This window comes from Leptodactylus fuscus, chromosome 8 (genome assembly GCF_031893055.1).
Source record: "Leptodactylus fuscus isolate aLepFus1 chromosome 8, aLepFus1.hap2, whole genome shotgun sequence".
NCBI classification, from domain to species: Eukaryota; Metazoa; Chordata; class Amphibia; order Anura; family Leptodactylidae; genus Leptodactylus; species Leptodactylus fuscus.
The window spans coordinates 61994552-62066640 of record NC_134272.1 but is presented as its reverse complement, the minus strand read 5'-3'; the positions used below and the strand labels follow the sequence as shown (position 1 = coordinate 62066640).

General features: G+C 42.7%; 1 protein-coding gene across 1 annotated transcript; it reads right to left on the bottom strand.

The window, feature by feature from the left end:
• Positions 1-11775: 11775 nt before the first annotated feature.
• UBE2E3 (ubiquitin conjugating enzyme E2 E3) lies at positions 11776-59913 on the bottom strand. The gene is made up of 6 exons (XM_075283829.1): positions 59788-59913; positions 58185-58410; positions 53104-53154; positions 19012-19144; positions 16741-16888; positions 11776-12382 (listed from the first exon to the last, which is right to left on the bottom strand). Exons 2-6 carry the CDS (start codon positions 58376-58378, stop codon positions 12285-12287), a joined length of 624 nt encoding a protein of 207 aa, XP_075139930.1. The 5' UTR covers positions 58379-58410; positions 59788-59913; the 3' UTR covers positions 11776-12284.
• Between the last annotated feature and the right edge of the window lie 12176 nt (positions 59914-72089).

Below are 72089 nucleotides of genomic sequence, written 5' to 3'. Positions count from 1 at the left end.
TGGACTTTAAAGAGCTGATCTGCGAGGGTCCAGTGTTGAACCCCTTATCTTTAACTGAGGATAGTTCATCTATTAAAGGAGTGTTTTGTGACTTCTTAATTGTAGATGGTCCAGTGTTATGGAAACTCTGCGTAAACAATGGGAGGAATAAGTTCACATAGCAGGCAAACAAAGCAGCATTTCTAAAGGAATATATTCAGGAAAAGTCTTCTATTTACATAAGGCCTCATTCACATCTGCATCAGTAATCCGTTCGGGGGAGTCTGCATTGGGACCCCCCGAACGGACTACTGAACACATTGGCAAGCGGTGTGCAGTGAAAGCATACGGACCCCATAGACTATAATGGGGTCCGTGTGCTTTCCGCACAGCCTCCGTACAGAACATGCAGACAGAAAAGAACTTGATGATCTATTTTCCTGTCCATATGACTTGTGCGGAGACCGTGCAGAAAGCACATAGGCCCCATTATAGTCTATGGGGTCCATGTGGTTTCACTGTACAACGCTTTCCAATGCATTCAGTAGTGCGTTCGGGAGGGTTCCCATGCAGACTCCCCTGAACGGATTACCGACAGATGTGAATGAGGCCTTAGCTACCAGTATAGATAGGATCCTTGAGATGGGGCAACTCCTTTAAGGCTTAGGCCCCATGGCAGAAATGCATTTTGGTTTTTCCTGTAGTGCTTTTCACAAAAAGTCAAAAGAGGTTTCTCCGGTAGATTTCTGCTTCAATTATACCCATAGGGAAACTACCAGCATTCCCGTAGGTATAATTAACATGCTGCAATTTCCAAAAACGCAACCATGTGCTGTTAGTGATTTTCATGGACACACAGGCTGTGATGGGCGTCCATGGTCTGCAAAACAGGCCGAAATAAAGTGAGTCTGTTCCATTTCCATGGACAGTTCGTCAATGGAAATGAAACTTACATTTGCATGAGCCCTTTAAAATCAATTGGTGTGCTGGCACTCAGTTATTAACACTTTATCACACGTCTGCTGAAAGAGAAGACATGAATAAGCTACCCTGGTTTGGATCTGCTCATATTTTCTAGTTTGTTTTTTTAAAAAAAATATTTTATATTTGTGCTCCCCTTAATATTTTATATCATCACTAAAATGAGAATTTATGAAAGCTGGTACTTTCTATGCCATTCTTAATAAATTTCTTCACTGTTGTGGGATATGCCAACATTCTTAAAGGGCTTCTCCACTTAATAATTTTGGAACATATCAGGAGGCTCCAGAACTGCAATGTATGCTAGTCAGGGACAGATGTAGACTTCAGATGCTACATGGTAAGGGGGCGTTTCACTTGCGCCCGTGTCTGCCCGCCGGGTCTCCGTCCTATTTCCCGGGGAAACATTTGAATGTATTTTTAAAGCAAACCGCCGATGTCCGTATGCAACCTCTCCATGTTGAAACAGGTTTTTATTTTTTGCACGGACACAAAATCCTGCATGTCTGACTTTGTGTCCTTGCCATAAAAAACTGTTTCCCCTGGTCAGGCTGCATACGGAAACCGGCGGTTTGCTTTAAAAACCCATTCAAATTAATGGGTTTTAAAACTGACTGTCGGGAAGCCGTCCTCTATGCAGTTTTCCCAGGGAATACACCAATAAGTATTAGGACACCTGTGGTAGAATAGAAAAACAACATTTATTCCTATCCAGTAAGTTGGTAGAACCAGCAGATGCTTCCTTACGGATGGTATTGATGAACACAATACTTCCAGATGCCTGGTGAAACTCCTGGTGTATGTGAGCCATCGGTTGGGTGCGGTTTCTCTGGCCAGCACTCGTCGGCCTCTATCTCCCAGTTTGGGGCACATTCCAACAATCACTGTTCACCTTCCACTTCGTTATCACATAGGCCACTATCGATTTTGGGTAATTCAGTTCGCTTGCTATGTCCCTTAAGGATCGACTATTTCTGTAGTACCCATTTTTCGAAATTGGACAACTCTGAACGTCGTGGCATCTTGCATGTGACTAATGCCAATGCAGTTTCCTATTTAACGGCAGAAGGCGTGACGTACATCACAACCGCAGATATCTTCGTTTGCATGGTGTCCAAATACTTATTGGTAGACAGTGTAAGACGGAGACCCGGCAGATGAACAAGTGTGAGTGCCCCCTAAGGGATATTCATAGACCTAACAGGTGGTGCTAGCCTAATATCATTTCTGGAATACCTGGGAATATGAACAGCTTTTATAAATAGGTGTAACATATAAAAACATCTATAATTATCGGATATGTTTAATAATAATAAAGAATATAATTATCAGAAATCTGTTTTTCCTGGTACATAATGCTTGAAGTCTATTTATATAATGTAATTTTATTTAACACTAGACTAATTTCAGATAAGTCAAGTCTATTTATTGCAACCCTAGGGCAAGTCTCCCCTCTGTCAATCCTTTTGACTTGTTCCTGGCATCCATCACTTTTAACCCAATGCAAACACACAAGCCAATTTGCTATATGGAATGTCTCAGCAGACGTCTGGAAGTGAAATCATGACATCTGTGTTTCGGAATTGCTTTAATGATTATTGACCAGGAAAAGTCATGTTAAAACTATTGACGACGCGGATGTTACTGCAAAAAATCTGTCATGTTGCTGCTGGATGAAAACCAGTCAAACATTCCATACTAGATGAAGAGGAATAGCTGTCATTATGGCAAACACAATGTAAAGTGCAAGGTAACAATGTACAGAGGAATAATACGCTGGTTGTAAAAGGGAAAACCTATATAATTCTTGGTGCCGCATCGAGAACATTTACAGAGGGAAGCGACAAGAAAAATGAGCTGCGAGTATACGTAGTTATAAATAAGTACACACAGAATAGCGCACAGGATCAAGAGTTACTTGTTGACCTTCCTTCCCGCAAGAATACATTTATCAAACCGATGCTGGTTACTCAAAGGGCTTGAGCAACAACAGAATTCTTCTATTTTTAATTTATATGAAAATGGATCGTAGAAAAAAATCACAATAATATGTACAAATAGATTAAATAATATATTAATAATATTAAATAATCATTTAATCCAGATGGAATTGAATCAATTTTTCTAGGTTTTTTTTAAAATTTTGATGGTAGTCAAAAATTGAGACCCCCTGTGCAATGGCGGGGTCTTCCTAAGTTTCCTATCAGCATATAAGACCTTGCCAATAATCATTTTCTATCCATGTCCCAGTATAAGGCGTTCTACTGCATTACCAACATCCAATAAGACTGGTGCTTGAGGCAATTCTATAAGAGATGGAGCAATGTATCAGTATATGTTTTACACGTGGAGGAGGATTTGTGAAGGGAATTATGTATAGATCAAGATACTGTATCAGTAGTAACTGAGGGACCGGAGAGACCAGGAGTAACATGTTATACCACCAGTTATCCAAAAATGAATTACAATTCCTCTTCCATTTGCTTAGAATGTATCACCAGAAAATTATCTAATGTGCAAACCAGGTTTTGGTGTTTTGATAATTCTTAATCTATCTATACTTAAAAATGTATTTAACCCTGCAATCTTTACCATGGCCACTAAGACAAATAATGGAGAGATACTTGCCAGTTCTGTATTGGTTTTCTTAGAGGTCACCTTATTTACATCTTCGGTTTCATAGTATAGAGGTTATCATGTCTGCTTTACATGCAGAAGATCCTGGGTTCAATCCGGGGCAACACAGTGATTAGCACTGCAGCCTTGCAGCACTGGAGTCCTGGGTTTGAATCCTGCCAAGCTTCACTGCTTCTGTCTGACCATGGCTGTCAGCCATTTATGAAGGAGCCAAGAATTAAAGTCAGGCTGTGGAAAAAGAGGATTCAGAGTCGGTGGTCTGGCCTACTGGCCACAACCCTGTTTACATCACAGCCAAGATTACAATAGCAGACAACACCTCTATAGATAACACCACAGGTACATCGTTTTGACTACTGGTAATAGATAATGTCGCAGTTTATCCACTCCCCTTCTCTGCACAGAGCAAATCTAGAAAACTCTCCCATAGATGTCAGTCTTCTCCAGTCTATCACTGCCCATGGTTATGAAACTGCTGTGAAGCCATTCCACAGAGAGAAGCCTAGTTATTGGTGATACAAATACTAGTCAAGTAGGTGGTAACACTACATGACATACAGCACACAGATACCACCCCCAAAGAGAAACCAGTATTACCGCCACTTAGGTTAGTATTCACTAATTAACATCAACACTAACAGGGCTTATATCTTTAGAACAGCTTAACAGCTCTGGATAAATGAAACACCAAAATGCTAAGGGTACAGCACCAATGATGTAGGTATCCCCCCACCCCAGAACGGCTGACTGATCCTCTTTAAGCTGAGGCTCCACATTGCAGAAATACAGCTTTTTTTGTTGCAGATTTTGATTAGGTGTCTTGAGCAAAAGCCAAGTGTGGCTACAAAAAGAATAGTAAATATATAGGAATTTTTATACTTCTTCCTTCTGCTTAATCCACTCCTGGCTTTGACTCATAAACTGCAGCAAAATCTTTTTCCCCCAAACTTGTTGGGGGAAGATTTTAGAGCCTGCCTGCCGAGACGAAGATAGTTCACTGTTAGGGTTGAGCGATCGTGTTCAGAAAAAATCGGATTCCGATCGGCGATCGAGAAAATTTCACGATCGCGATCGGAATTCCAAACACGATCTTTTTAGGTGGGATCGAGATCGGTAGTATTTCCCACAATGCCTTCACACTGAGTATATAGCGTATACTCGGTGTGAAGGCTCCGCTGCGGTTCCATAGGAATGAATGGAAGCAGCCGGCACACAGCCTTAACCCCCTGCGCGCCGGCTGCCTCCATTCATTCTAATGGGAGACTAAAGTAGCATCTCTAGTAGCTACTTACCTCCAGAGATGGCTGCTCCGCTGCTCTTCGCCTCACTGCCGCTCCAGCTGCAGTCTTCTTCGCCTCGCTGCCCCCTCCCTGCCAGGTTAGGAGAGTGTGGGCGGGTACAGGGCGGGGAGACGTGACGTCTCCCCTCCCAGTACCCGCCCACACTCTCCTAACCTGGCAGGGAGGGGGCAGTGAAGGGAGAAGACTGCAGCTGGAGCGGCAGTGAGGCGAAGAACAGCGGAGCAGCCATCTCTGGAGGTAAGTGGACACCAGGGGGGACTAAGTAGCCAGAGGATTAAAAAAAAATCCTCTGGCTACTTAGTGATTCACTACACAGCCTGGATTCTAACAATTCTTAGATTCCATACTGTATAGTGAATAGGATTGCTTTTAAAATCCGATCTCCGATTAATAAAAAAAATCCCATTGACTTGCATTGGGATCAAGATTGGGTTCAAATGAAAAATGATTGGAAATCGGATATTAAAATCGATCCTGAAAAGTCAGGATCAGCTCAAGCCTATTCACTGTCCTATTGAAGTTACAATACCCCCCCCATATCATTAGGAGACCTGCTGTTTTCGGCTTCAGTTGTACAGCACAGATTTCCTGTTCTGCTCACAATACAATGGGGGTTGTCCAGCTGCACAATTTTCTTAAAAAAAAAAAAAAAAATCAATTTTCTACATTAATGGGGGGAGGGGGAGATCCGTAAGGTTAGTTTTCCTTTTTATTAGTGTTGGTATCCTGGCCTCAAGAAATGATGCCCTGACACAGACATGTGATAACTTGCAGCAGTGACTTCCATAGTGCTGACAGGTCATTGCTGCAGCTGGAATATGTTCCTATTAAGAGGTCATTGCTGGAGGCCAGGATATGTACACCAATGGGGGTGCGAGTAATGTCAGGTCAAGACTCCATGTGGGAAATGTGTAAGATATGATTTCTCTTATGACTGTGTAGCAGAGGACGGCGCTTCCCGTTTAGCCATTTCCACTTGCTTTCTGGTCTAAATGCAGGAGAAAGTGGTTAAAGGTGAGCGGAAAACCGTATTATGCTAAAGCTGCAAGTGTGGCGTTAGATAGAGCAAGGTCTTCATGGGAAAAAGCAGGTATTAGTATTTTGTTTCCCTTTTTGTGGTATTGCATTTAGTAGTGTCAGTAATAGAAAACTAAGCTTAGCTTTACCCATGTATTTAATTTTCCAAAACTGTCTTGAAGATACTGAAATACAACGCCTCTGTGTCTTATTCTAGGGTTAATATCTCCCTAATAAATCTTTAATAATAATAAAAAAAACACAGCAAAACATAACACTTTACAGTGACCAGGGTAGTGGAGTCAATAGGCCAAACTACCATCTCAGAATCTTATGTTTCCACTGACTACGACTATTGCGCAGACGCTTTCATAAATGGCGTACAGCCGTGGTAAGACAGAGGAGCTCTGTAGCTTCTAATTTGGGCAAAAAGCCAGTTCCTGAATTCCTAGGCACATGTAACAAACTATGTATTGAATTAGACAATATTAAAGGGGTTTTCTGGGCAAAAAATGTTTGTTTTTTTTTTAAACATGGCTGTTAGTGCTACTAAACGCACCCATATACCTTTAGTATGTTTTGAATAATTTTTGGGTGTCGCTGAGAGCTCCTGGCATCTCCTGCATTTGTTTACTTGGTTAAGCTTCCTGCTGTGTAACTTCCTCACTAACCCCTCTCAGCTTAATCCCCTCTCTGTACAACCTCTCCCTGTCTCTCTAGCTATCCCACCCTTTCCTAACTACTCAGCCCAACCCCTGACCCATATTATATACTTACCCTCCACACTTCTTCCTGTGAGACAGCCCCTCCTCCTCCTGTACTGATTCAGTCTGTGCAGGCTCCTCTCCTCCAGCGATGATCCACCTCTACTGCGCATGTGTGGTGGTGGGGGAGGGAGTGGTGCTCCTGGGATTGGTAGGCCTCTCCAGTGTACCAAGTGCTTTATATGCATAGGACTAAGTGTTCTTCTACAAAAGTGACAAACATAATATAGGGATGTTATTTATCATCATACTAAGCTCTGTCACACAATGGAGCCAGCTGAATGCTTGGGGGAAGTAGCAGACGCCCCTTTAAAATTTTATTCCGAAGCTGATTTGTTGTCTTTTTTCTGAGTCAGTTTATGGTGGAGTCTGAATCCACAACCCTGCATAAAACAAGGTGACTTTCTGAAAGTCCTTCTAAACAATTGAGCATTTGAAGGGTCACATTAAACAGGAAGGAAGACAGAACAATCATATGGAGCCAGCCTGGATAATTTCATGTACAATGTATTTAATAAAATAAATACAATACAGCGAGGGTAAAGTCTTCATGCCTTCTTATACAGATACATCAACTGCACCACGCTTTAGAGAGATCATCCTTGTAAAAACAATCTTATTCTTAGAGTAAACAGCTTGCAGGTTTTATGTGTACCGTCAGATCTTTGTATAACACAACCAAACCTCTTTCTATCCATCAAGATGTCTTATGTTATTTAATCTTTCATGTATAGTAAATCCTGTAATGGAGAGTTAAAGGGAGTCTTTTGGGAGCCACCTAAACCAACAGTGCTGTGTAGGGGTGTCTAATAGAAGTAGAAATATACCTTTGATGAAGGAGTGCAAAGAAAATCTAATTTTTCATGAATATGGAGAAAGCGAGAAACACCCTCCACCCCCCCACAAGTTCACTGGAGGCGGGTCTGATTTGCCTACAAGTAGCCACGATGTAGGCAGCGCCCAAAAATGTCAACCAAACCTAAAATAACAATATTGGGAAGCGATTTCAGAGAAGAGCCAGAGAACTTGCTACTATCTGTAGGTAGATCAGGCTCCTCCCTCATTGCACTTAGAGACTCATTTGCATATAATTAAAAAAAAAGGTTCTCTCTGCTGGGGATATTATCACTCCTTAAGGAGAGAGCGCCTTTACAGGCGTATGGAAACGGCGCTGTCTACATCTGCGATTCTGTTCCGTTTGGAATAGATTGACTGGTTTGGCTAAACCTCGCATCATCGCAATAGGCTTGTTGAAAAAGTCATGCATGATGTTTAAGGGGGCTGCCCCTAGAGGGCAGCAAGTAGAGCCACTGTTTTCCTATTTACATCTTGGAAAACAGATTTGCATATTTTTCCCATAATCCCCCAGTGGAGTGAAAATGGCTTTGTAAGTCTCCATAAGCCTGTAAGGGTGCATTCACACTACGTATACGGCAGCTTATTCTGAACGTAAAACACATTCAGAATAAGCGGCGTATAAAGCAGTTCCCATTCATTTCTATGGGAGCCGGCATACGAGCGCTCCCCATAGAAATGAATGGGCTGCTTTTTTTCACTACGAGCGCTCCCATTGAAGTGAATGGGAAGTGCCCGCGTGTACGGCTAGCTCTGCTCATGCCGAGCCGTACACGCAGCGCTTCCCATTCACTTCAGTGGGACTGCTCGTAGTGAAAAAAGCAGCCCATTCATTTCTATGGGGAGCGCTCGTATGCCGGCTCCCATAGAAATGAATGGGAACTGCTTTATACACCGCTTATTCTGAACGTGATTTATGTTCAGAATAAGCTGCCGTATACGTAGTGTGAATGCACCCTAAAGGCGCTCTCTCCTTAAGGAGTGATATTATCCCTATAGCTTAATAGCCATAATATGGTATGAGAAGATTACAAATAAAGCAGTGCATTTACAAAGTTAGTCCATAACCTGTATATGCTTTATAACGCAGCTTCACTTTTCGTTACATATTGGTAACATTGCTTTTATGACATTGTTAGATTAAGACACAATATATGGTGTAATATAAGCGGTTTGTACAGAGCTGAACCTCTAGTTTCCACCATAGTTTCCAGTTTCATTCTGACAAGGGAAAAGGAAGCTGATCAACTCAATTCAATGCCGTTTTTAGGAATGAAACAAAGGCAACATGGGTCAGAATGTTCTATTCCAATGGCGCCAAGTTAGCATTCCATTCCCCTATTCACATGAAATATAGGAAGAGAAAAAAATGGAATGTGAATAAGCCTTAAGAGTAAGTTCACACTGAACCACAAAATCGCCTCCAATTTCTGCCTCTCATTCAATTCAATGAGAGGAAGCTAATGGAAAAGTAGCATGCTGCTCATTTTTCTGGGGGGGTTCTGCCCAAAGCTCCCATTGAAATGAAAGGGAGGCAAATTCTGGAGTAGTGTGTTCAAGCAGATTTTTTTTTTCTGTCAGACCAAATTCCTCTGTGTGAATATACCCCAAGGCTTGTGAGTTGGACTCCCTAGTTAATCAATGATTGGGGTTCCATGGATTAAGACCAAGACAAATTCTACCGCCAAGATGACAAGTGACAGCATCATGGATTTCCATAGTAGACAATCCACATCAGACCTATGCATGCCACACACTAGCCAAATTTGACTTGTTTTCCCCTCAGCCAAGATTCTCATGTGGCTGCCAATGCAAAGACTGAAAACCGTCTTATAAACAGTCATTTGTGTCCTTTAGGACAGGGCTATACATGGATGTGTGTAGTGTGACAGTAAGCCTCAGACAAGCCACTTCACCAGAACCATCTGTATTTGCAGTATGGCAACAAGTCACAAATAGCCAAATTGAAGATATAGTACATGTTAGTTGCCAAGTTAGTCTTATCTACGCCAGACTGAAGAGATCCAAATAGATCGAAACAGCTGTCCTCAGCTGAGAGACTGACTTGGTAAAATCCCACATCATTGCAGCAAAGGCCTCTGGGAAGGTTGTGCATGATGTTAAAGGGAGTGCCCCCTAGTGGGCTGCATGACTGAGGCACTGTCTTCCTATTTACATCATGGGAGACAGATTTGCATACTCTTCCCATGATCCCTCACAGTGGAGCGCATATGGCTTAATAAGACTCCACACACCTACTTGGTGGTCTCTCTCTAAGGAGTGACTATATCCCCTTAACCCAATGGAAGTCTGTAGTTAAAAAATATGCAACTTGTGACCAAAAATCCAAGGGTTGAATTTTTTCATGGTGGTAACAAGACCCAAGTGAGAATTGTTCGGAACAATGTGACGTTTCTCCATTTAACTCTAGCCTAAGCTTGTAATATACAGTCTGCATCCTGAAAACCTCTAGGACACCGCACTACTCATTCAAAGGAAACTTTGGATGTTTTAGGCACAAGGTTGAAAAATAATTCTTGGTGTAATCCTTAGAGTCTACACCAAGAACTTAATTTACTGTACAGCATTATATCAAATACACACCAACCTTCTCTTACCATACAGGTACTCAAATTATTATATTGTGTAGTGGTCCTGTGGTCAGATGCATGTCATAGACTGACATACTGGTCTGTGGAACGGTGTATAGAAAAACAGGGCCTGGTAATACTTGTTCTATTAAGGTCTCTAGGTCACAGAGATATACATCAGTAATGCCTGGTGCTGAAAAAGAGACATGCAGAGCAAGTACACAATCTTTGTTACCATGTACTTTGTCTTCCAAATCTCCATACTTAGAACACAGTGCCCCATAGTCTCTACCAATGGAAGAGCCGTCATATCACTTTAAAGCTAACCTGTCAGGTGATTTATGCCGCCATAGTGAGAGCAGAATTTCAGAGAAGGATAGATGCTGAGCTCTGTCATATATAGGTTTACACCATTTGGAGCAGGATTTCCAGATAAAACACAAGGTATATCCTGACAGGACTCCTAGGAGAGAGTGAGAGTCCTGCCTATGCCCTGTGACTGACAGCTCGATCTGTATTAGAGTGTATACAGAAGGCGGTCACTCACTCTCTGTGGGTGGGCTAAACCGGGCTCTCTCAGTCTCTCGTAAGGTCCATTCACACAAAGTTTTTGGGCATTGATTTTGCTGCTAAATCTGTGCTAAACGCCTCCCTATAGAGTTCTATGGGTTCCACATGCAGATTTTTTCCGCTAGCGGGAAAAAAATAAATAAAAAAAAGCTTCCTTCAGGAGGAATCCACCTGCAAAAACCAACGCAGTCAACAGGAGGTGGAAAATCCACGTTGCGGATTTGAGTGCATAATTGGCAAAAACCGCTAGCAGTTTTTTCAAGGTCCATACACTGTGCTAGAGGGAACCCCCCCCCCCCCCCCAAAAAAAAAAAAAAAAAAAAAAGCCTCAAAAAAGAGCTTTAAAAAAAACATTTCGTAATTCCTGAAGCAGATTTTTTTTTCTCGCAAAAAAACTGTGTGTGAATGGACCCTAAGGCCCCGTTCACACGGAGAGCAGATTGGCGGATTTTGGTCCTGAAAGTGACGCGGGAAGCCACATCACAATTGGGCCGACTGTCACGGCTTCCCCCTCCGGAGTAGGCTCAAATGAATGGGCCTGGTCCAGAGGGTGCTGCCACAAGGCTGACGGTGGGCTGAATCAGCCACGGAATCCGTCTGAAGAAAATGCAGCTCGCTTCTTTTTTCCGTAAGCAGCAACATGCCACTCAAGAAAAAAAAGTAAGCTGGCGGTCTACATAGACCTCCATAGTGAGGGGGCGGATTATGACGTGAAATCAGCGCCATAATCCGCCCCCCTCTTGCCCAGTGTGAACGAGCCCTAAGGAGTCCTATCAAGGTTTACTCTTGTGCAATAATATAAACCTTATACGCTTTGTCTCACATCCAGATAAGGCAACAAAGTCCCCTGATAGATCAGTTACGAACCTTTCCCTTTGCCATTGATGATCTTGAGACACTCCCCTCCACTATATAACCATCCAAATATATACATTTATCAATTCTTTAACAAAAAAGCAAGAATAAGTAACGCGTCTATAAACATAACCATAAACTGCATCGCAAATCAACATGATCAAAAAGCGGATTACTCGGCGCTGCGTCACTCAATATTACATGTGGAAGCAAAGAAACTACACCTTAGGGAACATGTTTATTGTGTTCGGGGTAATACATTGGGTGCTCTCTGAGCTACAAAGGGATAAAGGAAATCCTTTCAGTACAAACTGACAAAGGTAAAACAGTATTCACAACAGCGTGTACCACATCATTGGAAATATTTCTGGGTTTAATACAAATGACATCTTCTAGTAATCTACAGCTAACTTTAATAACGTCGTCATACAGATAATGAATTAGGCTAAAATGCACTATAATATTTGGTTTGGAACGGTATCCTTAGTACATCACAAAATACATTTTGATATCCCAAAGAAGCAAGACTTGCAAGTAGGCATTTTAACATGACTAATCTACAGCTACAAAGTTCTACTCTTGATAGCATTTACCTTTCTGGGGCAGTATAACCATATAGGATAAAAGCAGAGAGTAGAATCAGTTTAACATATACACAGAAGTCCGTATTGTAAAGGCTATAAAGATTCCTTGCACATTGTACAGATGCCTTGTGCTTCTTCACGCTGTACACTTTATGTAGCGTATCTCTTGGTCCACTGCCTGGCTATCCTGTCATGCTCTGCTCTGTTGGTCAAATACTGAGTGGCTATGCTTCCAACCAAGGGATCAGCTGTGGAGGAGATAAAAAAATATATTCAATAAAAATACATTTGACAGCAAATATAGTATTCCTCTTGCATGGATAGCATTTTCATCATCCTGAAGTTACACAATTACATTGTGGTTTATAAAGGTGACATTTACAACTTGTTATCCACATAACTATGTAGTTCTTTCTTGCAGTCATGTTTATTTCAACCTCTGGAAAAATGAAACAGTGACCGTACAAGTCTTACATAGACAAAACTTGCATTTGATGTCCTTGTCCAAAACACCTTCAAGATACTAATGTTTAAGCTGTACCCCTATTAGTGTAAAAGCAGTGCTGCGCACGCACGAGTAGTGCACAATGGTACTCCTGCTCCAATATGCCAGGTCCTTACTAACTTTTGGGACATCGTTGTTGCAGCAGTGAGTATAGTCACTGGCTATATTGAGTCACCATCATAGCCAGAGATTGGTGGTGACGTGTCCATGTTGGCATGTTAACACCGTAGCAAAGTGAAAGGGACTGGTAGGAGAACGTGGTTAAACAGTAGTAGCAGGGGACGTTTAGGACTTGTTTCCAAATCAGCTCAGGGGTGCTTAAAGGGGTTGTCCCACGTCGCATACTTACCCATCTTCGTTCCTCTAAAATCTTCTGTCTTCCGGCTTTGTCTCGTCATTGGTGGGCAGGGTCACATATGCAAAGCCAAGCGGCGAGATGCCGCCGGCCCTGCGTGCGCGTTCATACACCAGTCTACCCTTCACAATGCGAATACAGACCCGACACCCTGCGGGTCTGTATTAGCATTGTGAAGGCTAGACTGGTGTATGAGCTTGCACGCAGGGCCGGCGGCATCTCGCCGCTTGGCTTTGCATATGTGACTCCGGAGCGGAACAGCATCGCTTCTGCCGCTGCTGGCTTCATGCAGGGCAGAAGCATAGCGATGTGCCTGTGCCGGCGTCTAACAGTCCCCAGCATCCGCTGTAATAGGCGGAGTTAGATGCCGGCATAGGTGAAGTCAGCAACATCGCTATGTGCCTGCCCTGCATGAAGCAAGCAGCGGCAGAAGCGATGCTGTTATTCCGTTCCTCCGCGCCGCTGCTGGCTTCATGCAGGGCAGGCACATAGCGATGTTGCTGACTTCACCTGTCCCCCAAAGGGTAAACTACCCCCCCCTCCAGGCTTGCTCCCTGCACTTAGCCCCTCCTCCCTCCCCCTTCAGAGCAGCAGATACATCACTTGACTCAGGAGCAGCTAGGTCAGGGCTGTGGCCACAAAAAAATGAATAAAGTAAGATAGTGGCCAAACAAAGGAGTTTTGCTGAAGCAATGTATTTAGGAAAAGTCTTACATCCACATTAACAAGCAGTATAGATAGGATCCTTGTGACGGGACAACCCCTTTAAACTGGTGAAAGTATAAGGAGTAGAGATGCGCGAGTAGTATTCGATCAAATACCTCCCCTGCATAGTTATTGGTGTAGTCGGTCGAATACCACGCGGTAAATGCAGTAAAAATTTGATGCCCCTCCCACCTTCCCTGGCGCTTTTTTACACCAATAACTATGCAGGGGAGGTATCCGATCGAATACTACTCACTCATCTCTAATAAGGAGTATGACCACATGGGACATGAATTCAGAGGAATAAACATTTTGCAATGAATCCGCCATGAATCCTTGGATGCAGATTTGTTGTACATTATTCACTGTGAAAATCCACAAAATAAATTGTAATATTGTAAAATGGATATTAAAGACGACCTTTCATGCCGTTTTATATACCGATACAAAGCCGACAGTGCGCTGAATTCATTGCACTGTCATCTTTCACATGATGTGCCCCGGGGCTGGAGATATCAGTGCCGCTACAGATATCTCCTCACTATCAGAAGGGCGTTCCTGACAGTCTATCTGGGCTGTGAGGAACGCCCTCTTGATAGTGCTGTCCGTAGCTCTATACTGTCAGAGGGGGCGTTACTTACTGCCCAGCCATGACACTAAGCTGTGAGGAACGCGCCCTCCTCCCCCACTGTTGACTTTCTAGCGGTATATAAAAGGTCCTCTTTAAGGGGTTGTCCACTTTCCAACCAATATGGAGAGACCCATGTTATGGTTTTGTATAATAAAAAGTTATACAATTTTCCAATATAATATGCATGTTGATTCCTTCCGGTTTTCTAGATTTCTGCTTGCTGTCACTGATTCAGCTTACTTCAAGTGGATAGAAATCAGTTCATGGTCATGTGATGGACACACTGGTGCACGGCTCGTTACGGTCACAGCATAATAATTAGAAATCTGTGTATTCATTACATGACCATGGACTGTACATCACATGACCACTGGGAGTAAGCATAAGGAATGACAGCAAGCAGAGATCTGGAAAACCGAGGAACTGATACAGAAAAGTATATTGGAAAATTGTATAGTAAAAAGTTGTACAATCAATAACATTGGTCTCAATGTTAATCAGAATGTGGACAAGAATTGTCTTTCATGGTCAAATTCTATTCAGTTTCCATTTTGATTATTTTCCACAGCAGAAGGATAACATTTCAGAAATCTTCATTAACTTGTGAGTGCCTGATCTTCTGAGGTGGGAAATCTGAGGTGTATACATCCGGAGTAGACATACCCTAACTGCTAGTCAGTAGTTGTTGAGCTCTTTCCATTGCCGTCCGTCCATAATAAGACAGATTCCCTAATTTGGACAATCTTAATAAGCCCTTGTATGTCCCCAGAGTGGTTGAACAAGGTTTCTGTGTCTAGTATTACATGTACTTGTGATGGACTGATGAGGGGGAAACACTAGTAATGACTGTACAAGACATTAAACTTGTCACGTTTCTTGGAAAAGTCTCCGATCTGCAGAGAGATCTTTTCCGAATCCTACTTGTCACACAAGGATCTCCCCAAATGTATTTTACTGATGTAAGAAATTGTCCTCCACATGCACTTGGCAGCATGGTTATTTTAATAGACACATTACTTTGCATTAAACCTTCGCCATCTGTTCTGCCCTGAAATTACAAATGTAAGAACATAATTTACAGCACGCACGGCGATATGCAATTCAGATTTGTAAGAGGACTCAATGAAGCAAAGCTGCAGCTTCAGAAGAGATCACGACTGAAGGCATTCTTGTCTTGTGTAACATTGTAAAAAAACAAATACCCCATTTGTATCAATCAATGAATACATTGGATTTAACGTTTCAAGCGTCTATTGATTCATGCTCAAATTTCAGACTCTCAATGTTATATTTCAATATATCCTTATGGGAGTATAGCCCTTTCTTTTTGTAGTCTATAAGGAAGGACTTTAGTTAGGGCTTTGACCAATCACATTCACTGTTACTCAGCAGTGACGTGGCGGGTTGGGCAGAGCTCACCATCTGGGGAAAGTTGATTAGGACTTGGTGAAATGAGACTTACATGTATAAAAAACTAAATAAATAAAAACATTTTAAATTTAAAAAAATAAACTTAATGGCTGCTTTTGGTGATCCCCACCAATAAATGTAATAAAAAAAATTGTTGCATCTCAAAAGGTATCAATAAGCTACACCTCACCCTAAACCCCCCTTCCCCCCCCAAAACCCTTAAAGTTTCGTTAATTTTTCCTATTTTCTACTGTACTCATCCACAATATATGATAGGACTTATTTTATGTTCTCGTTTAATTGAACATTTTACCTGGATTACATTTAATGGTTGATTTTAGGACACTCCCGTTTTACAGGCCACACCCCCTAGTTAGGTCACATATCTTACTCACATATCAGAAGTCCTGCTCGGATAGCATATGGTTAGAGATATAACCATTAGTGAGGCAGGATCGTCTCGATGTAAAATAATAAAAAAAAAATAAAAAAAAAATTGATGCATGCAAGTTCCTAACGATTAATTAAGCCGACTTTTGATTAATTGTCCAACCCTAACAGTTAACAGGTAATTTTTTTTATTGTACAATAGAACTATGCAAAAACTAAATACAAAATCCAATGACAGAATTGTTTTTCTTCCATTTACCCCCAGTTTTTGAAAAAGGTTTCTCAATACATTATATGGCACAATCAATGGTGCCATTAAGACACATACCTCGTCCTGCAAAAAATAAACCCCCATGTGGCTATGCTGATTACAGATATAAAAATGTTCTGACATTTAGGGGGGGGGGGAAAGTGTCCAGAGGGGGTTAATATTCATGAGTAGCTAAACTAAGATCACAGAGCACCCCCTGCCCAAATAACTGGGACTGAAAGAGGTGTTGAGCAGGGTGCCGTAACCATGGACAGAAGACCTGTGACCGCTTTCATTTTCCAGCATTGGATAGAAGTATTATTGGAGCACTTTTTGCCCCACGTGCATTTACCGACTTACCAGGGTTGCAGTCTGTCAAGAGGGAACAAATAGATAGCAAAACTTTTGATATAGTCAATGCTGGACTCCAGTTGTCTTTCAGAATATCCAAGCAGATTACTCCTTGGCTGTTGATATTACAGTGATAGATTCTGGTTCTGAATGTGACCTAAAATAAAAGTAAAATAATGATGCGTTAAACGTATATCTAGTGCTGTTGTATGAAAGGGAACGAAGAAAAAAAATCCCATCAATATTTGGAGTGACTGCTCTTTGGAGGGGAAGTCCTGGAAGTGATGATACGGCCCCCACAGAGCCCCGATCTCATTATCACCCAGTCTGTCTGGGATTACATGAAGAGACAGAAGGATTGGAGCGAACCATTTGCCTCATCATCCCTCGCCTTTACAGAGGGATACATCTGGTCATAACTATAAGTATTTTGTTAACTAAACATTGAAGGGGTTGTCTTATCATACGTCTTAAGAGATCAGCTGATGGGACTCAACTGGACCCAGCGCAGTCAGGTTCCAGCTTCAAAATCTCGAGGCTAGGTTCACATCTGCATCTGAGTCTTCGTAGGAGAATCTAGACTCTTCTTGGAGAGAAAAGTCCGGCACAGAAACCTGAAGGACGCCCAGCGGACCCCAATATAGTCTGTTTTAGCAGCCAGGCTCTCAGTTGTTTGGTTCCCTTGGTGGACCTAAACGACTGAGTTCCCTGTACCAGTGTGAACTTAGCCTAAGTTGGCAACTTATTTCATACTCCAACCCCACCAAAAATTGTTCTTGACTGCATAGCCATCATGCCCACCACTCTCTAGAATTTCTAGATTTGCTCCTGAAATTTACCACAATTATTCTTATTCATATACACCAAAGTATGTGGTGATCCCAAACTAAGAGGGGGTGTAAAAAATTTTGGGGATGTTTATCCATTTGAATGGAAGCCATGTAACACAATTTTTCCACAAACTTGATCGCGTGTGGTTTCAGAAGCCAGATCTATGGCTGGAACAGAGACAGAACCGCCACATGTGGACTTCTCCTAAAAGCAATAAAGCAAGTCCAATAAAACTATAGTAATATACATAAGCTGCCAAGACCAGATACTTCACTAGAAAGTCAATGCTTAATACTATTACGGCGTCTCGTATTGAGCTGTTGGAAAAATCCTGAGCCAATATATGTTAAAGAAAAAAAAATAACCCTTGGCATCTTGCACTATAAGGCGTCTATCTCACTTGTCTGGTCTCCTTTCTGACATCACAATGTAAAGTTTTAGAAATGGACACTAGTAAAATAATCTATTGGATAAGATTACATTTCATTTTTAATTTTAACATTACCTAATCCCCATTTTTTTCTAATAAAAAATAAAAAAAAGATACTTTTCATGAGCCATTACAATTTAATAGACTATGGCTGAACTCGCTTCAAGATCCCATATATATAGCAGTAATACATTTTAGGGAGTAAATGGCATTTTATTTCTGGCTGTACCGGATTTAAAACGGCGGCTCTTGTCTCACAATTTTATATTTGTCTCCTCTGAGTCAGATTTAGTAATGCTGTCTATAGTCATATTACAGTCTCACGCCTTCACGTTACTGATCCGCTGGGATATGCAGAAGTCTACACTAGTCTGAAACCTCCGGCCGGTCATCGCAGGCGACAGCCAAGTTTGTGAAATGACTATCTCGAATAAAAGCAACACAAGTGATATGGAGTAGCCTCGTGCTCCAAACAGAACAATTAAAGGAAGGGGCAGCCAAAATGGTGTCACAGTGGAGAACCTGAAAACAACCCCCAGATCAGCTCCTTTTCATAAAAATCAGTACAATTCCTCCCCCCACTAGTATTACTTGCCTGTCAGATGGGACCAGGAAGTAGAGACCAGCAGGACTCACTAAGCACTGGAATATCAGCAGTACAGGCTGGTAAGGTCACTTTAAGAGGGGCTTAGTTTAATATTTTTAACCCACTTTGTCCCTTTTCTAAACATTTGCATCCCCCTATGAAACTATCTCAAAAGCGCAAGTGGACTCTCTGCTGGTGGGATAATACTCTGTGGCCAGTCTCTCTCTGCGCTGGTGAACCCCTCAAGCACCGACAGGCTGAGTGGGCATTTCCTGTGTGCTGAATCGGGACCAGGAAGTAGAGACCTATTGGGACCGGTAAGCATCATATTGGCAGTGGTTGGCAAGGCAAGTACCACTTAATTTTTTTAAGCCATTAGAGACCTCTGCGGAACATTTTTAGCCTCCTTGAAAACTTTGGAGATTTCATTTACCTTTGGTGGCTTGAATGGATAATCGGATGAAAAAGTGATATCCAAAAAAAATACTCCTCCTTCGTATACGGATCCTGGTGGTCCTAGAATAGTCGACCTCCATTCATAGATGTTGTCTCCCTTTGGGCCAGCACTAGAAGCAGGAAAAATAAAAGGGTATTTAATTTCACTAAACACAAAAGAGCAATGGTTAACAGTAGAAATGGTTATATGGTTACTGTATGACAAAATAGGGTATAGGTAGTACAGACAAAAACCGGTACACTTTTACAATCGTCAAACACCAGGCCAAGAAACAGATTTTGGAAAGCTGCCAACTCCTTTAAGGGTACCCTGTTTTGTTAAAAGGGTCCCCTGATAATAAGCTGATCATAGAGTGTCCCACAAGCAAGGACCTGTAGAAGTTAGCTGTACTCTACAGTAGAACCTAGTATTCAATTCCCTGCAGCACTACCTGTGGATATGCCATAAACCCTGCTTAGATGGAGGTTCAAACTTTCGAGAATGGGGCCTCCAACCGGTGTCTCAATGCTGCAATGAGAAGAGAAATTTCCATTCACTTTCATGAGACATCCAAGAAAGGCAAGTCTCCCAGTGGATATGTTAGAAATATTCCAGATGGGAATACCCATTAATATCAAAGAGCTGTCCATATAATGTAGGGAAGTGCCAGGTCCTCCAAAGAGACAGAACTTACTTAGCATCTCTCAATTCTAAACAACAGCTCCTGCCCCCAAATAAGTGACTTTCTTTACAATATCCAGATACACTGCTTAAAAGTATTAAGAAGCAGACCCCCAAAAAGAGAAGAAGATCTAACCTATAGACAGAACTTCTTTATTATAAATATATGAACTTTCTTCTGACAAATCCGTTATATTGCTAGTTTGTAGGCGGGTGTATGGGGAATATGTTTCTAATACACTTTAAAGCTTCTTTGTTACTACAGGAAAGTAAAATAAAGTCAAATTTCATTCTTATTATAGTCAGCAGCCCCTACACTATATGCACCACTATACTGTACAGTGAACTGCCTGTCTATGGCTTCTAGCTCCTAAGCGTTCCAGTGCTCAATACAGTCCTGGCTCGTGACATCACAGCATATTCGTCATCATCTACTGCATGCCAACATAGATGTAGGTTACTAAGAGTTAGGGGACTGATGAAAAAGTATGACTGCAGAATCGGTCTATATAGGGTTAACATCTGCATCTCCCAGGAGTGTACTGCAGTCCCCAAGCACCAGTTATGTGACTTCTAGGACTGCTATAGCACTACTATAGATGTTGGAGGGTCCCAATATATATATATGTATATATACACACACACACACACACACATATCCATATACACACACAGATACATGCATATAAAAGCACACACGCGGTACCTCTAGTGCCACCTGTTGAGAAGTGGCCATTCCTAGAATTTAAAGGCCCCAAACTGAAAGGTAATCCATATCACACCTGTGGGGGTCTGATGTTTGGACCCCGTATCGATCAGCTTTTCTAGCAGCCTCCAGGCTCCTATTACTAGAAAGGTTTGGTGATGTGCTGCGCTCCCTGTCCACAAGTGGCTTCTAGAACAGCTCATCTGTGTCTGGTCTGGTCTCAAGACCCCATACCGTAAGCCATGCCTGTTTGGCTTACATCCTCATTTTGCTGTAAGGCCTGTTAAAGGACTGGACATGGACTTCTAGACCAGCGACTTTGCAGGGTGCACTAACAGCACTTTTTTTTTTTGACTGTTTGCATATCCTTTTCCTGGGAGAACACTGCATACGATTCTTGATACTCTAAAGAGAAACCGTCCCAGCAGATCTTTATTAGTAGAAACCCCATCTCTATAATATCAGAGACCTACTGAATCCTACATATAAACCCAATGGTGAAAGCCTCTTCGCTCAGTATTCGGAGGACCACAGACTCTCCACACTAATAATTAGAGGCAGAATAGAAAAAAATAAAACGGACAGACTACAAAGACACCAGTCCTCTGAATCCGGAGACTACAAGGGGTTGCCTGTCTCATGTAAATAAAGCAGAAAGCAACTTTGTCATAGACGGGAAGAAATCGGAAATTTATGTCCCTTGCCCGCTAAAGTGCCATAGAAAGCAACGAAAGAAATAAGGCTATAGTAAAGAGAGCGGCACATTTACCAGCAACGTAGGGCGGACGCCTAGTCTGAAGAGTCTTGTATGTAAATATGAAGTCCTAAAAGGTATAAACCCATCCAGATTATTATTAAAGGGGGAGGGGGGAGAGATGTTTAATGATCTCCCATTGATTAGACCCAGCACTTCTTTTTTAGGCAACTGCCATGGTAAACAGTATCAGGGGATGATATCACTCCTTTAGGAGTGTGCACCTTTACAGGCATATAGAGACTTACAAGACTTTTTCGCTCCATTGGGGGATTATAGGAAACCGTATGCATATTAACCCCTAGTCGCCAAATCACAGACACCCATCTGTAAATGACATGTGAATGTTGGACACTTTTAAACTGGACTAATGCCCCATCCAAGATATTTCTGACTATAAGGGGGGTTATCTAGGCGCACGTTACAGTATGTCAGAACTACAGATATACCGTACTTGGACCTGAATATATTACACTAATGACCTATACACAATAGAGGCCATCAGTGTCAGGCCCTGGTTCATCCATCAGCTGGCGCGGCTGCCGGAAGCTATACATGAAGTATACGGCACAAAGCCACCCTTCTCCTATTCAAATGAGTGAATGGGAGCGGGGTTGCAGTTAGAGGCGCCACTGCTACATTGTACAGAACTTCTGGAGGCTGCATCAGCTGATCAGGTCAGGGCTTAGGTGTCGGACCCTGACCGATCTAATAATATGGCCTATCCTTTGTATAGGTCCTCAATGCCCAATATGTTTAGATCTTGGACAACCTCTTTCATTATAAACCAACTACAGCTGCAGTAACCAGGCACAGCCACTACACAGTGTGAGGTGCTGTGCTTCCAGCTGGTAAACCGTGCAGACGCCCTCTCAATTAGCTGTTCGGTGGGTGTCCTTCGTCGTTCCCCACAATATCTTATTTGTGATTTTAGTCCAAGTTTCTGAAAAGCCCTGTGATGTAAATTAGCAAGTTATAACTTTTTTTAAAGTCACCAGATGACCCCTTTAATAACCAGTCAGCCAAGAGAGAGACATCCTGACTAATGGGGATACATGGACCAAATCCATCAGCTATATATGTACTATTGCTGTATTAGGATCGGGCCACACATAGAGGGGCTGCTGCGGGTATCAGAAGACCCTTTTGTCAGTATTCAAACTCTGTACTGCAAAAGATGGAAGATCATATTGAACCAACAGCGAGAAATGGACCTAACCCGCAGGACCGAACACTTTGCACTGTGGTTTTCCAGCCGTATGTGGATTAGCATTACCTGTTACTGTATATTGTACATTATAGTGGATTAGTCACTGGTGGAGACCTGCTTGGATACAGCTACGTGTGGCCCCAACCGTACTCAGGATTTTTCCAAAATAGCAGCAAGCAGAAGAAAAAAGAAATCTGCTGAATATACATAAGTAGAGTCTGAGTATTATAGACCCTAATCGGGCACTGTATACCCTGTAATACGCACAGTACAGGCAGGAACCCAGTGTAGCTGCTCTTATAAGAAAAGCATGAAGTGGTATTCACCATTAATGATTTCTGAGTCCTTCTGCTGCCATCTAAAGAATGTCTGAAATATTTCATCAAGTACCTGCACAGCGCAGCCACAGAAATCATTATTATCTTCTGATGGTCAAATATAGTAGTAATGTATCAGACAAGTGTTCCCGGAAATCAAAGAATCTCCATCTGTTTCTTCATCCTATTGTGCACTAGAGAATCATTCTGGATTTAACCATTTCTTTACACTCCATACTCGATGTACATGACTGCAATACATATGGTTTTATATACGCACCATCTGCTGCCGTCATGTGCTTGGGCAGGGGGTGCAAAGACTACTGGAAGGTATTAGGAGCCGGATTAGGAAACTCTTACACCACTCGATGAGGACTCTAAGGCTGAGTTCACACAGGGTTTTTTGGACCTGATTTTGACGTGGAGGCCGCCTCATTATCCAGTCCAAAACACGGCTAGCCGCGACTGGATGCCGATGTAGTGCACTGGCATCCAGTTGCGGCATTGCGCTGCAGATAAGGACCAAATGAATGGGCCTAGGCAGGAGGAGGCAGTGTTGCGCCGTGGACGCTGCAGCGGATTCCACGTCAAGATAGGGCAGCTCGCTTATTTTTTCCGCGAGCGCCAAAAAAAACGCTAGTGGAAAAAAGAGGTGAACGGCTCCCAATGAAGTCAATGGGAAGCGTTTTCTGGAGTTGGATTCTGAGGCGGATTCCACGTCAAAATCCGGTCCAAAAAAACCTTGCGTGAATTTAAGGTTAAAGTGGTGAGTGCTCACCATTCTTACACTTCTTATGGGACACCTTGATGATTGGGAATCCTAAGGGTAAGTTCACACGGGGTTTTTTGGACTGGAACCTGAGGCGGAGGCCGGCTCATCTCCCTCCCTGGCAGCTACAACATGTTTAACATTAAAAATGGAGTGTCTACCCATATCAAGATATATTAAAGAACTGTAATACCATTTAGGATTTATTTAAAGAAAAAAAAAACCCCACACAATAACACTTGAAGGGAGCACAATTGGGAACACTCCATAAAAATCATGGTGAGATTAGGATTACATGACTAATTATATAACCTTGCACACAGGAATACGTTCTATACTTTATATGGTCTTATAGATTTAATATTATAAATTGTATAATACAGTAGAACGTAATATAAATGGAACCAATAGAACGGGAACCAATGCAAATGAGTAAATACTGACCCCCCCCATAATAGAGACTTGAGAATAACTTGATGAATACAGGCCAATGACAGGGTGGATTAACCCGCTGGTCATTGATGGGAGGTTATTTATTTAGTGTCTGCTCAGTTTAAGCAGATCTGCTGGGAGAAAGCACATATCATATGCGAGATATTATTTCCTGTAATGTGTTTATTTTCACGGCTAGAGGTACATTATGTCTAATAAATCATAGTAAGGGCTTCTAGTACAGGCTGAACCGATGACATTTACCCGAGCTTAGATAGATTAAAGTCACGTGTCAGCCATTTATATAACGCTCAGATTGTAATGCGGTTATCATAGCTACATTAAGGCCGTACCGCAGAGTAGATACAGAAAGTAACATCTATTGTCCTATCAAAACTTTACCCCGACATGGCGACATCACTGTGCAAGGTCTATACAGACCAATTTAACAGGATCCACATGAATAAAGTAAAGTTGGATTTCGTGTGCCAGTATTCTGCAGATGTTGCAGTTTCTTTCTCTTCTCTCCCCAGTATATCTGACCCGGCAGAATACATTAGACTGGATACACAGAGACCAGACCGTGACAGTATTCAGCAAACCAAGAACTAAGTAGATAAAGAAGATGTAACGTGCACAGAGTGGTTCAGTGACTATAGACAAAGAATCAGCTTCCATACAGAGCGGCTTAAAGAGGTATTCTGGCAATCCACTGGATCCACCATGATCTGCCGCTCCATTTAGAGAACTCTCCAGCGCCGCCTCTATCTTCTTCTGGAACGGCCTCTCCCTCTGTCTTCTTCCGTCCTGGGTTTCAATTGTCTAGGCCTCGGGCAGAGCTGACTGCGCATGCCCCGGCCACAAGAAAACGGCCGACTACACCAGCATACTGTGTAAGTGGCCACAAGAAAATGGCCAAGACGGAGGAAGACATAAGGAGAGGGCTTTCCAGAAGAAGATGGAGGCGGTGCTGGATCGTTCTCTCGCAGCATTGGGGACGCCCCAGTACGGTTTGAGCGCCAGGGACCGCCCCTAGTGCTGAGAGAGAACTCATTTGCATACTTATATTCCGAATGGCAGCGCAGAGAAGACAGTTAAAGGTAGGAGAAGAATAGCCTTTCTTAAGGCTATTCCTACGTGTCAGTCAGAAAAAAAGGGTATCCAATGATAGGATCCCTTTAAATGTTTTGGCATGTCAGAAGATGTAGGAGAATCCCTGTAAGTATTGCAGGTAGATCTAGACGGACAGCTTCAGTCACGACATCTCCTTCAGAGGAGCACACAAAAGGATATGTGTGTTATCGCTGTGCAGGAAGGTGACAAACCCACAACACACGGCACAGGGTTATTATAAAAAGGTGTACGTTTTAATAGCCCTTGAAATAAAACCTGAGGTTACGTCACAACAGACTGTATGAAACCAGAGACGACAACTCGCCAGAGTGAGAAGAAACAAATACTATCATTACCTCGGAGTTAATATAGTCCCTGGAGGAAGCTGTACAGAAGGTAACACACACGGATTACACTACAATGTATAACACTGCGGGATTGTATAGGTCAATTCACTCTCTAAAAAAATTGAATGGCAGGGGCGCCACTTTTTCTCTGGCTTGAACACCCCTTTAATAAGCATAGGGAATACTGAAACGTTAAAACAAAAAGTAGTATTGTAATGAAGACATTTGGCCGAGCTATAAACAGACCAGAGGAAGCCCCATGGGGCTTAGGCCAATTGCCCCATTTCAGGGGAAAAAATTCCTTCCCGACTCCAATCTGGAAGTACAAAAACCTTGGATCATAAAGTGATGACATATCTTAAGAGATCAGGAAACCCCATTAAAATATCAATGCAAATAGTGGCCACACGGTGGCTCAGTGGTTAGCACTGCAGCCTTGCAGTGCTGGAGTCCTGGTGTTCAAATCCTGTCATGGGTAAAAACCCATCTGCAAGGAGTTTGTATGTTCTCCCTGCGTTTGCATGGATTTCCATCCCATATTCCAAAGACATACTGATCGGGAAAAATGTACATTGTGAGATCTATGTGGGGATCACAATCTACATTAGAAAAAAAAAAAAATTCAATGCAATTTATCTACATTTTTCAAGTGAGCGGCATCTCCATGCACTTACTGGGTGTGTTAATGGGATTTTCCAGCCCCAAATGGATTCATACTTGTGAACTATCCCCAGAATAAGTCATCGGTATGATCTGCGGGGGTTTGACACCCATACCCCATACAGATTAGCTGTTGTAGTAGTCTCTGGCTTCCGGAAACTACTCATGGCTGGGCAGTGCTGCTCCTATTAAAGCCCTGTCCGCAGTCTAGTGGGGTTTTCAGAGAAATGCACTGTTGTCTACTAGCAACTTTCGGGACCTGCTGATCTTTGTGGGTTCTTGCTGCTGGACCGTCACAGATCACATACTATGGATAGGATCAGTATGAATAAGAAGACTTTGGTCAGGAAAACCACCTTTAAGTCCCCAGGCAGTAAACCCCAGTGAGCACTATGCATTGTTGGAAATACTGTCATTTTAAAAAACTTTTACCTTTTATTTTTTCGCCCCTGATAACCCATGTAACCCTATAGATACTCAATTACTTGTTTCAACTCGCAAAATACAGTATCATGAATTTAGCTGTAATGTGTCCAATTTGTAAGACATCCGGGCACGGACTCTTCCTCCGCAAGCTACAAATCCACATTATACTTATTTTATTGTTCTAGTAAGTATGTTATAAAACCGCTTTCCAGCAAGTAACATGCTCTGGCAAACACAACATTACAAAATAATCGAAAACTAAATTCATGTTCATTGACCATATCAGTTTATTACCACAATATAACACAGAATCATTCTTTCTACAATGTAACATTTTCCTATGGGCGGGTGGGGGAGGTGCAAACTTAAAATTCAGCATTTAAATGGCACTAGAAGTTTCCACTACACATTTGTTTAAAGGTTAAATGTGGTTAAATGTATTTATTCCCACCTCCCCATAAAGGCAACAAAAACCACATCACAGCTTCAATAGGAGGCTACAATGCCGAAGACACGGCCTCCTTATTATACGAGTACTAGGAGGACGTCAGGACTGGAGTATGGGAACTCATGGTCAGAGGAAATATGGCTGCACAGCTCATTGGAGCCACAAGAAAAGATCCATTTCTGGTGCTCTGGACTGAAACCCATCCAAGAAATAGATGATAATAAAGTCGAGCAGAAATGGGGGTTCATTTCCTGATCTGTTCTCCTGTGGGCTGGTAGTTGTTAGAGGGGATAGGGACAGCATATGGGATGGGCCTTAAAGAGGACCATTCACCTCCTGGGGCACATGTGGTGTAATACACCACTAGAAAGCAGACAGGCTTTCCCGTTCTGTGCCCCCGGTGAAGAGCCATTGGTGCCTGTGCCGTTGCTCTTCACTGTCAGAAGGGCGTTTCTGACAGTCAGGAACGCCCCTCCTCACAGTAGCCTCTATTGCGCTGTACTGTGAGAGGGGGCGTTCCTTAGCACCAAGTGATGATGCTGAGCGGTGAGGAAGGTCATTCCCCCCCCCCCCCCCCATATTTGAGTACTATCAGTAGTGGAGGCGTTCCTCACCCCTCAGCGCACTGTCGGCTTGATAGGGATGCACTACACCGCATGTGCCCGAGGAAATGAAAAGTCCTCTAAACTTTCGGACACTTGATTTTCTGGCAGTATATGTGTCATTAATAAATTTTGTCATACACTTTAACAAATGTTGTCTCCTTTCGGTGACATCCTGCGGTTTTTCACTCTTCCCCTTGCTTGTGTATGTTACCGTGTATGAGAGGGTCACTTCAAACGGTTATATCTTGGACATTATAAAACATACAAACTTGCGATTGGTGTCATATTAAAGCGCAGATTCTCTTCTACCAGTATAAGGTTACAGTACTAGTTAAATTATTTCCAGAGATATAACTGGTTGAATACACAGTCATGATATTTATATGCAGCGGTATGATATACTTGATATAAAAATTCCAATCCTGACAGTTTGAACAAGTCATATCTCTGGAGATATCACAGAAACATTCCTGCAGCCTTAGAAATTCCCCTTTCATATGACACCAAATGCAAATTTGTACATTTTATAATGTCTGAGATAAAGCAGTTTAAAGTGTCCCTCCCCCGCCCTCATTTTCTCTACAACTTACACGGTAACATACAGTAAGAGGCAGGAAAAGGTCTCATTACAGAAACAAGGGAAAGAGTGAAAAAATTTACAGGATTTCACAGAAAGGAGCCAAGATTTGTTTAATAAAGTACATTACAAACTTTAAGACATGACACAAATAATGGCAATCAAAATGGCAAAATCAAAAGTTGTTGGAAAGTTTAGTTACATTATCTATTGTCCTAAAGCAGACAGGGCAAAGAGAGTATTTGCTTCCCCAGCCAGTGGTCTTGCAGACTGTCACAAGACTGAGGAATAGGGGGAGAGTAAGATGGCTGAGCTTCTTGGTCACAGACTTTATTATCAAATTCTTAGTTTTAATTGCAATATGAAATATAAGAGGAACAAGAGAAAGCTTTGGGATATTTTTTATTTTGAACTTTAGCTAGAATGACCCTAAATCCATTTTTGTACATTTCCAAATCCTTTTCTATCCAGTCCATTTGCAATGTGTTTCCAGTTTGATAACCTAATGCAATAAGGTAGATGTCTAAGGGAACCTTGGTAAACATCCAAACTCATTGGGGCAGACGGTCGCAAAGAAAAGAAACGACGATCTGCCATGAGGCATGACTTCTCCGTGAGCGTTGGCTTTCCTAGTAATCCCATCCTATTGTACTAGCTATACAATGAACTGACAACGTGCTCCACTTGTCTGCACTACACCTTCCCTTCATTTCTTGCATGGTACATTATACAACGTTAGAAAGGTCTAATGCAAGAAACCTGTTTGTGATCCAAAAATGTAAAGATGTTCTCAGCGGAGGAATAAATGTCTTGCTGAATGTCACACAAATAATGTGCTTGGTTTATCAGCATACAACCTCCCCGAGGCTGCGGTGCCTCAATGAACTACTGTCACTACCAGATGATGGCATGGAGCCATCTGCACTGCTCACTAACACACCATGTCCACCCATCTGACATCTGGAGGAGGTGTGCACCAAACAAACTAGATCATAAATGACATAGAAGCCATACTCCTAAGAAACCAACACAAGGTGCAACCCTGGCTAAATGGTCCAGGGACACTCAGATCATGTGACCCAGAGTCAGAGTCGCAGAGACTTGTGGTTTCCTGCAGTGCTGTGAAATTGCAAGAAGCTGCATGAGGGGGACCAGAATGTGTGTGTGTGTGTATATATATTGAAGCTTGCTCATATGGTGCAGTGAATACACTAAAAAGGTTTTATTCCTCACATAAATCCTTTTATTTTAAGTACAGTCCTATGACAAAGTTTGGGCACCCCTATTAATCTTAATCATTTTTTGTTCTAAATATTTTGGTGTTTGCAACAGCCATTTCAGTTTGATATATCTAATAACTGATGGACACAGTAATATTTCAGGATTGAAATGAGGTTTATTGTACTAACAGAAAATGTGCAATATGCATTAAACCAAAATTTGACCGGTGCAAAAGTATGGGCACCCTTATCATTTTATTGATTTGAATTCCCCTAACTACTTTTTACTGACTTACTGAAGCACAAAATTGGTTTTGTAACCTCAGTGAGCTTTGAACTTCATAGCCAGATGTATCCAATCATAAGAAAAGGTATTTAAGGTGGCCAATTGCAAGTTGATCTCCTATTTGAATCTCCTCTGAAGAGTGGCATCATGGGCTACTCAAAACAACGCTCAAATGATCTGAAAACAAAGATTGTTCAACATAGTTGTTCAGGGGAAGGATACAAAAAGCTGTCTCAGAGATTTAACCTGTCAGTTTCCACTGTGAGGAACATAGTAAGGAAATGGAAGACCACAGGGACAGTTCTTGTTAAGCCCAGAAGTGGCAGGCCAAGAAAAATATCAGAAAGGCAGAGAAGAAGAATGGTGAGAACAGTCAAGGACAATCCACAGACCACCTCCAAAGAGCTGCAGCATCATCTTGCTGCAGATGGTGTCACTGTGCATCGGTCAACTATACAGCGCACTTTGCACAAATAGAAGCTGTATGGGAGAGTGATGAGAAAGAAGCCGTTTCTGCACGTACGCCACAAATAGAGTTGCCTGAGGTATGAAAAAGCACATTTGGACAAGGCAGCTTCATTTTGGAAACAAAAATTGAGTTGTTTGGTTATAAAAAAAGGCGTTATGCATGGCGTCCAAAAAGAAACAGCATTCCAAGAAAAACACATGCTACCCACTGTAAAATTTGGTGGAGGTTCCATCATGCTTTGGGGCTGTGTGGCCAATGCCGGCATCGGGAATCTGTTAAAGTTGAGAGTCGCATGGATTCCACTCAGTATCAGCAGATTCTTGAGAATAATGTTCAAGAATCAGTGACGAAGTTGAAGTTACGCCGGGGATGGATATTTCAGCAAGACAATGATCCAAAACACCGCTCCAAATCCTCAGGCATTCATGCAGAGGAACAATTACAATGTTCTGGAATGGCCATCCCAGTCCCCAGACCTGAATATCATTGAACATCTGTGGGATGATTTGAAGCGGGCTGTCCATGCTCGGCGACCATCTAACTTAACTGAACTTGAATTGTTTGTCCAAAATACCTTTATCCAGGATCCAGGAACTGATTAAAAGCTACAGGAAGCGACTAGAGGCTGTTATCTTTGCAAAAGGAGGATGTACTAAATATTAATGTCACTTTTCTGTTGAGGTGCCCATACTTTTGCACCGGTCAAATTTTGGTTTAATGCATATTGCACATTTTCTGTTAGTACAATAAACCTCATTTCAATCCTGAAATATTACTGTGTCCATCAGTTATTAGATATATCAAACTGAAATGGCTGTTATAAACACCAAAATATTTAGAACTAAAAATGATTAAGATTAATAGGGGTGCCCAAACTTTTTCATAGGACTGTATATGTCTAGTTTTATATATCAGATTACAGTTGTGTATGGCGCACCATCACCATTTCTGCCAATTATGTGATGCCAACTGGCTAGGTTTTGCAGAAGCAACAGGTAAGGGCGCTCTTATCTGTCTAAGGAAAAGAGCAACAGGGTGATGCATGCAGTGACAGTTGCTTTCTTCCATCAAGTTTTTTTTTTTTTTTTTTTACATTTCTAGGGTCCACTAATCCCATGACAGATGAGAGCACTCTTACATTTAGTTCCTACAAAACCTTCCCGAACCATCGAAAAATCCTGCACTAGAAGCAAGAGCCATTAAAGGGAGTCTGTTACCAAAGAGAAGCATATTAACCCAGTAACACAGATCAAGGTAATGCTCCAAATTGCTAAACCCCGCACTACTCTAATACCCTTGTGTGAACACAAGAACACAGGGCCAGGCGAGATTTCAGCAGGGTTTGGGAGTATTAGAACAAATGGAACAATGGAGCCGTCCTGACCGCTCCAAACTACTCACTTCCATTCTCTGAACGAAGGAAACGGGTTTTCATGTTCTATCTGTGTTGCTGGTTTAATATGCTTCAGACACACTATAATAATGGTAATGTTACAGTACTTTAACAGGTTAAATTTATCATCTACCTAACCCCTCCCCCCCTCCCCAACCTGACCAGTTGATTGGTGTACAATATATTGTAAAATCAGCCTTCACTACAGATACATTTCTTCAACCATCACTAGATAAAAACCCAACCAGGGTGCTGAAAGGTTTCTTAAAGGAATTCTAACATTAGAATCCCTTTTTGCCTCATCAGTCAGCCCTGCTGGCTGAAGACAGTGGCGTCGCTGGAGAGTCTTCAGTGAGCACAAGGGAACACCCCTTTGCTTTCTGAAGACTCATTTGCATAAGGAAGAAATAAGAAATTTCTCAGGAATGGCGGCACGGATCAGAATAACAAAGGTAGGAGAAGAATATCCTTTCTAAAGGTTATTCCGACGTGGTATTTGTTGAAAAAGGGATTCTAATGATAGAATCCATTAAAGTGATCTATTAACAGCCCTGCGTTTATTTTAAGTCACAGCCTAGATCCGTGATAGCGAACCTATGGCACGGGTGCCAGAGGTGGCACTCAGAGCCCTCTCTTTGGGCACCCTTCCGTGGAACAGATTATACTGTGTGGGAACCACCGTGGAGCAGATTGTATTGTGTGGGGGCCACTGTGCAGCAGACTGTACTGTGTAGGGGCCACTGTGGAGCAGATTGTACTGTGTGGGGGCCACTGTGAATCAGATTGTACTGTGTGGGGGGGTCACTGTGAAGCAGATTGTACTGTGTGGGGGTCACTGTGAAGCAGATTGTACTGTGTGGGGGTCACTGTGAAGCAGATTGTACTGTGTGGGGGTCACTGTGAAGCAGATTGTACTGTGTGGGGGTCACTGTGAAGCAGACTGTACTGTGTGGGGGTCACTGTGAAGCAGATTGTACTGTGTTGGGGCCACTGTGCAGCAGATTGTACTGTGTGGAGATCACTGTGAAGCAGATTGTACTGTGTAGGGGCCACTGTGGAGCAGATTGTACTGTGTGGGGGTCACTGTGAAGCAGATTGTACTGTGTAGGGGCCACTGTGGAGCAGATTGTACTGTGTGGGGGTCACAGTGGAGCAGAAAGCTCTATAAAGCCCCATTCGTATGACCATATTTTGCAGGTCTGTAATTGTGTGCAATTGTGGATCCGCACAATATTAAGGTTAAATTGCCATATTAGCACTTTGTGATAAATTAGTGGGTTTTGGGTTGCAGTTTGGGTCACTCACCCGTATAAGGTTTGCCATCACTGACCTAGATGTCTCATGCAAATTCTTAGCCATTAAAAAATGTTAAAACTGGAGAAAAAAGTAACTTGACTCCCATGATGTCTGGCTTATAAAATTTACTCACTCCATTAAAACGGTGCTTATTGAATTGTCTATTTGCATTTCGTCGCGAAGCGCGGCTTCCCTCTAATTAGACTATATTATGTTTTCTATTATTTGATTTTCCAAATCCAGGGAAAGTTGCCATATCGCAGCAGGACGTCTCTTGAAAATAATAAAAGACTCTTGGGGCATCAAACCACTCCGAGGATTAAAAGTGTACAGTAAAGAAGAAAAAAAAAAAAAAAAATCATCAATTTCTGCCGCGCATTTACATTTCGCTATTAGTATTGGGTTTAGAAATAATCAGAGATAATACCACCGCCGAGAAAAAGTGATTCCTAATGACCTTGACATAGACATTCTGTGAAGTGATTAAGTAACTCATTAAGATGAATGATACAGACATTACGGATATTACCATGTAAAATATGGGCTCGTTCCTACCCTGGAATAATCCACAAACCATTCCAGATAAAACAAGTTTTCCTTTTGAGTTATTTAAAGCCACAACGAAACTGTGTGTTTCTATTACACGAAAAAATCACAAAGGATTAGCAATGTTAATGCTTCGCTGCCGACTTTAAGCAATTTCTCCAAAATAAAATATATCAATCATTTCCCTGCTATTCACTAAGAGTTTTATAGCCTTCATATCTGAAACACTCAAAGTTAATCCCCATTATTATGACAAAGCTTCTATCTTGAGAAATCCTCTAATTAAAATTAACCAGGCGCTTGCTTGGGATGATCTGCGCTTCTGATGTACCGCACATGTTATAGCAGCCAATGGGGACCAATTTACCTGACGGCTTCTACAGGCATAGGTACGAAGGATGTTTGCTGCGTACTGACAGGTCGGAACGGCCAGCACTGTTTTTACGGGAGGCATGTGCGGTCAAAAAGGGGGTTGTAGAGTTGGGGGGGGGGAGGGGGAGGGGGGGGGACCTAATAAGGCCCTGAGCGGATTGGTGGATTATGGTCCTGAGAGTGACGCGAGAAGCTGCGTCACAATAGGCCCAAAATGCGCCAGCCACGACTGTCGCGGCTTCTGACAGTCATGGCTTTCCCCTCCGGAGTAGGCTCAAATGCATGGGCCTAGTCCAGAAGGTGCTGCTGAGAGGCAGACGCCGGGGCTAAATCAGCCGCAGAGTCCGCCTGAAGAAAGGGCAACACGTTTCCTCTCACGGAAAAAAGTAAGCTAGCGGTCTACATAGACCTCCATTGTGAGGGTGCAGATTATGACGTGGATTCAGTGCCAAAATCCACCCCCTCTTGCCCCGTGTGAACGAGCCCTAAAATGTACAAATATATGGATGGCTTGTAACGGACATGGAGGCACCCTCTATATCTAGAGGGTAAAAAAAGGTTTGGGGGCTTCTTTACAGTAAGAGGGTTGAGATTATGGAGCTCACTGTCACAAGATGTGGTGATGTCTGATAATTTACAGTTCAAGAGGGGCCTGGATGCCATTCATGAAAGTAAAAATATCACAGGTTATAAGAGCTAGCCATATGGGTCAGGATGCTGATCCAAGGACTGTGTGGCGGCTACACAGTAAACACCATCTACCTGTAGAACTCCAAATGGGATCCATGACTTAAGGTTAAGCCAAAAGGTTTGACTCCAACCAATACCTATATACCCTAAGCTTTATAAAAGGTGTTTCCTATACCACTCTGGGCCTGTGATATCATTTGGTTCATGTGACCGCTATGGTGTATTTTTATTTTTTTTTGGCCTGATTTCTGTTCCTTACCTCATACTCTACCTTGAACTACATTGATGATTGTACTCCGCCATCTTTGATCCTTGTCCTGACCTGTATTATGGCTTAGCTCAGAGCATTATTCATGACCCAGAGGCTCCAAAACTGAAAATTGTACTGAAAGATGCCAAGTCTGATGTACTTGTTGGGGGTGATGAAAGGTGCTCTTTAGGTCAGAGCTGGATGTAACACGCGAGTCCAGAGGGAATTTTTTAAGTCTGGTACTTCATAATTGTGGGGTCAAAAAGTTGCAAAATGCAACTTCTAACTTAGAGTCAAATTTTTGCAATATTTAACAGCTTTTTCTCTGCTCACTCCAAAAGTGGGTGGCAAAGTTGGCATGGGTATACCAGTGTGCCTAATATAGTCTTAATTCATCAAATGCAACACTTAAAAAGATAAAAAATACACACACACACACACACACACACACACACACACACACACACACGTGTGTCACTCATTCCACTTGGGGGTATCAGGTATCATAGTCTGGCTTTTCCCAAAAAGTGATGTACCAGAAGATAAAAAAAAACAAAACATAAACCTACCACCCATGCACACACACTATATCACCCACATAAAAGGTTTGTGATGAGATTATATTTTATTTCCATATTTCATGATTGAAAAAGCTCTAGACAAATACATATACTAAATGTATAGCCCCAAATTTTACAATAATTGTATATTTCATACAGTTCTATTTTTTGGAGGTATCCTGTACTGAAAATGGTATCTAGCAGCTGGTATACAGATGAGGCAGAATCCATATAATTTCTGGGGACTTGTACTACTATACCGTTTTATTATTCCAGCCAGCCCTGATCATAAATGATCGCAGATTTTAATCCACTTCTGTAAACTCTTCTCACTTTCTCTGCTTGAGTGACATGCAAAAACCAGTACTTCAATTAAAGATCTGGGAAAGTGCCAGGGGGAGAGACGGGCCTTCCATGTCACACTGCTAGACACTATACACGGCTATTTTGGCAGCCAAGTCTGAACCTGATAATGGAGTGATGTTAATTTAAAGAGAACCTGGCATACATAAAATCTGTTCTACAATCTAATAAAGCTATAGCCTTTAACATACAAAAGGCAAAAGATTAAAAGCTGTCAAATTATATTGACAAGTTACTTATCAAAACACATTACCGAGATGCCGGATTTTTATTTCCCAGCTTTTCCACCACCAGTCAATCACGGGAGAACATGAGGTTATCAGCACATATGTGTACAGGAACGGCAACAGATGACACCATCTTACTGTGTTCCAAAGCTAAAGACTCTAGGGACTGCTCTGGCACTCACCTAAGACAAGCAATATATCATTATACAATAAGTATACAGCAATGATGTAACACATGGATACACACAACATCCCTGCATCAGACCATACAGGTTGGCCAGCTCAGCTTCTTTTTGGAGCCTTAAAGGAAAACAGAACAAGCACTGGAAGAACATGGAATACGAGATCTCAATGCTGCAGGAGCCAAACTGCGGAGCCACCAAGTCAGAAGAACATTTACAAGTTTACTTGGAGCTCTAGGAAGGGGAACTCCATGAGTCAGTCTCATTTGTGTTCTTTTACTTGCTGCCTATAATAATGACTAGACATTGGAGGAGACTGTTGACTCAGGCTTCAGTGACACACTCGCTCTCCATGAGTCAATGGGGATAAATCTGGGTCACTTATTCCCTTCCTATAAGAAGTCATTACATAGACATGTACAAGGTAGGGGAACACCTACACCATCCATAGTGGTCAGCCAATTGTTATTCATAAGGTAAGGAATGGATCTATAAAATAAGGCTGCCTTCAGATCTGCGCCAGAGTCCCCATTGGAGACTATCGAAATGTCTGCTGAAAAATTGGCGGAGGAAAAAGTCCTGCATGGTAGATTTTCTGCTCTGATAGGTTTCAGTTTAAAAAAAAACCAACCAGACAAAATTATAGTAATTATGGTTTGTTGGACTGTTCGTTACTGCTGTTTTAGTGCTCCACCTCCCCGTTGAGGGACCCGTGCAACGTAGACACTACACCAGGGTAAAAGTAGTGTAAAGAGATTCTTGAATCAAAAAAAAAAAAAGTAGTGTAAAGAGATTGCTGGGAAGTCATTCAGAAGACTTCACACATGCTATAGAGTTTCCCCAGCCAGAATAGGCCCTTATCCCCAGAAGTTACATGGTAGATGAGGTTGGATAAAGACAACAGTCCATCAAGTCCAACCTATAACCCTACAATCCCCTACAGTATTGATCCAGGGGAAGGCAAAAAACCCCATGAGAAGGGTGTTTAAGAACTGGATGTTCAGACAAGAAGGCGAGATTCCTAGTTTTTAGGATCAGAACTAAAATTCTACTACAACCCTATTATTTTGGATACCCCTCTTCACAAGAACTCTGTTCTGCAGAGCGTACATTCATTTTTAATACGGAGAGGGAAATCGGTCAATGACGGACCCAAAATAAGGTGCCCCATCTGCTTTGAGAAGATATTCAACAAACCCAACCCTTCTATCAATCCTCCCCTGAATCCGTTAGAGTATAGTTGGCATTCCCCAATATCCTTAAAATAAAAAGTAGTTAGATAATACGGCATTATAATATATAATACTACAGTTACTGCTGATGACCAGACAGATCTCTGTCACACAGTCATAATGAAGCTGCTGTTCAGCCTTTGCGACCCTCTAACTATTATTTCTCTTCTTATTTAGGAGAATAGTAAAAGGAAGGCCGAGCAGGTGCTGGCGGAGATGAAAATGCTAAATTAAACCAAAATATTCCAGATAGTAATAGATCAGAAGCAGAGAGGAGACCAGACTAAGACTGTATGTAAAAGAGGTGCACAACTAGATCAGGTGGGACGCATTGTACTAAAAATACACAGGACACTACGCCCTTCAGTGACCACCGAAGAAATCATTTTCTAAATAACAACAAAAAAGCTGAGTTGGTGAAGTTGAAAAGAGCAGCAAATATATATATATATGATCTCCACATTTGTCAGTGAATATGGTCTCTATAATAACAGCGGTGCGGGAAATGAACAATGATATTGATTGTGCAGTACTTGCCTTAGGGAAGCAACGCAAGCAAGAAATAACCAACGTGGCCCTGACCAGAAGAGGCTTACCATGAAAAATGGAAGAGCCGGCATCTGCTGCTGCTTAATAATATCACCTTTCTCAGCTTCCCGAAAATAAAGGTCTTGTGTTAAGCGGAAGGATTTTTTTGGTGTGGGTTCTGTTTTAATTAGATATCCACATGATAAATACTACATAAATACGCTACAACTAAATTACACCTGACAGGAAAGCCCTAAATATGGCCAAAAACCTTTTAAGAACTTGTGAAGTTTCATGGCGATATGAATCTGATGGGTGCACCAATTATACAGGGATGCTGTAGGCCCCATAATATGCCCCACTAAGTTACAGAATATTACTTTGTACCTATGATCATAGGGGATGCCTCTATATTAGGGTTGAGCCGATCTTGCGATTTCAGGATAGATTTTAAAATCCGATTTCCGATCATTTTCCAGCTGATCGCGACTGTGAAATTTGCTCGATTGCCGATCGGCATCCAATCTTTCCCGATCGCTCAACCCTACTGTATATACACTGAAAGCGCCAAGACATAGTATTCTTTTTACGGCATGTCCTGTAATTGTGAGAAAATCATTCTTTCATATGCTTGAAGATGCTTTGTGTCTTCTTAAAGGGGTTGTCCATACAGATTACGGTACTTTTCTTTCACCTCCCCTATCCTAACATTGCTCTTGTATTTAGATAGGGCTAGTACAAAGGGGCCAGTAGGGATCCAATAAGCTTGGGAAAAGGTGTGCTACCAAGTTTTTTTTTCTATATCATTTGAACACTTGGCTAGACCCCAACAAGCATGGAGTAAGAGTCACATTATAGTGTACATTTTCCAAAATGGCGATGGCTAGTAATATCCAGTAGCTCAATTATTTACTATTTTTTTTATCAGTCATTAATTAATAACTAATCATTAATGTGTCAAATGCCTAAGAAGCCAAGAGGCAACACATTTGTCAAACTTCCTATAAGTGAAACTGCCAATATTCCCCAGAGTATGCTACTTCATATTCTGAAAAAGTAGTATCCAATGAGAGGTGTGGTCAGAAGAACCATAAAAAACCCATTAACTGTATGATCATTGGACACCCCAATAGGGTAAACTATATTACACCATCTTATGTGGACACTAGCGTTGCTTCTCCATTGTTCAGGTCTATCGAGGTTGGCACCTTGTCATGTTACAGGCCTAAGTGTAAGGAGATCATTAGACACATGTTTGTGGTGTCCATTGATATATTGCACATTGTAACTACTATTATCCTATAGCTGGGTTTAACCAAAACTGAATAACCCCAAGTTTGATAACCAATAGGGTTGAGCGATCGGGATCGGAAAAGATCGGATTCCGATCGGCGATCGAGTAAATTTCACGATCGAGATCGGAATTCCGACCCGATCTTTTCCAGTGGGATCGAGATCGGAGGTTATCTCAAGATCGGCTCAACCCCAAAAGTGACTTTTCCCATAGAAAAGCATTGACTAGGGTTGAGGATCGGGATAGATCAGATTACGATCGGCGATCGAGCAAATTTCATGATCGGGATCGAGATTGGCTGGAAAATGATCGGAAATCGGATTTTAAAATCGATCTTGAAATCTCAAGATCGGCTCAACCCTAATAACCAATCCTTATACTCTAAACCCAAGTTTCCTTGTTCCCGATCCTCTGTAACCCCTCAAGGTCAGTTGTGTCCTTTTCATTTTGTCCAAAGCCGTACACGATATTCTATGTGTGGTCTGACTAGTGAACAAGCAGTGCGTTCTAGAGGAGACTGATCTGCACTCAATTCTAATTCATTTTTTTGCCAATTTTGGGCTTAGGAGTCATGTCCTGGTACAGGTATACCCTAATGACTGTCAATCACCATACAGAACCTCAGACTGGATTCCTATGCCCACAGCAAGCAGAGATTAAAAATGAATAAAATATAGGTTAGACAATTTTTTCCCTAATAAAATTATATAATAATAAATATATATTTATCATCATAGATAATAATATTAGCTTCATAGACAGACTGCGTAGAGTTCGGATTTCAATTACCACCAGCAAAGGAGATTACCAGACTAGTACCGCACACCGCAGGTCTCCGGCAATCTGCTTCTTCTTCATAGAACGAGGCAAACCCTGCAGTTTTGTCACAGAGCAAAATTCACATTTTTTCCAGATGTTGATGTTTTTCTTCGCATTACTACAAAATCAAAAGCAGATCTGTGTGCACAGTAGATGTATAAACTACGGCAGGAAGCACAACACAGAAAATGTGTTCTCAGAGTCGTCCAGACTAGAAATGGAATTAGTATTGTTTACATGCGGAGCAAATGATGCAATTCCTAATGGAGTTCAGTCTGTAAGGAGCGCAAGCCATCCGAGCACAACAATGGGCTTTCCATGTAACACTTACAAATAAGCCATTCTCACTCATTCACACACACGCTAGGCTACAGATATACCGCTACCTGTACATGGGGTGTGAAGGGTAAACTGCAGGGTAACAGATCTGTGTGCAGACAACTTCTACCTGGAAACTGAATCTTTATTCTTGTGCAGAGGCCAAGAAGCTAGATAACATAATAGGAAATATTTATTGTACATATCTGTGAACAGATAGAACTCCGGCCCAAATAACGTGTTCGGGCCATTCAGTTCCACTCTCGACATAAAAAAAATGGGGAGAGAAAAGTGCAGCAAGCAGCAATTTTCTCTCCACATTTATTGTGCGGAAACCACACAGACCCCATTATAGTCTATTTGGTCCGCGGGTTTCCTAAGGTAACCGACTGTTTATACGGATTAGGTTTCTTGTGAATGGGTTTCCCCAAGCAGACTTCCCGTGCACGGGCGTGAACCGGGCCTCACATGTACACTACTGAGACACCAAACACCAGCTTTTAGGACATCCCATGATAAATCCATAAGCATTAATATGGACTTTGAAGCAAATACAGGTTCCACTCTTCCCTGAAGGCTTTCCACAAGAATTTGGGATGTGCGTTTGCGAATTTTTGCCCATTCATCCAGAAGAGCATTTGTGAGGCCAGGCATTGATTTGGACCAGAGGACTTGGCTTGCCGTCTCTCAGCTAGTTCATCCCAAAGGTGTTTGATGAGGGTTAAAGTCAGGGCTCTGTGCATGACAGCCAAGTCAAGGCTATTCCCACAAAGTTACAAGTATATAATTGCCCAAAATAGCTTTAAGATTTCCCTGGAACTAAAGGGGCCTAAGCCACGTTCTGAAGAACAACCCCATAGCATTATCCCTCCTACTGAAGTTCTCCTGGAATTTTCCAAACCCACACGTGTCCATCAGTTAAGCAGATAGAGATGTAGGATTTGTCCCTCCACAGGACTCATTTCCTCTGCTCTAGAGTCCGGTGGTAGCATTGTATTTTACACCACTCCTGCCTGGCATTGTGCTGCTGATGTAAAGATTGCTTTGTGTGGATGTTAATACCAGACAAACTTTGGAGGTTCTGCAATTATTGGGTCAGCAGATTTCTATGCCTCAGCACTAGATGACCCCGCTCTGTAACTTTACATGGTCTACCACTTTGTGGCCAAGCTGCTGTGGTTCTTAAACATTCCCACTAATAATACCACACACTGTTGACCATGGCATATCTGGGAGGGAAGAAATGTCATGAGCTGACTTGCAGTGGCGACATGCTGTCATAACATCTCAGCAGAATTCAGCAAGTTCTTTCGGATCAGCCATTCTTTAAGAAAAGTCTGTAAGGGCTAGTTCACACGGGGCTAGTGACTGCGCACTTTGGTCCTGATTTTGGGTGGGAAGTCGCGTCAGCAGAGGACCAAAATGCGCCTGCCGCAGCTTCCGACGGTCACGGCTTCTCACTCCAGAGTAGGCCCAAATGAATGGGCCTAGTCCGGAGGGTGCTGTCGCGAGGAGGCGCCGCAGCTTGATCAGCCGCGGAATCCGCCTGAAGAAAGCGTAGCTCGCTTCTTTTTTGCGCGAGTGGGAACTTACTGCTAGCGCAAAAAAGAATGCTAGCGGTCTACATAGACCTCTATTGTAAGGGGGCGGATTTTGAGGTCAAAATGCGCTCCTTCTTGCCCTATGTGAACGAGCCCTAAAAGGCATTTACTAAAGCTGGCTATAACAAAGATGTGCATGGACCAAACCCAGCAATTTTGGCTATCAATCTAATGTGTATAGGGGCGTCCTAACTATGCCTTGATGGCACGTGTTGGGGGAGAGAAATTGTATTTCAATTGCCTCATCCTACAGGGACAAAAAAGATTTTCATGCACCTGATCACGTATATGATAATACAATTATAAAGATGGCTTCCTTCTGACCCTCTCATCTACCTCCCCCCAAAACCTCAGATCTTTAAATCAGCTAGCTGCCATTGCTGCATCAATCATAGCCATAACAGATAGTAGGTATTATATTGCCATCAGTAAGCTAGAGATGGCTGAACACACAGTATATAAGAAGATACGCAAATATGTAGTACCTGCTGGTGTTCTGAATGATCAAATACAATAGAAGAAGCTAAATCTATCCTGACTGGACTTACAATGGAGATTAATGGACATTTTATGTCAATTGAGCCATTTATTTCAAGTTAACCCACAGTCAGTCATTGTTAGGAAGAGTAGACGGCTCAGTAATATCCATTATCAGTGACAATGACAAAAGGATGAAAGGACTAGGTGAGAGCGTTCACCGAGGTTAACATTCAATGTGCTCCGCTATCTCTGGCCTGTCATTAGTTCCTTAACTTCTAGCCAAGCAGAAAGCCTATTGTCTGCTCCAGCTATTAGAGGGAGAGATTTAATTTTACCTAATAATGAGTCCCAGACAAATGTCTCCAAAAGTTACGAGTCGGGGCCAAGGTGTACGAGCCAACTAGAGTATTGTGAAATGATGTACATGGTGTATGTGAGCTGCGTGCCTGGGTAATGCTGGGTATGCCTACTGCATAGATACAGCTGGTCTACAAGCAATATATCCTTAGATTAAAAGGGTTATCCAGTTTTTGTCTTTTGTTTTTAAACATAGGTGCCAAATATCAAGATGCATCAATATAAAACACTTCCTAATACAGATCTTGTTTAAATTCGGCACATAAACAAGTGCCACATTTAATACATATCTTGTTTATTTTCAGGTCATTAACCACAGCTGACACATTCCATTCGCAAGCTCACTACCCCTCCCTGTGAGAAGTTCAGCCAGCAATCGAAACATCACAGCAGCATGTGACCTCCTTACCCTTTTAAGTCACTCATGGGGTGATTTATTGCATGGAGGAGAGCGATGAGAAACAGACTGAACGAATGAGACGCCAGAAACAGTGACGCAAAACAGACCCTGTAGCAGACAAGGGAGAATGAAGAAGGGAGAGATATACAGAGAGTGATAGCAGGCAGATAAATCATGGGAACTGTAGTATGTCCACACATTCACTGCATGAAAGTCAGGGCTTGTTCACATCTGCTTCCGGGGTCTCCACTTTCAGGTTTCCGTTTCCTGCCCAAAATTGGACAGGAGACGGAAGCCTGCAGGCATTTTTCAAACCCATTCATTTGAATGGGTTTGAAAAGTGTCGGGCTGTGAGTGCCAGTGAGCGTTTTTATGCTCTCCACAGCGAAACCATTTTTTTTTAACCAGAGACAAAGTTGGACATGCAGGACAAAACAAAAAAAAAAACAAAAAAAAAAAAACAAAAACGGTTTCGCTGCGGAGCGCTCACGGCCAGACATGGTTTGACAGGTTTCATTTTTTGCCTGCAGAAGATGAAAACCTTAGAACAGACACCGGACGCTGGTGTGAACCTAGAGTCAGTGATACAAGGAGAACAAAGTAAAATAAAGCCAGGCAAAGGAGAAAATGGTGGAAATATTGGTAATTGTCCAACCCTTTCCCCTAGTTATGATGCATGGATTCGTGAAAAGTTTACCCTTGTAGTTGTCTGCCAGATACTTGTCAAGAAATACTTCAGTGAAAAGCAGCCGTCTTTTTACAGACAACATATTAATCCTTAAATACTATCATTGTGTCTATCATACACATATCATTGAAAGAAATTTTTTGAGAGAAGTCCTCAGTAGTTGATACCTTTTTTAATGGCTAACTCAAAAAGTTTTTTGATGGCATATCGAGCTTTTGGGACTACTATAAAGGTGCCTTCATCAGGATGGTATAACACAATGTCTGAAGGTAGGCATATATATATACAGAGAAATGGAGTGTTAGATGCAAAATAGATGGAAAACAGAACATAGTTTAAAAAAAAAAAAAACACATATATATCAGTTCGCAGGAAAGTTCTCTGAGAACTTTCCTGCGAACTGATATATATGTGTTGTTTTTTTTTTTAAACTGTTTATGTTCTGTTTTCCATCTAACACTCCATTTCTCTGTATATATATGCCTACCTTCAGACATTGTGTTATACCATCCTGATGAAGGCACCTTTATAGTAGTCCCAAAAGCTCGATATGTCATCAAAAAACTTTTTGAGTTAGCCATTAAAAAAGGTATCAACTACTGAGGACTTCTCTCAAAAAATTTCTTTCATTTCATATCCACTGGCTAACACGGTACAAGGATATATATTTTTTCTTACACATATCATTATGATAGACACCATGACAGTACTTAGGGTTAAAGGACGACATAAATCAGAACATGCAAAGAACGACCCCATTTTGCCTCCTTTTAAAAAAAGAGTAATCTCGGTGTCCCAGGAGCCCCGCCACGTCCCCTTCTTCCTCACAGTCCTGTATCTGGCTATAAGATAACTGGCTGTTCAAGTAGGATATAAAAATTGCTAAACTCCACCCCTTTGACTGGTGGTCGGCTGAAGGAAAGGGTTGTCAAAGCCAGCCCCATAACATAGGTAATTAATTACCTGTACAATTGGAAAAAGGGGGGGCACAGCGCTGCTTCTGATCACATGACATGGGGACGGGATGAAGCCAGAGCCCCCAAGTCCAGCATCATCCACCGGATCAGGAATGCCAATTTAAAATCCAATTTTAACTGTACAATGTAATGAAAATATCAGTTCCCATGCTCTGCCCACTTGTTTGTATAGAAATAGCTAGCTGGCAGTGTAGTGCTGCATCCGGTCATGGCCCCGAGGAAAACTGGTACGGATACTGGTTACTTACTGGAAGGGCATGTGACCTGACCCCATTAGCAGCAGCCATGATGAGACGCAGCATTGCCAAACCTCCATTGAAAAACATGATATATGTTAAACTAGTGCATACGAAGTATGAGGAAGCTAATGAATGGCTGTAATCCAATCACGCTCACTTTGAGGACAGGAGTTGTTGATAAAGGGGGCTGCACTTAAAAGCTACAACCGAAACTGCATATTGTGCCATATTGTGACAACATACTGGTAAAAAACAGACTTAAAAGGACTTTCCCATGTCATCAATTTATGTTGTATCGAGAGGAAGGACAGCACTCCGCTATGGCCAGCCGTATCATTGAAATGAATAGAGCACGGTGGCTCAGTGGTTAGTGGTCAGCCTTACAGCACTGTAGTCCTGGGTTCAAATCCTGCCAAGGATAACATCTACAAGGAGTTTGTATGTCCTCCCTGTGTTTACGTGGGATTTCTCCGGGTACTCCGATTTCCTACCACACTCCAGAGACATACTGATAGGGAATGTAGATATGGGACAGTGACTATTAATGTCTGTAAAGCGCTGCGGAATATGATGGCGCTATACAAGTAAGCATAATAATGGAGCAGCGGGTTGGGCCCCATTCTTTTAATCGGTGAGGGTTCCAGTCGTATGGAAAACACCTTAGACTTGCCAGACCTCTTAAATGGAAATAAAAGGGTGTAAATATTATTGCAATATTGTTTTAATTAATGTATAATTGAGTTTTTAGGAACCACCCCACTATGGTAGTAGCTTCACACAATATCTCACATTTCATGTAAAAGCTGGGAAGTGACATTAACTCTGCAGAGAATGAGAAGTGACGGCTTTATGATATTAACCTCGATCCCATTAAACGGTGTCTGACACTTAATGACTTGTTTTATGAAAACTCAAATACGACACCAAAGAATCTGCAGCTCATGAACAATGTCATCTAAATCTGCACCTGCCAAATGACAATAATGATGGAAAGACGGGAATCGGGGGTTTCCTCTCCATTGAATATAAAGTGCGGTCTTAACAGCACCGGCATTGATGGTCGATAAACAATGAGGAATAAGAGTCATTAACTGTTTATACGGCTTCGTCTGAACAGGATTTCTGAAACAACTGAGGACAAGGACACACGGTCAGGTTTTAGTAACATAGTATTGAAGGCGAAACCTGGAGTAGATTAAATAGGAAACGCCCCATCTGTCCTTCATAGGTTCTCACTCCTCATGATCCATACCTGGATTTTAGCTTGAAAATGGCATCAGCAAAACCCGACCAGCGGTATAACGACTCGTCCATCCAATCCGGTAAACCAGGGCTGTAGAGTCGGAGTGAGGACAAGTTTTGGGTGGATTCGGAATAAAGTAACCCACTGACTCCAGCTTCTGAATAAAATTATATTATACAATTTATTGATATTGTATAATTAGATGCATAGGTTTTTGTATATTTACTTTCATAGGAATTCGATCACTTGCAATCTCATGAATTGCAGGATTTTTTCTACAATGGAAGAGAATCAGGAGTTGGTGGTTCGGCGTAATGAGCAAACACATTTAAATCCAATGGTTGAGCTTTTGGAAATGACATAAGAAGAAATCTGAGAAGTAGTCGTCACGTGGCCTGTATTCAGGGCTCCTGCCATCCATCTATACTGTTTGTAATAGTTATTGCTGCACGTACAGGATTAAAGGGATTTATAAAGGCCGGCATATCACTAGGATTACTGCTGCATTTTCTCCACCATTAGCCCCTTGCACAGCGGAGTACCAGAGCCAGGTAGCTTGTAATGTTGCTGTGCAGGGAATACCAAAACCAGGGGTCCCAAGTGGACTCCCCGAACGGAAACCCAGGCGAAGAGGTGTACCCGGCACGAGTGTGTGGCCTGAAGCCAGTATGTATGGTTATACCCTACCACATGGATACATAGTATCCATATTGCCCACAAGTGGTTCCAAGCACAATACTAGTCCAATAATACTAGGCCAAGGTTGAATGATCTTTCTGTGAAAGGTCTTTTGCTTGTTCGGACTATCAGATGGAAGTCGTAAAGCCGGCTGCCTTCTTTCCAGACAGTAAGAGTCTCAGCAGTAGCTATCGCTTGTAGTTAGAAGTTTCACCCGATGAACAATCCTTTTGGTTGAAATAGTCTGTTTAGATCAATCTCAGACTAACACCTATGACCTTATACTACATAGTGGTCTAAGCTCTAAAGAAAGGACAATTACAGAACAAGTTCACCCGGAAGACACAGCATGTGGAGAGAATCTCTTAAGCCGGGCAAATACTTCAGATGGCTGCTGGCCAAGCGTTTCTTCAGCCAACAACTATTCCTTCCGACTCGTACACATCAGAGGAGAGTCGAGAGGCCCCGATGAACATTAGATGGGCGAGGGATCCCACTGACATTTATGTGATGCATATGGCCACATTTATAAGAAGGGCAGAATCACTGGAAAGCAATAAGACGACTAAAAAGAGCAGATAATGTACATGTAAGCAGAAGCAAAGCAATCTCTATAAGGAACAAGGCTGGAAAGCTTAGCAAGGATTTTATTTTATTTTTTGGAAAAAAAAGGGAGGGGGGGGGGGGTCTGCTTTGTTTTCCAAGCTACAGCCCCACTCTTGTCAACAGGTTGTGTCTGGTACTACAGCTCAGCCCTAGTCACCAGCATGGCAATGGGCAGTAGTAGCAGATGGAGATCACGGAGAAGCTGTTTTAGGAATAAGGGGGGGAACGCAACGCAACTTTTATACATTCATGATTCATTCAGTCTCTTTGTATGAATTCCTATCCTTATGGGAATTTGTTCCCATGTTTCCTACTCAGGCTAAAGAAATCAATAAGATGCTAAAGTGAGTGATGGCTCAGGACAAACTCGTATTAGCTATACCATAACACACAGGACATCAGAAAAGAGGTTATTACCAAAGTACACCATGTACAGTACTACATAAATGCTATGGGGTCAGGCTGTGTAAACGTTGCATCAAGTTACTACAGAGGCGATGTCAATCCTAGTCCATCAAAAATATATTAATCGTATGGTTGTTAAAAGGGGTTATATGGGGAGGGCAAATTTTTACAGGGCATTCACTGCACCATATAAATATCCTTATTCATGTAGATGTGTGTCCCCTGGTGCCCCGATCATTAGTCTCTGTGCTCACATTCCCATGCTGAGGCTTTTTTTTTTTTTAATCAGTATGTCTTTGGAATGAGGGAGCAAACCCACACAAAACACAGGGAGAACATACAAACTCCTTGCAGATGTTGTTCTTGGTTGGGTTCGAACCCAGGACTCCAGCGCTGCAAGGCTGCAATACTAACCACTGAGCCACTGTGCCACCTCTGCCGAGGCTTTCTGTGATGAACAGATTTTGCTCTACTCTATGTAAAAGCAACTGGAGTAGAGCCGAGTCGGTCACATGGTTAAGAATCCCTGCACTCTGAAAACCTAAATAACTAGGAGGTGGGGAACCCTCATCTATATTCAATATCCAGTGAAGGGAATGTACTGTAAAATCCTAAAAATATCTCCCATATAAATCCTTTAAAGATAAGGATGGGCAACGAATCAAATTATTTCGAATAATTCACCATTTAAAAAAAAAAAAGAAAAAAAAAAAAAGCACAAATCTGATTTTCTTAACAATTGTGAAATTGAAATTTCATTGCACTTCAGAGTCCATCTAAGTTTTCTACTGTCTACGCAAGATACAATCAAGACTTTCTACACTGCAGTCTATAGTTAGTGATTGGACGAGGAGCTCCACATAGATCAGACTTCTCACACAGTCAGTGAGAGTAAATGATGAATGAACATGATGGAGTTTACTGAACCACAGGAGTTGGTTTAAAAATTTGGTTACGATATATGAACCAATACCGGGTCACACGACAACAACAATGCAATACTTCCTGTATCAGAACAACATTGTCCGATTTTTAATTTTTTTTTTGTGTGTGTAAATTGTGAGCCCCATATAGGGATCACAATGTACTTTTTTTTTTGCTATCAGTATGTCTTTTGTAGAATGGGAGGAAATCCACGCAAACACGGGGAGAACATACAAACTCCTTGCAGATGTTGTTCCTGGCGGGATTCGATCCCTGACTCCAGCGCTGCAAGGCTGCAGTGCTAACCACTGAGCCATCATGTTGCCCCAACATTGTCTAATTTCTGTTTGGAGAGACAACACCTTTAACTTTTGCAGAGCTTAACGTGCATGTGAATAATGGCTTAGGTACAGACGTTCATGAGCCCTGTCCATTCTGATCCTCTATCTACCTTCCATTGCTCCAGCAAGATTTTACTTTTAGATTCACGGATTTAGGATTTCTCCATTAGACCAATGCTTCCAGGAGAACGACGACGTCTAATTTACTGTGCAGGCATGTAAAACTGAAGCCCCATAACTGGGGAGTTAATAGAATCTTGTATCAGTCCTCCAGGTATAGTCAGGTGATACAACACCAACCACACTGTACAAGTATTTGCACTATGTCCCACATCTATTATTATTACTGTCCCCGTGTAAACAGACTAAGTGTGTGCTCACTACAACAATAACTGGCGCCCGGAGGAGGGAAGAAGAAAAATCATCTTATCAGAAACATTCAACTGACAAGAAACTGCTGAAATAAACGTATGGGAAGCCATAAAAGCTATTCTAGTAGAATTAAAGTGCACCTATTTTTTTATTTTACTATTCCTTAATATGTCCCAAAAAATTTGCTACGGCTACATTCAGTGGAATGGGACTGAGTTGCTGCTGTACCATAGGACATCATCGGCACAAGGAGGAGGCTGTGGCGCTGTGTCTACAAACGGCTGATCGGTGGGGGTTCCAGGTGTTGACCCCCAGCAATACTCCTGGTAAATATTTGGTGATCCTCTATGCTGAATTAGACCTAAAATCTATGGGGGTGGTTAGAAGTTTTTAGTGGGGAAATCTGTGGTTGTACAAGGGGCCAATCTCCATTTTTTTTCTTTAAACCAATGCCAAGAGTGGTTTAAAAAAAGAACAGGAAATATAAAGGAAGCTTTTATACAACTTCTACTTCTCCCTTCTGGAGACTACACAACATGTGGCCTCAGCCTTAGGGGGTTTGCTACGTCAGAGACAACCACTAGAGGATTGTTCTGGAAGTGGAAGCTGTAGGATTTAATGGAGAGTGGGGGTAATAGGCCTCATTTATGGCCGGGGTGGTGGGTCTTGAACAGGGCACTTTTCTCTATATTGTCCAAATGCCCTATAAAAGATACGTACGAAATATCCCTGTAGGTCTGAAATTATTCATTTTTAGTTCACACAAACAAAACGTTAGAGCTGAAAATTAGCAAAACCACTATGGCGGCTTCACACAAGACCCAGTTATGTTTTATTGCTGTAAGGCCTCATTCACACGGGGTACGGGTCCGCGTATTTTGGTCCTGATTCCGATGCGGGAAGCCGCATCAGAATTGGACCAAAATGCGCCTGCCAGGACTGTTACGGCTTCCGACAGTCGCGGCTTCCCCCCTCCGGAGTAGGCTCAAATGAATGAGCCTAGTCCGGAGGGTGCTTTCGCGAGGTGGACGCCGGGGATGAATCAGCCACGGAATCCGCCTGAAGAAAGGGCAGCTCGCTTCTTTTTTCTGTGAGCTGGAACATACCGCTCATGGAAAAAAAACTAGCAGTCTACATAGACCTCTATTGTGAGGCGACGGATTTTAAGGTGGATTTGGCGTCAAAATCTGCTCCCTCTTGCCCAGTGTGAACGAGCCCAAAGAAGCAGAAAATACAATCCGTTATGGCAGGAATGGAAACAACTAAGAAATGTTGCACGTGAACATAACCTTAACCGTCTGTAACATCTAAAGGAAGTATTTTGCACATGACACATTTTGCTGTCCTCAGATGCATTTATACCCTTTCAAAGGCTAAAATATTATATCCACAGACATCCAACATAAACCTAGGCAGCGCAAATACATTATGAAACCGTGCGAGCGGCGGCAGACTACAGCACGAGCTTCCAAAAAGTGCCTGCGATGCTGCTGACAAAATCAATTCACAAAATATTACGTCCAGTCAAGCTCGTGATTCATTCGAGGCAATGCCTTTAATACGCCGTCCAGCCGCTATGGTAAAACATACGACCACACATTAATATAGAGCATGGGGTTCAGCAGAGAACAGTATAAATTCATGCTATGTTATAATCCAATATGCCGGCTGGAGGGTGGAATTTCATGGAGTGGAATAAAAAATAAAATTTCAATAAGCGAAATAAAAGACAAAGCACATAATACAGATCATGTGAAAATGGAAGGTTATAGTAATCTTTAATACATCACAACTTTACCCATTGTAAATCAGTCAGTCATTTGCGTGGGCATTATACTACTGTGCAATAAATCAAACGTTATAGCGGCACAATATACGCCGAGCACTGCCTCAACACAACATAGATAATACACCCCAATAATGTCCTACTAAAGATGAACAACCGCTGGGGAGAACGCAATTCACTATAAAGACCTACAAGTAAAAATTCACATTCATTGCGAGAAAAGTTGAAGGAAACTTCCTACAAGCTTATAGAACCACCAACGCTCTTATCATGCCTCAACATCTAGTGGTGGTCTAAGCATGCTGGGAGTTGTAGTACCACCAGCTACAGAACAAACAGCTTGGAGACCACTAAATCTGTTCAATACATTAATACATACAGGATTCTGAACATTTACACTCACTTTTTAGGTTTACAACTCAATAGAATGCATTTTTCTCTTTATAGTTAATTAGAATATATATATATGTGTGTGTTAATATCCACGTATATACTTACATGGAGCTGTTACCAGAGGCTCTGGGCTGAACACCCACCATTACCCTGGCGCCGCTCTGGAATTCCTTCTTTTTTATTATAGATGTTAGAGATTAACCATTTAAAAGCAATTGATTGATTTTTTGCAATGCAACCCAACACCATAAAAGACAGGATAATCCAAGGAACCAAGTAGCCAGGGTGATCAAAGATTGCTGTGTCGCTCTGAACTTCTTCACTTATATTCGTGAATGAAGTCACATTAAAACCTAGAGGGTGCCACGACTTGTAGTTGCAAAAAAAAGTCAAGCATTGTTTGACTTTTTTGTGACCGTTGTGGTCGTGATTCATCACCATTCACTAACATAGGTGAAGGAGTCGCAGAGTGACATGGCGATCTTTTCGCCGGGTGACCAACGTAGCCGTATGACTAACATAAAAGGGAGCTGAACTTTTGACAACATGGATCAAAATGGACAATTATAAAAAAGAAAATTTAAATATTAAAAAAAATAAAAAAAATCCCAGCCACCACCATTCCCAGGGTGCCCATGTCCCAACACAGCCAGGAACTGAAGCGTCTCCCTCAGGGACTAGTGACCAGCAGTGACCCTGGAAAGTGGCAAAATGCAAGCGCAGGGGCATCAGCGACATGAATATGGCTTCTGTTATTATTTAACCCATTCTGAGCAAAAGTTAACCCTTTAATTTACTCAGCTCGTGTTAAAAATTGACAACACTTTTTCCCAAATTTTAATTTGGCTGGTCTGTTTTGACATTGTATTGTAAAAGTGGTCTCCCTGGCTCCTATAGTCACGTATAAGCATATATATATATATATATATATATATATATATATATATATATATATATATATATATATGTTACAGACACAACAAACAAAGTATCACATTGTAATGGCAACAGTTAAACATTACATATAATAAAGCAATATATACGTTCAGTAAACATGATAAACAGCAGGAAACACGACTACTACTACTAAACTATACAGCCGTATACTCATAGTCTAGTTGTGTAGGCTAGACAACATTAAAGAAGTGTTGTAACAACTTTTTAGCAATGGAAATTCTTTCGGCAGGGGGCTGAGCTCGACCTTCCAAACTGACTACTAAACACATAAACAACTATTATAGGGGGGCAAGCCTTGTGCACAAAAATACCCGCATAAGAAATGATCTCAACCCCTCCAAATCCCCAAAATAAAAGCCAACTTAAGTGTGTCAGGAGATAAAGCCCGCACCGTGTGATTCATTGCTGTACCTTTTTCTTCTTAAATGATTCCCCTGCACATCAAAGCGGTTTTAAAGCCCAAACATCTTCTTTACTGCTCAGCTAAGAGCCCATTAGTTTGCTAATTTCTCGTAGAAACAAAGCCATTACAGAACACGAATGGTTACATACCTGCAGTTTGGAGGAGGATCGAGGGTTATTTCGGCTAACTCCTTCTGAATTCTGTAAGTGAAATGAGAAGCGTTTCAGACACTGTGCAGAATGAATCCGGGAATTACACTGCCCTCTACCATCATGTTGTTAAATGCAACATTGGCTTTGCCTTCAGTAATGCTAACATGGCTGCTTCCTCTTTGTTCTCAGAGGCATAACCCAAATCCTAGAACACAGGAACTTAGAAGCTCCATTCCAGGGCCATCCAAGCGCAAATGCAGGATGGAGACCCCGGAGGAGGCAAGAAGACTTCACCCCGCACTCAGAAAAGTGGAAAGGTTTTTGTGCCAGACACTTTTTGCTAGGGAGAATTCCTTTTCTAGCTAATATGCAAATGAGGCAGAGAGGGGAGGGGTGAACTCCAGCGTTGTGACAATGACTTTAAACCGGTGCTCTGACCGAGCTACGACTGACACTGGGACGCAGGCTGCAGCGACTAACCATTGTACACAGCGTTCAGCCATAAACACCAAGGACAAGCAAAACTTCCAGCTCTGACGGCTCTGCAGCACCCGGCTAGTACCTGCTGAAAACTTACACAACTACTTAAAGGGATTCAGATAAACCTGCTAAAAACAGGACGAATCGATCTCAGAGGAGTCAAAACTGCTAAAATAATACAAGAGATCTCTGTACATTGGCTAACTAATGGATAACCAACTAGAACTTTCTATAAACAATCTGGTCTCCGAGGGCTGACCTATCTGTACATAGAGATCTGTTTATATACTGTACGGTTTACTACAAGCATATGAGAGTTACATAAATACAGCAACCCCGTCTCTGTATTCTCTGTACTTTGGAACTGAATTTTAAGTCAAACAAACAAAAATCCATGTGTTTTACTGCAACAAATCCACAGCAAAACCTATAAAAGTTGTGTTCGGATTTGCTACAGATTTTGTTGCGGATTTCCTATGGATCTCCACTACAATAAAAACAGATTTTCTGGTCACAAAACAAAACAAAAAACTGCAGCAAATCCATCCTGAGTGAATATACCTTAAAGTCTCCTGCACACAGGCTTATACAATCTAGATTCAGACCAGAAAATGAGACCAATTTGCTTTCTTAACTTGCTTGGTGGCTTCTTGGAATTGCAACTTAGCCCCAAAGAAATGAAAAGGGCCGAGCTACAATACAACTAGAATCCTGAAGACAGGTGTGACACTGTTTTTTTGGAAGAATGGAACCACAATTTTAATTCCCTTTAATGCAGCCAATATTCAACAAAAAGCAGCACGTAAGATGCCACATAATGTTTGTGTAGAAGTTGAAAACCCCATTATAACTCGAGCCGAAAGAGAAAAAAACAAAACTTCCCAGCATACAATTCACCAAGAGGTTATGGAAGCCGACATGAGGAATTGTTTGGTAGGGTTCACACACTGGACACATTTTTACTAGCCATTTTATTTTGCAGGCTAAAAACAAACTGGATTAGACATGAGCCTATAGAACTGCACCTTTTGCTGACCTAACCAACATGCCTCCATATTTCAGCTTCATAGACCTCTGCGAATAGAACATTAAACTCCAGTAAAAGCCTTAAAATGCAAGTGTGATAGCTGAAACACCAGATCATTCATGATCACAGCTCATAACATGTCCCTAGTTCACACTTACAACCTTGAAAACTCATTACTGCATTCAGAGCGATGTGCGGACCCTAATGAATCTTACTCATAGCATGAAAGTCACACAACACATCATGGAGCCAGGCCTCCTAACCTCAAATGACATCTTCCAGACCAAGCTCCTGGAAAATGCATCTTAAGTCATTTATACATCTCAGATATGAGGGAAACTGGAGCAGACCATGCCATGTAGATTCTCAATGAAAAGGAATACTATGAAGAAATATTTGTAGGGGTTATGGATGAACCTGGGATCTGCAAGAATTCAGGGGCAAATTGTGGGGAGGAATCTATGACAGTACAGAGAGGCCACTAAGAATATTACCCACAGTGCTGGGTAAGGGGCAGTTCAGTCCAGATAGAGTCCGTTAGTCCATTATAGTCTATGGGGTCCATGTGCTTTTACAGCACAGCGCTTGCAATTGCGTTTGTTGAAGGTCTCCATGTGGACTCTAGCCAGACGGAATACATACGCTAATGTGAACCAGGGGTACCATGGAATATTAGAGACAGATATGGACGTGCCCCTCCTCAAATATCAAAAAGGGGTTTTCAGACACTGGAAGTTCTTGCGCACAAGGTTAGAATGGTGCCAAAATAAAATGGGGTCATGCTCTCTTACCAACCCCATACTCATGTGCCACTCCTTCTCAGGATTCTTGCCATTGTTCTACAGGCGTGTTACCGTAAAACTGCAACCCCCAAAATACTCTATTCACTTCTATGGAAGTTCCAAGTATGCACGTTGGGAGTTGTAGCTTCACCACAGCTTTATACCTTGGCCTCCAGCAATGACACTTCGACCTGGCCCACAGTGGCCACTAGTCTGGTCACATTGAAACGTCATTGCTGGAAATTTGGGAGATGACTAATAGGCTGGGGACGCCACTAGCAGAACGATTGCACTTTTGATGCTTAAACGGATCTGCCAAAAATGCGGCATTTTACAGTCCAAATCTTATCCGTAAGCCGCAAGAGAAAAAAAACTGCAGCAAGTTAATGTTTTTCACTGAGGATTTCTCCACTTGCAATGAAAAGAGAGAATTTCCTGATAAAAACCTGCAACAAAAATTGCACCATTTGATGCATTTTTTCTTCTGCTGCGGATTTCCTGCAGAAATGCTGCAAATTTTCTGCTCTGCAGTCCTGTGGTTATTTATTGCGATTCTGAGCTTTTCTGCAGATATTTCCCGGAGCTGGACGACTACTGGAAAGACTGACCTTGTCAGAGTGCAACATATAGAGATGTCCCTGCACTTTATATCCCTGCTGTGCTTTACCCAGCAGCAAGAAATGGTAATGAATAATAATTTAAGAATTTCACCTTCACACAGACAATTATTATTTTAATCAGTTCTGATGTTTTCCGTAGTATAAGGACGAAGTCGCACAGGACACATTTATTGCAGAACTCTGAACGAATGAAAATCAATATCCATTCATCTAAATGGGGTTGTTTTGGTGGGCAAATTTGGTTTACATGAATGACACATATGCAGAAATTTCTGCAAAAAAATTTAAATTCATCCAGAAAAATCCACATGGCAGTTTTCATAGCCATTACTACTGCATTCAAGTCATTTCAATAGTTCTAGAGTAGCCTCTTAAAGGGGTTGTCCAAGAAGTTTCATTAAACTTTTTTTTTTTTCCAAGCTAGGGGTTTGGGGCTGGTTCTGACCCTTGATACGAATCATTCCTCCAATCCCATTTTCACAAGTAGTGCAGTGGGGACTGACAATACTATGGTAAAGCCGAGTGTGAAAAGAGGAGCGACCCACGGATATAGGTGCTTGTTCTGATCCCAGCCCAGAACCCACAGATCCAACTTCCCCATAGGAAGTACGATTACCTTCACTGGACAATCACTTCAAGACCTAGCCCCACATGTTTGATATCTATCTAGAATACAACAAAACATGTGAATCGTGTGGGTTGCATTACCATACTGCTGCATTTTTTCTCCGTTTGAAGCTGGAATTTCAATGGTTCAACTACAATCAAGTGTCCCAAAAGGAAAAAAAAAAGAAAACCATGACCATAATAGTTGATTTATTATCAGGGTCAATCTGATGACTCTCCCACAGAGTCACAAAAGGCATTCTAACCGGCTGACATCACTTTTAGGACTCAAAATAACCTGAAGAAGACTAGGACATACATGACCTGATGGATGATTCCAGCACAGCACAACAAATGATGGAAAAAGCCCCTAACTTTCCCAGGAGCCATCTACCTCATTGCCTGTCAATAAGGAACTGACAGTGTGCAAACAAGAGCCCATAGTGAAGCATTGCTTACTTATCCCAATCAATAACCTGAGACTGATCAATAGGGGAAGGAAGGCTTTCTAGTGGCGAAATCCTACATGGATGAGCTCAGGAACAGACGTGTGGGGGACACCAAAGTCAGCAGAAGTGTTAAAGCTTCACCAGCTCTGCAGCGCATTAGAAGGGAAAACCTGTTTTGTCAGTAATAAATTGACTTTGAGGAATAGTTACTGAATCATATATGAAGCTACTCATCTGTATGTATGATCCACGTGCAATTATTGTGGGGGAGGAAAGTTAAAGGGGTTGTCTAGGATTAGGAAAAAAGGATGTGCTTTCATGTCACACTTGTACACAGGTTATTTCTAGTGCAAATTGGATTCCCATGGACCAGAAAGGCAACATTTTTGGAGGAAGACCTTATTATTATCGTATATATAGATATATATGTATCTATATATACACACGTCTGTGATCATTCTGATCTTTGAAGCCCAGCAGGACCTCTATTCTACACATAGAGATAGCGATCAATCACTAAGTAGGACCGCCCACTGGACTCCTAAGATCAGACTGTGTAAGTGGATGAAACACATATTATCCTGAACCTTGTCACACACAACTATATATTTAGAGAAATAAAGATTAATATACATTACTCATTCTAATATGTTCTTAAGACACCAACAATATTCTACGTGTCTGGAAAAACTGAGCGATGACCAATATGGCCAAAATTATCAGTGAGACCCCCACAGATAAGAACCAAGGTCCTGTGTACCCCATTTGGACAGCGGTTGTACAACTCTATGGCATTGCTGAAGATAGCAGAACACTGTACTAAAGAGTTAAATGGGGTGGCAGAAAATATACACAACTGCAGCCCTATTCAAACCCAGGACACAAGACCCCGTTCTTGTGAAAGTCAGGGGTCCTAATGTTCATAAGTGAGTGCTGCTTGTGGGAGAACCCCTTTATCAACTGGCCAGGACAAGTAATTCCATAAAATTCCATTAGCACAGTCCCAGATGGAAAGGTGTCACATCTGTCATTGAGGACGGCTTATCCACCCCTCCCAATTTCCCTGTGGGACTTGATGACTCTTTGATGTGGCCATGTGGTTTTTTAGGATTACCTTTTAGCGCTAGTAGATAGCTTTGCAGTGGTTTTACTGGATAATTTGGTATTTTTCTTCTGTTGCACAGCTGAAGGTTTCCTTTCCTCTTGTTCCTCGGGTTCAGGGGCCGGTGGGTCCCTTTGATCAGCATCTGAACTCCCACTGCTGGTACTAGGACTTTCATCATCTGACCTCTGCCGATCACTGGACATCTTGGTAGATTTACTTATTCCTTATTGATAACCTAAAGACAAAAATGGGATTATTGTAGAGAATAAAAGGATATTTGCCAAACAGAACATGTAATAGTTAATAGGAAGTCACTTGGAAATCCCACATGTAACTATTTGGAGAAGTTTCTTTTATAACTTTCCAAAACTGCGATGTCAAAGCCCTGCCAGTCTATTAAGGGAATGTTCACACCATATTTTTCCCCCCGCCATGGATTGTGTCACTGTTTCCTTGTCCGGATCGGCTTGAAAACACTTCTGCCGCTGTCCCCATTGTTCCAAATGGGAAACCACACCATAGTTCATAGAGGGAAACTTTTCCCACAAGTGGGGAAAAAATGGTTTTAGAATCAAGAACGGGGATGAAACCACGGCGAGACGCCAAACGCAGATCAGCCCCATAGTTTCTAACTAGCTCAGCCTCGGATTTCTACTGTAAATGTACATGGCGTATTTTTATAGATTTTCACTTTTTCTGTGGTGAAAAAACGCAAAATACCGCAGGCGTGTTTCGTATATTGGGCCAACGACACCGAGCCATGCTGGGATATGTAGTTGTATACCAGCTAGGACGCCGATCGTCGCAGACCCGAGCGCCTTTGACATCATAGGGTCTATCCTGATGAATACGATTGTAAAATTAACCATTTGGGTTCCAAATCCCACAACGATGACGCAAACTCCTCACCGCACCAGCCGAAAAATAATAATAATTAAAAAAAAAAAAAGCTACCAAAACATCGTCCCATGTGCTTGGGGAGAATAAGGGACTGTGGCCATGGCTAGGCAGACGTATGGAGGAACTCCGGCCCATGATGAATAACTTTTGACATGTAGTATAAATAAGACAAGTCGCTGACGCTTTGTAAATATTTACACACCAGTGTGCGCTCCTCGGCAGCGGCATTCATTGGAATGTATTACGGTTTAACCCTTCGAGGCAGATGTGGGGGGGGGGGGGTAATGGTGTTATGTATATAGAGATATAATTGGGATGGGGGGGGGGTTATTGACATTGCTGGAAGCCAAAATGAAGCATCTGGCCAGGGGATGAGCGGGTATGACACAGGCAGGCACAAGGCTACTGTAGACACCGACATTTTGACCACCAGGAATTCCCCTCAGTGGCAGGAGGACGGGGGTGGGGGGGTCCTGGAGAGAGGGGGGGCCCGGGGGCCGCTAGGAGGACAGGCTTGGGGGGAACCATTATTACTGTCTGGGGGGGGGGGGGGGAGCAGGTATAGGAGACACTCCACGGTGTATGTACCAAGTGATGCGTGAAGTCAGTTCCAGCTCCCCCCTCTACCCCCCTCCTCGTCGCTTTCTCCGGGGCTGAAAACAAGAACAAAGCTCCGTCTCTGCCCCGGATCCCTCCCCCGCTTCTCGTTTACCTCAGCAGCTCTGCCCTTCCCTGCTTTCACGCCCGCTGGATACCGTGCCGGGGAGGGGGGGATCCTGGAGACACCGAGCCCGGGGGGGGAAAACGAGCAGGCTCCGGCCGGCTGCCGAACATTGAGAGTCGGAAGAAAGAAGAAGGAGGAGGAGGAGGGGGAGGAGGGAATGGGGAGCTGGCTGTAGTACGCTTCTACGGTCTGCTGGTGGCGCTGGCGAGTCAAGAGTGGGCGGGGAAAAGGGCGTGTGGAGAGGCAGGGCTGAGGCTGCTAGGAAGGGAACGCGGGCCACAAGCCGCGCCCACTCTCGTTTGCCTCAGTCTCCGCCCCTTCTGCTTTCTCCCGGTGATTAAAGCCCCGCCCCCTTGTTTCCCCGCCGCAAGGCGGTGAAGTCAGCGAGTTCCGGCGCGTCCACCTGTGCGCGTGCGCGGCGCTTGTCCTGTCTGTGTGAATGGTGCGCGCGCCTGTTAACCCCTTGCAAGCACCTGGACAGAGAGTGATCTATAGACAAGTCCTATGCAGATTTATAGTGCAGCAGGTCCTTAGTCTCCTAGCCCGCTTCCCAGTGACCTCCATTCATCTACATTAGCAGGACCCCTAATCATTCATGGACCGCAGCCATCAGTGTTATCACACAATCTGTACCTCAAGGTGGTCACAGACACAAAGACCGTTCTGTAGATGAGACTGACATTGACTATAGACCTAGTGCATAAATCCAAGCATGGACAGGACCTGGATAAAATGTCTCTCACTACAACATGCCCTTTAATATAGAGCGTCTGTAAAATGTAAGCGTTTATTCACACACAGCAGATTTGTTGGCCGTCCCATTTATTTCAATAGCACTTGGGTTTGCTGCGTGAATAACCTCCTTCAGATGAATGGGACTGATTTACATTTCACAATATGTCTGCAAGGTGTGAATTCAGCTCTAATAAAGAGGAACGCCAAAAAATCCAAAAGGTAGAGTGCCTAATATACGACTGGAGCAGATCCTCGCCATTCATCGTATGCCCCAAGAGCGCGCACACAACTACCCATAGACCTGTGTGAACCAATGCTTGAGCTTCAGTAGTTGCCATATTAAAGGGATGCTCCAATTCACCCTCTTAGATCCCGTCCATGGGGGTTCTGTTAAAAAGATCTCTCAGGTTTGATGCCCCGAGTGGCTTCTGCTTATCAGTCATCATATACTGTATACAGCCCCTAAATCGCCTCCATAGGCTTATATACAGGATGAGAAAACATTTTTTTTTAAAAAACACAAGAAAAATAATTTGTTCCACTGTAGAAGACAAACACAAGAAGAACGCAATGTCTAGTCTTATCTAGAGCGTTTCTACTTCCAGAGTTCTACTGACCAGAGTTTTTGTTTTGTTGCAATTTTTGTAACCAAAACAAGGAGACGATTGTAAAAATGAGAAAACTCAGGGTGGGTTCACACTTGCACCCCGTTTCCGTCTTCTGCCGAGAGAAACTGGACAGGAGACGTAAACCCGGCGATCAGTTTTCAGACCCATTCACTTGAATGGGTTTGCAAAGTGACTGCCCGTGAGCGTCTTCTGCCTCTCCACGGCGAAACTGTTTTTCTTTAACCAGACACGAAGTCCTGCATGCCCGACTTTTTTTTTTTTTTATGTAGATTGTGAGCCCTACTTAGAGCTCACAATGTACATTTTTCCCTATCAGTATGTCTTTGGAATATGGGCTGGAAATCCATGCAAACACGGGGAGAACATACAAACTCCTTGCAGATGGTTTTATGCCCTTGGCGGGATTTGAACACCAGGACTCCAGCGCTGCAAGGCTGCAGTGCTAACCACTGAACCACCGTGTGGCCCCTGCATGCCCGACTTTGTGTCCAGTTAGGGAGCGTTCACACTACCGTTGGTGTCCGACATGTAGTGTCCGCTCCTAGTGTCCGCTCAAAATCTGTCACGGACACTAGGAGCAGACACTAGATGTGTCCGTGACACCTGTCATTCACTTGGATGGGCATCGGGTGCGTTCTTTTGCACTCCGTGCCCGTCCTTCCTTGTCCGCAAGGGAAGATGTCCGACTTCTCAAGCGGACAGAAAAACCCTGCATGCAGGGTTTTTCTGTCCGCTTGAGAAGTCGGACATCTTCTCTTGCGGACAGGGAAGGATGGGCACGGAGTGCAAAAGAACGCACCCGATGCCCATTGAGATGGATGACAGGTGTCACGGACACATCTAGTGTCCGCTCCTAGTGTCCGTGACAGATTTTGAGCAGACACTACATGTCAGACACCGACGGTAGTGTGAACGCCCCCTTAAAAATAAAAACAGTTTCGGTGCGGAGATGCAGAAGATGTTCATGGATGGTAACTTTGCAAGCTCATTCAAGCGAATGGGTCTGAAAACTGACCGCCGGATTTCCGTCTCCTGTTCAGTTTCTCTCGGCAGAAGACGGAAACCTGAAAGCGGAGACCGGGCACCAGTGTGAACCCCGCCCTCATCCTTACTTTATAGGTTTTTACTCTTTTTAATCAACCTAGTTTTGGCTTCATAAACTGCATGAAAAATACCTAAATATATTCTCTCCCAGGGATGCATTCACACAGTGAAGTTGGTACAGATTTGATGCAGTTTTTGATATCACAATAAAGTTGTTTCACTTGTAAAATGAATAAACTGCTCAAAAAACAGAGAATGTACCCTTAGACTAAAGTCACACATTGTGAAAATGCTGATAAACATCCACAAGGACATTCAGCAGTGCAAAATCGCTACAGTATTAATAGGGGGTTTCCTGCCACAAATGCAGAATAGATCCTCAGTATCTGATCTATGGGGGGGTCCAATACCTGGACCCCCAAAGATACACTGATCGGGCTGTCTTCGGTCCTGGAAGCTCCATCTTTCGGCTCCCATGCAAGTAATAGGTGCAGAGCTGCAGCCCCACAGTGGGGCGGTGGAATTGCAGTTTTGTTCCTATAACTTGAATAGGATCAGAATGCTTCTGCTTTCTCCCCTGAATCAGGGGATAATCGTACACATCAGGAAGCAGTCAGATCAACGGACATGTTTGAGGTCCGGGTGCCCCCCACAGATCAGATACTGATGACCTATCCTGTGGATGGGTCATTCGTATCAAAAATGCATCTAGCTTTAAAAACCACGTAGCGTAAATGCCGCGGTTTGGCCGTGACAGAAAAAATGCAGCATTATACAGTCACTGCAATGTGGATGAGATTCTAGCAAATCACATTTACACTTTGAGAAAAAATACACGCTGTGATTTCTGAAGCCTTGCAGTTTAGGAAATTGTTTTTTTTTTCTTTTTTTTTTTTAAAATGTAGATTGTGAGCCCCACATAGAGCTCACAATGTACATTTTTCCCTATCAGTATGTCTTTTTTTTTTGGAATATGGGATGGAAATCCATGCAAACACGGGGAGAACATACAAACTCCTTGCAGATGGTTTTTTGTCCTTGGTGGGATTTGAACGCCAGGACCCAGCGCTGTAAGGCTGCAGTGCTAACCACTGCGCCACCGTGTGGCCCCCAGTTTAGGAAACTGTGGCATGACAAATATACCTATGGAAACACCAGCGATTTCCCTATAGGTATGAGTGAAACAGAAGGTCGCCATGGGAAAAACTGCAATGCGTTGCTGCCATGTTTTTTCCTGCAGCGCTTTTTTGCTGTGGCCTGCTAGGTGGGGCCATAGCCTAAATACTTGAAACGGGTTGGATTGTGCTTCTGATTCACCTGAACCCCCATTCTGCAAAGGTTGAAATTTGTGGGTAAATAATAATAAGCAATAATTAAAGTGACGCAGTCTTACAGTGCACAGTGTGACAGTGTTTATGCAGCATGTGGGGAGGATTTTGTTTTTCATTCAATATAACTATATCTTACTTTATGTAACAAGGAACATTTCAGAGATTGTCATGTTTAGGAATGTATTACCATCCTGAATTACACTATAGAGACAGGGGCATTGCATGAGATGGTCCGATCTCTTTAACCATATGGTAGGTTTGTTCTCACTAAGATTTCCCTCAAATCAAGAAAATCCAGTTATTTGCTCCTCAGTTGAGTCACTTGCCCTTTAGCACTGAATACAAACTTCTAGATAACAGTGAACGGGATACTTTGTAGTCTGTTGCTAAGAAGAAACTGATGCTCTAAATTTCATCGAGATTGATCCTGCACTTTATCATAAATTCCACAGGAAAGCCTTCCAAGTCGTAGCGAAATGTCATTATTATAAATGTACAATGTTGTAATATAAATGTATCAGTGCTGGATAAATATCAGATCGCTCAGTGGCGTTGCCTGAATGCTACCTTTAGTTGTGTGTGTGTGTTATCTATCTCCTCCCTGGGGCTTAACAAGTAACCATGGATCCCCATAGCAAAACTTGTAATGTGGCCACGCTTGACCATGATGACCTTAAGCAGTGAGTTCAGAAATTGAAAAGCTTACACTTATTTTGGTCTTTTTGACACACAGGGATACTGGACATAGTGAGGTTACAGTACAGATAATGCACATAGTGATATCACAGTACTGGAGGAATACCCACAGTGATGTCACAGTACTGGAGGAATACATACAGTGATGTCACATTACTAGAGGAATACATACAGTGAATGTCACAGTACTGGAGGAATACATACAGTGATGTCACAGTACTGGAGGAATACATACAGTGATGTCACAGTACTAGAGGAATACGCACAGTGATGTCACAGTACTGGAGGAATACATACAGTGATGTCACAGTACTGGAGGAATACATACAGTGATGTCACATTACTAGAGGAATACATACAGTGAATGTCACAGTACTGGAGGAATACGCACAGTGATGTCACAGTACTAGAGGAATACCCACAGTGATGTCACAGTACTAGAGGAATACCCACAGTGATGTCACAGTACTGGAGGAATACCCACAGTGATGTCACAGTACTAGAGGAATACCCACAGTGATGTCACAGTACTGGAGGAATACCCACAGTGATGTCACAGTACTAGAAGAATACCCACAGTGATGTCACAGTACTGGAGGAATACATACAGTGATGTCACAGTACTAGAGGAATACATACAGTGATGTCACGGTACTGGAGGAATATGCACAGTGATGTCACATTACTGGAGGAATACATACAGTGATGTCACATTACTAGAGGAATACATACAGTGGATGTCACAGTACTGGAGGAATACACAGTGATGTCACAGTACTAGAGGAATACCCACAGTGATGTCACAGTACTAGAGAAATACCCACAGTGATGTCACAGTACTAGAGGAATACATACAGTGATGTCACAGTACTAGAGGAATACATACAGTGATGTCACGGTACTGGAGGAATATGCACACTGATGTCACATTACTGGAGGAATACGCACAGTGATGTCACAGTGCTAGAGGAATACATACAGTGATGTCACAGTACTAGAGGAATACATACAGTGATGTCACAGCACTGGAGGAATACGCACAGTGATGTCACAGTACTAGAGGAATACATACAGTGATGTCACAGTACTAGAGGAATACATACAGTGATGTCACGGTACTGGAGGAATATGCACACTGATGTCACATTACTGGAGGAATACGCACAGTGATGTCACAGTGCTAGAGGAATACATACAGTGATGTCACAGATGTCACAGTACTAGAGGAATACATACAGTGATGTCACAGCACTGGAGGAATACGCACAGTGATGTCACAGTACTAGAGGAATACATACAGTGATGTCACAGTACTAGAGGAATACATACAGTGATGTCACAGTACTGGAGGAATATGCAAAGTGATGTCACAGTACTAGAGGAATACATACAGTGATGTCACAGTACTAGAGGAATACATACAGTGATGTCACAGTACTGGAGGAATACGCAGTGATGTCACAGTACTAGAGGAATACCCACAGTGATGTCACAGTACTAGAGAAATACCCACAGTGATGTCACAGTACTAGAGGAATACATACAGTGATGTCACAGTACTAGAGGAATACATACAGTGATGTCACGGTACTGGAGGAATATGCACACTGATGTCACATTACTGGAGGAATACGCACAGTGATGTCACAGTGCTAGAGGAATACATACAGTGATGTCACAGATGTCACAGTACTAGAGGAATACATACAGTGATGTCACAGCACTGGAGGAATACGCACAGTGATGTCACAGTACTAGAGGAATACATACAGTGATGTCACAGTACTGGAGGAATATGCAAAGTGATGTCACAGTACTAGAGGAATACATACAGTGATGTCACAGTACTAGAGGAATACATACAGTGATGTCACAGTACTGGAGGAATACGCACAGTGATGTCACAGTACTGGAGGAATACATACAGTGATGTCACATTACTAGAGGAATACATACAGTGGATGTCACAGTACTGGAGGAATACGCACAGTGATGTCACAGTACTAGAGGAATACCCACAGTGATGTCACAGTACTAGAGGAATACATACAGTGATGTCACAGTACTAGAGGAATACATACAGTGATGTCACGGTACTGGAGGAATATGCACACTGATGTCACATTACTGGAGGAATACATACAGTGATGTCACAGTAGTAGAAGAATACATACAGTGATGTCACAGTACTGGAGGAATACGCACAGTGATGTCACAGTGCTAGAGGAATACATACAGTGATGTCACAGATGTCACAGTACTAGAGGAATACATACAGTGATGTCACAGCACTGGAGGAATACGCACAGTGATGTCACAGTACTAGAGGAATACATACAGTGATGTCACAGTACTAGAGGAATACATACAGTGATGTCACAGTACTGGAGGAATATGCAAAGTGATGTCACAGTACTAGAGGAATACATACAGTGATGTCACAGTACTAGAGGAATACATACAGTGATGTCACAGTACTGGAGGAATACGCACAGTGATGTCACAGTACTGGAGGAATATGCGAAGTGATGTCACAGTACTAGAGGAATACATACAGTGATGTCACAGTACTGGAGGAATATGCAAAGTGATGTCACAGTACTAGAGGAATACATACAGTGATGTCACAGTACTAGAGGAATACATACAGTGATGTCACAGTACTGGAGGAATACGCACAGTGATGTCACAGTACTGGAGGAATATGCAAAGTGATGTCACAGTACTAGAGGAATACATACAGTGATGTCACAGTACTAGAGGAATACATACAGTGATGTCACAGTACTGGAGGAATACGCACAGTGATGTCACAGTACTGGAGGAATATGCAAAGTGATGTCACAGTACCGGAGGAATATCCACAGTGATGTCACAGTACTAGAGGAATACATACAGTGATGTCACAGTACTAGAGGAATATGTACAGTGATGTCACAGTACCGGAGGAATACCCACAGTGATGTCACAGTACTAGAGGAATACATACAGTGATGTCACAGTACTAGAGGAATATGTACAGTGATGTCACAGTACCGGAGGAATATCCACAGTGATGTCACAGTACTAGAGGAATACCCACAGTGATGTCACAGTACTAGAGGAATACATACAGTGATGTCACAGTACTAGAGGAATATGTACAGTGATGTCACAGTACCGGAGGAATATCCACAGTGATGTCACAGTACTGGAGGAATACATATAGTGATGTCACAGTACTGGAGGAATACACAGTGATGTCACAGTACTGGAGGAATACACAGTGATGTCACAGTACTGGAGGAATACACACAGTGATGTCACAGTATTGGAGGAATACCCAAAGTGATGTCACAGTACTAGAGGAATACATACAGTGATGTCACAGTATCGGAGGAATATCCACAGTGATGTCACAGTACTGGAGGAATACCCACAGTGATGTCAGTGATGGATTCCATATGTGAACATGCTGCACGGCTAGCTGCGACTGCATGCCGATGCGGTACACTGGCATCCCGTCACTGCATTCCACTGAATGAATGGGCCTAAACAGGAGCGTGTCTCGAGTCGTGGCAAGATAGGTCATCTTGCTTCTTTTTTCCGCTACTAGTTAGCGAAAAAAAGAAGCGAGCGGCTCCCATTGAAGTCAACGGGAGCCATTTTGGCAGGCGGATTCTGCGTCAAAATCTTCTGCCAAAAATCTCCGATGTGAACTAGCCCTAACTTGAAGCTCATGGGCCCCAATACAAAATCTATAAATAGACCTCTACCTACCCTGTGTCAGTCTGTCATCAGAACAACAGAATGAGAAACTAATATAAGGACAGATGTAGAGCCACAGGGGGCCCTCCAGTATTATACTGTACATAGTGCATGGTAAGTAGGAGCCTCATTACATACTTTGCATTGGGGCCCAGGAGCTTCAGGTTACACTTCTGGTGTCAATGCTTGCTCATGTTGCTCTTCACTTAAATTTATAGGTGCAACACAAAGAGCCAAGTAACCCATCACGCCCACCTCTACATTGTACTGTAAACAGATGGTAGCTGCTCGAAATCAGTGAATAGGGGGTTGCTGGACTGGCATTCTTTTAATATGTGAAAGCTATGCAAAAAGGGAGTCTGTCAGCAGCAAATTGATATAAAAAACCAATGGCAGTACCTTGTAGGGCTGCTTCTACGTTTTCCAGAGATGCCTTTCTTATAGAGATGAGCAAGTAGTATCCGATCGAATACTTAGCTCCCATAGGAATGCGTGTAAGCGGCCGAACACCAAGGGGTTAAGCGCAGTGAATATTTGATGCGCTTAACCCCTTGGTGTTCGGCCACTTACTTGCATTCCTATGGGAGCGAGGTATTTGATTGAATATTACTCGCTCATCTCTACTTTCTTATTTGGCATTACACCTCCATTTACATGAACATCATCGTTTAATTGTTATGCAAATTAGCTGGAAAGGACTTTAGGGGCGTGTCCTCTCCTGCTGGGGATTCGCTCTCCACATCATAGGACTGCCCCTAACTACAGACAAAGTGGGAAATGTAAGGGAGCCTTCACATGGAGTATATGCTCTGCTCATTCTGAACGTAAAACTCGTTCAGAATGAGCGTGTAAAAACCAGATCCCATTGATTTCTATGGGTGCCGGCATACGTGCGCAACCCATTGAAATCAATGGGAGGCTTTTTTCCCTATTGCTTTCCATGTGATACGGCACCCATAGAAATCAATGGGATCTGGTTTTTACGCGCTTATTCTGAACGAGTTTTACATTCAGAATGAGCGAAGCGTATACTCAGTGTGCAGGCTCCCTAACTCAAGCACTGGGTGGGGGGGATCTGGGTGGCAGGAGCAATTATTTAGAGCAGAGAATGAAGCCCTGGCAGGAGAGTAAATGCCCCTAAAACCCTAAAAAAAAAAGCTAATTTGTATAAGCATAAAAAAAGCTAATTTTCATGAAAATGGACAACAATGTGGAATAAGAAAGACATATTTGGAAAGTATAAAAGCCACTCTACTTTGATTAGTTTTATGTCAATTTTCCCTTTAAGATGAGAAATACTCCTTTAGGCTGGGGCCCCACGGGCCGGAAACGCCACGATTTGCCCGCAGCAGAAATGCCATGGGAAAAATTGCGGCGTTTTACAGTAATGGCAAAGTGGATGAGATTCTAGGGAATCCCATGCCCACTTTATGGTACCTGGGGCGGTTTTGGAACTTACAGCATGTCAATTATACTGAAATGCTGGCGGTTTCCCTGTAGGTACAATTGTAACAGAAAGTCCAAGGAGGAAAACTCAGCAAACTTTCTGTTTAAAGTGCTCGGGAAGAACCGAGATGCATTGCCGCCGCATTTTTTTCTACAGCGCTTTTTTGCAGTGGGACGTCCCGTGGGGCCTTGGCCTAAATGTTTGTTGTGCACCTTTATTGTTAAATTTGTCACTGTCATGCAAACGGTACATGTGACCAGCCAACAGCTTAGTAATATACAGTAAGTTAATGTGGTTATCCACATGTTAATACTATTACTATCATTCTCAATGCCAAGAGTCTAATAATATGGATATTAGCGATGCCTAAAACTCCTGTCTTACTTATTCCCAGCGTTCAGGGCTTCGTCGTCCTCCCCCGCCTCCTTGTACACAGACACACTAGCCCAGTGCCTGGGGCAGCCTAACATGTGTTTACTTTACTTCCTGAGAAACACTCTGCCTGCATGCCCTGCTGGCAGCAAATGGCCTTCGTCTCCATAAACTCACAGTAATAGATGTAAAACACAATTCTCTGCAAGGACAGCAGTCATATAGACGGTATTACCTGAGCTTATAGTAGCTCAATACAACATCACTCACACAGCAGTCCATATAAAATCAGGTTCATACAGGGACATGTGGTGCCAGGAAGAAATACATCAACTATTACGTAGAATAGAAAGAAAGTGAACCATTTACCCAGAACACAATTCTATTGCTAGAAATGAGTGTGACAAAAACATGACAGATAGGGCCTGCTATTAAAATATTACAAAACTAGCTTCTGCCCGAGACTTCGTCTGCGGGTTGTTGTTTTAGGCGATGAACCGCTTATAATTAGCCAAATGTGGTTGGCAGTGATCCGCCTGCGTCCGCGTGCCGGCTCTGCTACATCTGTCCATATGCGCAGCAGCCCCAGCTGTATGCAGATCCGTATGGAGGGCAGAGCAAGCTGTGGTACCGCGCTGCCTCAGCTCGGCTACATTGGACAATTTGGGGTTGTCTTGTTTGAGTGTCCTAGCAGCGTCTGTGTTAGACACGGCTGAATGGCTGGTGAAATTTGACACAGTTCGCCCCCCCCCCCCAGCACAGTCCGAAGACCACATGCCCCTGTGTTACGCACACAAACTGCTAGCGCTGCCTCAGCTCTGCTACATCTGCAAATTTTGAATACAGGGCTTGTGTTGTGTGACAGTGTCTGAGCAGCTTGTGTGTTAGACACGGCTGAACGGATGTTGCTGAAATGTACAACAGTTTTCCCCCCTCCCCATCCGAGGCAGAACAACAGATTCCCCGTCGTAATCACTGAAACTCCACAGCCGATACAGGAGCGTAACTACCATGGTAGCAGTGGTAGCGACTGCCACAGGGCCCGGGACAGTAGGGGCCAGTGACAGCTGCTACCGCTGTGTTTTTTTTTGTTTTTTTTTTAAAGGCTCTTACTGCTGGAGTTACTTCAGCCGGTAATAGGCCCTATTTACTTACCCATCTTGACTGGACCGGGTCCCACAAACACCCCCGAGTATAATGATCGGAGGCCAGGGATAGGTAAGAAACATGAAAAACGCTGTTACTTACCTCTCCACGATCCAGTCAGGCTTCAGGCCTAGTTGTCTGACGTCTCTGACGTCACATGACCCAGGCCTGCGTCCCGGATCATGTGACGTCTGACGTCATAGAAGACTACAGAGGAGGCCGACAGTGGAGGACTGCAGCGGAGCCGGGAGATAGGTGAGTAACAGTGTTTTTTTATTATATATCCACCCTGGGTCTCCGATTATTATACTCTGGGGTCTGAAAAGAGCAGGCGGATCATCAACGTCCACAACATGCTGATTATATGGTGTCCCAGCGAGTTGCTGAGATGCCACAACAATCACGGCCACAGAGTGAGGACGAGTTCAGTGGCAGGCCAGCTTGACAGCTATCGAAACACTGGAGCGGGTGGATCATCAACACCAACAACACGCTCATTATATGGCGTCCCACCGAGCTGCTGAGATGCTGGAACAATCACAGGCACAGTGCAAGAAACAAGTTCAGCAGCAGGACAGCTTGAGAACTGCCGAAACGCAGGAGTACGCAAACCATCGACGGCAGCAATTGGCTAAATTCTGGCGGATCACACACGCCAACCACCCTCAGACGAAGTCGCGGGCAGAAGCTAGTTTATAATATTAGTAGGATGGACTGAAAACTGCACATTGCAAAAAGCATTGTGTAAATCCAAATCCTTATTCTCTCCTCTGCCCTATCACAGGTCCCCATAGCTACGTTTCTTTGTTTAGTTTAGTATCTCTATCTATAATGCTCCTTTTGCTGTAAACTCATTTTTCATGCGGAGAGGGGAACAGAATGACCCGAGCGAAGATGTGAATCGGCCTAAGTAAACTATTATCTGCTATATCCACCCATGAGATGTTTTATTCCTTGGTTTTGTGCAAAAGTTTCAACAACTCAAAAGTCACATCTGCAGTTCAGATTCATGAATTCATGAATACAAGTGCATGACCCTATTTAAAACTCTGGATAATGGAATGAATGCATCACATGGGTTCATGTCATTCTATACAAATCACTGAACTAAGACAGCCATAAAGAACCTGGGAACTGGGAATT

Excerpts from the sequence above, each read along its gene's own strand:
- UBE2E3 (XM_075283829.1), bottom strand. The coding sequence starts at position 58,378 with ATGTCCAGTGATCGGCAGAGGTCAGATGATGAAAGTCCTAGTACCAGC. Across the intron at positions 16,889-19,011 it reads ATCCATTCAAGCCACCAAAG|GTCACATTCAGAACCAGAAT; the intron begins GTAAATGAAATC and ends CTTTTATTTTAG. Across the intron at positions 12,383-16,740 it reads CTTGACAGACTGCAACCCTG|CTGATCCCTTGGTTGGAAGC; the intron begins GTAAGTCGGTAA and ends TCTCCTCCACAG.